The sequence below is a fragment of the Rhododendron vialii genome, chromosome 3a (assembly GCF_030253575.1).
Source record: "Rhododendron vialii isolate Sample 1 chromosome 3a, ASM3025357v1".
Lineage (NCBI taxonomy): Eukaryota > Viridiplantae > Streptophyta > Magnoliopsida > Ericales > Ericaceae > Rhododendron > Rhododendron vialii.
Window position 1 is genome coordinate 6,794,551 of NC_080559.1, and position 70,370 is coordinate 6,864,920.

The 70,370-nt window shown below is 39.3% G+C and overlaps 6 protein-coding genes and 2 non-coding genes across 9 annotated transcripts; 2 read left to right on the forward strand and 6 right to left on the reverse strand.

Annotated features, from left to right (window-relative positions):
* Positions 1-761: 761 nt before the first annotated feature.
* LOC131318495 (uncharacterized) lies at positions 762-2,364 on the reverse strand. The gene is made up of 2 exons (XM_058348315.1): positions 2,181-2,364; positions 762-1,364 (listed from the first exon to the last, which is right to left on the reverse strand). The coding sequence occupies exons 1-2, from the start codon at positions 2,281-2,283 to the stop codon at positions 826-828; spliced, it is 642 nt and encodes a 213-aa protein (XP_058204298.1). The 5' UTR covers positions 2,284-2,364; the 3' UTR covers positions 762-825.
* Positions 2,365-6,745: 4,381 nt separating this feature from the next.
* Positions 6,746-9,943, forward strand: LOC131318497 (subtilisin-like protease SBT3). The gene is made up of 2 exons (XM_058348318.1): positions 6,746-7,551; positions 7,762-9,943. The coding sequence occupies exons 1-2, from the start codon at positions 6,959-6,961 to the stop codon at positions 9,497-9,499; spliced, it is 2,331 nt and encodes a 776-aa protein (XP_058204301.1). The 5' UTR covers positions 6,746-6,958; the 3' UTR covers positions 9,500-9,943.
* A 2,795-nt stretch (positions 9,944-12,738) lies between these two features.
* On the reverse strand, positions 12,739-13,905 carry LOC131321080 (subtilisin-like protease SBT3). Its single transcript, XM_058352095.1, has 2 exons — positions 13,343-13,905; positions 12,739-13,036 (listed from the first exon to the last, which is right to left on the reverse strand). The coding sequence occupies exons 1-2, from the start codon at positions 13,903-13,905 to the stop codon at positions 12,739-12,741; spliced, it is 861 nt and encodes a 286-aa protein (XP_058208078.1).
* Positions 13,906-23,865: 9,960 nt separating this feature from the next.
* Positions 23,866-26,941, forward strand: LOC131318498 (subtilisin-like protease SBT3). The gene is made up of 2 exons (XM_058348319.1): positions 23,866-24,502; positions 24,774-26,941. The coding sequence occupies exons 1-2, from the start codon at positions 23,913-23,915 to the stop codon at positions 26,506-26,508; spliced, it is 2,325 nt and encodes a 774-aa protein (XP_058204302.1). The 5' UTR covers positions 23,866-23,912; the 3' UTR covers positions 26,509-26,941.
* A 6,486-nt stretch (positions 26,942-33,427) lies between these two features.
* LOC131318496 (subtilisin-like protease SBT3) lies at positions 33,428-44,246 on the reverse strand. 2 transcript variants are annotated; one of them, XM_058348316.1, is made up of 3 exons: positions 43,628-44,246; positions 41,585-43,340; positions 33,428-33,686 (listed from the first exon to the last, which is right to left on the reverse strand). In XM_058348316.1, the coding sequence occupies exons 1-2, from the start codon at positions 44,203-44,205 to the stop codon at positions 41,585-41,587; spliced, it is 2,334 nt and encodes a 777-aa protein (XP_058204299.1). In that variant the 5' UTR covers positions 44,206-44,246; the 3' UTR covers positions 33,428-33,686. The 2 variants fall into 2 exon arrangements, with proteins under 2 accessions (XP_058204299.1, XP_058204300.1); XM_058348317.1 differs by lacking the exon at positions 33,428-33,686 and having other exon boundaries at positions 41,414-43,340.
* LOC131321554 (small nucleolar RNA R71) lies at positions 35,828-35,936 on the reverse strand. Its single transcript, XR_009198584.1, has one exon. It is a non-coding gene; the product is annotated as a small nucleolar RNA R71 (small nucleolar RNA).
* Positions 44,247-48,607: 4,361 nt separating the features above from the next.
* On the reverse strand, positions 48,608-52,019 carry LOC131318499 (uncharacterized). Its single transcript, XM_058348320.1, has 4 exons — positions 51,350-52,019; positions 50,426-50,644; positions 49,693-49,782; positions 48,608-49,055 (listed from the first exon to the last, which is right to left on the reverse strand). Exons 1-4 carry the CDS (start codon positions 51,821-51,823, stop codon positions 48,828-48,830), a joined length of 1,011 nt encoding a protein of 336 aa, XP_058204303.1. The 5' UTR covers positions 51,824-52,019; the 3' UTR covers positions 48,608-48,827.
* Positions 52,020-59,131: 7,112 nt separating this feature from the next.
* LOC131321477 (U2 spliceosomal RNA) lies at positions 59,132-59,335 on the reverse strand. The gene has a single exon (XR_009198522.1). It is a non-coding gene; the product is annotated as a U2 spliceosomal RNA (small nuclear RNA).
* Between the last annotated feature and the right edge of the window lie 11,035 nt (positions 59,336-70,370).

The following is a 70,370-nucleotide window of genomic DNA, read 5'->3' on the forward strand; positions in this document are numbered from 1 at the left end:
TAAAGAAAATAAAGTTTCACATTGCTTAGGAGTAAAATTGGTGATCACTTAATAATATTTTGAATCTCTCAACTCATTGCCAATTGATTTTGAGATAGATATAAAATTTCTACATGATATTAGAGCGGGACCCGTTCCACCCTACATTTTATAAAAAAAATCACAATCCACACCCCAAGATGACAAACCAGCAAAAATACTGCATAATGATAGGACCCAAAAAGTGGCCACACGTGACAGACCTCAAACGTGACTGCACGTGAGGGGGGATGTTAAAGAAATAAAGTCCCACATTGCTTAGAAGAGGAATGAATAATCACTTAATAACATTTATGACCTCTCCACTCATTGTCAGCTGGTTTTGAGATGGAATTAAAGTTTTTACATGGTATCAAAGCGAGGTCCGTTCCACCTCACATTTTATAAAAAAAAATTCACAATCCACACCCCACGATGACAGACTAGCAAAAAGACTGTACGATAATAGGATCCAAAAAGTGGCCACACGTGACAGATCTCAAACGCGGTTGCACGTGAGGGAGTGAAATCAGTGATCACTTAATAACATTTGAGACATTTTCACTCATTGCCAATTATTTTTGAGATGAATATAAAGTTTACACATTTTGGGGGTTGGTTTCCTCGGTGAGAGGTTATTGTCATTGCCTATGTTTCCAATCTATTAATTATGTGCCGAGAGAGAGAGAGAAGAGAGAGAGAGAGAGAGATCAAATAACTCCCACCAACAATACGTTCATCTGTTTGGTGAATTATTCAATTTAATTAACATCAAATATATGTACAGACGTTGAGGACATAAGAGATTCAATCTTCAATGTACAAAGATCTATATGAATACATGATATAAGCACCGAGGCACGCCAGCAACGCCACCATCGCTGCCACATTCGTTGCCGTCTTCAACAAGCTTTCCGATCCCGAATCACACATTTGGGTGTCGTTGTTATAATCCGGTGCATTACTCCCTGGTAACGTCCCGTTGTTAAGAAGCCCAATCTTCTCTGTTGCGCTGCCTGCAGGTTTGGGTAACGTGGGCAATTTAGTTACCTGATCCTGGCTGATGTTCCGAGGTGCTGATTGTTTGCTGGCTTCGGGTTGTTGAATTTGAGTAGTAGTGCTGACGAGTTCTTGTTGAGGGGCTGGAGGACCTTTCTTCGGGATCACAACGTGCAACAGGCCGTCGGCAAACTTGGCATGGATTTCCTTAGACTTGCAGTCCTTTGGAATCGCGATTTCCTTGTGGAAACGGCTCCTTTTCGTTGCATCAACGAGGCGTTCCCCAGAGATCTTTACGGTGTTAGTTGAATTGTAAACTTGTATCTTCAGCTGATCTTTTCTGAATGCTGAAATTACCCAAGAAACAGAATGGAAAGTAAATAAAAACAATTAAATCGGCCATCTGACTTTCTTGTAAATTTGAAAAGTTCAAGCACAAAGTTGGTGACACATGTGCTGTTAAATAGTAGGCTCTTAAATTAATGGAAGTTACGGTGTCAAGTTTATTGATCCAGCGTTCTAGATTCAGGTGTCTGGCCTTGCTTATGCACGTCTCTGTTAATCTTGAGAGACCATAAACCTACCATCCACATTGTACTAAATAACATTGGCTAGTCTTCAAGCTGTAAACAGTTTTACGTCATTATATATATATATATATATATATATATATATATATATATATATATATATAAATATCAGAACATCCGATTTCCTCATAAAACATGATTTTAACAGCAGAACAGATCATAGCTTCTCCTCCCATGTATGTCTTCTAAAATGAATATCTACCTAAAGTTTTTCACTGTTTATTTTGAGCATCATAATTAAATTGGGAAAATAAAAATAGATCAACTAGTTAATTCAATCTATAGAATTTTTTTACCCAATAACTTCAAATTAGCAAACTTGTGAGTATGTTGTCGTGACTCACTTACAAACCCTTTTTTTTTTTATAAAGGGACAAGAGGTTAATTCCACTTGATCACTCATCTAGGCAATTGCTGACCAAAGAGAGCAAGATAGACTCTTTTAACACACACAAGCAAAAACCCAAACTCCCGATGTGAGCCAGCCCCACGACACAGGCCCAATTACCAACTTCAACATTTGAAAAACACAAAATAAAGATCCATGCTGCATGAGATATTCATAATCAGTACCAGGGAGGTGGACGACAAGAGTTTCAGATTCATCGTTGCGGCGCCAGTTGCAGAACGGTTCAAAATCTTCGTAAGACAGAGAAGATCCATTCTTGGTTTGCATGGTAGAATTTGCAGTTTTTTGATCCTCAGGTTGTGTTTGGATTCAAAAGAAGCAGTGTGAGAGTCCTCCGCTATATAGTACTATATATCATGTGTTATATGCATTATTTATTTATTGAAACGATGGGGTCTTTGGGAGGGTTTCTAAGAGGTTTAATCTTTTGGATTTCCTCTGGAGGTATGGGCGAATTATTCCTGTTTTGGCTTCTCAGGCTTTGAGTTGCTTTGTGTCTTTGCAAATCCTTCTTCATGTCTAGGTTACCCTCTTGCATTGCATGCATGGGTTAGCTAATCACATAGGTCATTTCCCTTTTTGTTAAAATAAAGTATCATGACAAATTTATGCATCATGTATAATGTGTAAAATTTGGATGGCATTATATATTATTCTATGTATGGGCCGGGGTAGTGTTCTAGTCAGATCCCCTCTCAGCAAAATACTGCACGAATTTCTGGGGAGTATTAAAATTAGAAGGGGCCCTCAACCCTTGTAAGTATGTGTGCAATTATTTGTGCAAATGCGTATGTGATTCTGACATCTCTGGAAAAAAAGAAGAAGAAGAGATTTTGCGGAAGAAATCATTTAGGATGATGTGGCAATAGTATTTTAGATTTTGAGTTTTTGGTTGCGGCTAATACATTTATATTCACACTTTTTGGTTTTTTTTATTCATTTGAATTTGCTGAAAGACCAATAAGAGTAACCTAAAGTTAATGAAAGTAAAAATTTAAGCTTTCATAACTTCTAGTTTTATTGTCTTTAGGTTACTATTTTTGGTCTTCCAGCAAATTGATTGTTTTTCTGAATTGTATAAATAAGAGAAGTCCAAAAACTAAATATTTGGGCTTACAATGAATATTGCACTAATAATAATAAAAGTCTAAAAAAAAAAAAATCATTGGTTATTTGTTGATGATAGGTCAATGCAATTCGAACTATGTGTATTGAGGGTAAATAGTCTTTCAAATCCCAAAGTTGAGACAGTTAGGCCAATTTTAACAATAAAGGGTGCATACGTATATTAGTTTGCAAAGTAGGAGAGGTAACAGTAATTTTCAAAACTAGAGGGAGGTTAGTGTATTTATCAGAAGCCTCAAGGGAGGTCGGCGTAATTTATCCAAAGATAAAAGAAGTTTGCAGATATTTATGCTTTGTTTGGTTTTATTTTTGAAACCTAAAACACTCGTTATCCCTATTTTTAATCATTACTTTCATTTCTCTCTATTTTCCAATTATTTTTCTCTCTATCTTTTTCTATTTATTATTTTATTTTTCTCTCCACTCATTATCCAAAAAATTAAACTCAAAAATTTTTAAAAATTCATCCAAACACAGCATTAATCCTCTCTCCACTACGTCTGTCTAACCATGCATAAATGCCAAGCTGCCAATTTTGACGAGTACAACTATTTTACTACGAGGAAATGACATTTCAACGATTAATTGGCAACTTGACTCATATATGGAGGTAGAATATTCTGTGCCGAAAACCCATGTATAATGTGTCTTTGTACTGAGGAATTTTTCGATCATTGAATTTAAAATATAAAAAAAATTACATAATTTAACGGCAGAAAAATCTTTCAACATAAAGGTACAAGAATTTTTGGAATAAAGGAGATTGGAACCCATATTATATGTGGGTTTTTTTCTTTTTGGATCAATTTACTCAGTCCGACTAAAGTAACTTTAAGCTCATGTTGGATTCGAATCATTGAGTTCATTGAATCAACAAACGAAAGTAAAGGTACTCGAAAGGCAAGAAAGTAAGAAACGACACACTGATCAATATGGAACTCTAGAACTCTCTTTAAGCCCATCCGGAAAGGATAGTATAAATCTGGATCGTACATTTTCTTAATTAATGATTCAGATTTGCTTTGAAATTCTAATTAGGTCGGTTCCGGAATAAGCCTCGCAAGCCTCTGGGCTTGGACAATTCAAAAAAAAAAAAATCTATGTAAATATATATTTATATATATTTTGACGAAGACATAACTTAGCAAGGATGTCACCCGTTCAATGCAGACGAAGAGAGAGAAGAAGAAGAGAGACGACAAACGAAGACGATGAACTTCGACCAGATTGAAGCACTGAACCAGACGACAAACTTCGACCAGGTACCACCAAGCTCGCTCTCTCGCTCTCCCTCTCTCTCTCTCAATTTTCCCCAGAAATCCAAACTTGATTTTTTCTTCTCCCATAATGCAAGATACATGAAACTCTCTCTCGATCTTGTGAAGGAGAACAGAAAAGACCACCAGATTAGGGCTCCATTTGAAGGTATCTTACTCTCTTGGTTTGGATCTTCTTCTTTTTTTCCAGAAAATGTAACTCGATACCCATTTGTTGAGGCTTGTTAAACCCAACCCATGTCTCTTTTAACTCGTGCGTCTCTCCCTTTTATCTGAGCTGTTGGATTAGATCCAACGGCTACGGAGTGAAGTCCACATTAGAAGCTTTGTGTGTGTGTGTCTATACACACACACACATATATTATTTTTACACAGGACTCACAAGGGTTATTTGCATATATGTATATGCACAGGCACCACTTTAAAAAACTTTAATGAAAAAATTAACCAATTTTTAAGTCAGGTTTGTATTTTTGCAAGTTGGCTCGTAATGTTTCACTTTTTATTTTATTATTAAATATTAAACAGTGATCAGAATAAGAAAAATAACTAAATGAAAGCTAAAAGTAAATATAAATGCATTATAATCTTTTTTTAATCGGATCATGCTAAATCATAAAGCATTGGAAGCGGGGTTAATTTTTTTTTGATATAATTTAAACTAAAAGTACAATGTAATTTTGATTTTTTATTGACTGTTTTTTTTAAAAAAAATTTATGACTTAATAGTGAGCGGGCAACCAAGCTTAATGTCGGGTTTGGACAATCCAAATATCGAGGCCAGCCCTGACTCTAACCAGTAAGAATAAATACGAGCAAATCCAAACAATTAATTACATCAATAGATGATTCATATTTAGAATGTCCCGTCCAATCCAAATCAACAATCGAAGAAGATCCAATTCCAAACAAAAATCACAACCTTATAATAGAGCTTAGTCAAGAAACAAAACAGGAAACAAGCTAAGCATGGCTGCCCTAGCGAGATTATGGGCAACCTTAACATCAGGTCTTGGTCGTTTGACCACTTTTACAAACTTAAAACTAGTACATAAATTACGAAAATCCAAAAGGAGTGGTTGAACCAGATTGCTAACTAATTACTAGTATATACTTCTTCTTCCGTCTCAAATTTTTGGTCTTGGTTAGCACTTCTTATTTTGTTTTAAAAAGATTGTCTTAGTTAAAAAGTAAGAGCATCTCCAATGGTCTCGTCAGAGGCTGTTTTCGGCAGATTTTGACGAGTTTCACTCCGAAATCAACTCCCACCAGCCTCATCGCCATCCTCATCGGTTTCTAGTTTGCTACAGTACGTCGCCACCACTCTTCTCTCTCTTCCCTTCTTCTACGATTTGGTACAACTTTTCCGGCAAGGGTCTTCAATTTGGATTTCTGATTTGCCGGATTCTGGTGGGTTTTCTCCTTGCTTGGTTTGTGAATTCGTGTGTGCATTAGAGAGAGATGGATTGGTGGTTTGGTTGGTAGTCTGCGATTTGATTTCGGCGAGTTTTCCAATCAAGATAGTGGTGGCGGTGACTGTTATTTTTTTTTAATCAAAATGAGTTGGGATTTGAGTAGTCATTTGTCTAGGTTGTTGGGTAGTATAATTTTTTTGTGGCTAGACAAAAATAAAATTGTGCATTTTTTCTAGACAAATTGCTTAAGATGCCATTGAGGCTAAAATTTAACCCCTTCTACATTTGCTTTTAGGTGGTCACTAAAATTTATAAACGTGCAGCCGCCTTTGTAGAACGTACTGTATTAATTACCAAGACAAGAAGCTGGCAGCCAGCCTGGCACGAATTGATGTCCCCTTCTCTATATAGTTCTCCGGATAACCCTCATATTCAGGATCTCCGGTACCCAAGACCTCTGTGGCCAGGAATTTTTAGGTTGTTGGATTTAAAAAATAAAAAAAATTATACTATTCAACGGCTAGAAAACTCTCGACACAGAGATACATGAGTTTTCGGAATAGAGTAGATCGGACCCCGTATCAAACGTACATGCACCTGCATATATGTAATGAAAGACAATTAACAACTAGATAGAAAACAAATTAATTCAAAATATGGGAATGGCATCCAGATAAAGAAAGAAGAAGAAGCGGCAAAGTGGATTTGAGTTCTAGATTCAAGAATTAGTCGAAATTTGCATAAAATTGACCTGAATACTTGAGTCATCATAAAAATAGTCTTACGGGACAGAGAAATTATTTGAATCTTAAATCACAAAACAACTGAAGCTCGTTCGTTTGGAGTACTCAAAACTTCTGCAAAAGATCTTCAATAAATTTTCTTCATTCATCTCTCTCCACTCATTACATTTTAAAACCTTTTTCAAAACCAAAACCAAACATGGTGGTCATGATTCAGTCATTTTTATTTTGAAAAATGTAGCTATGCTATGACCAACCAGTGTGCCCCACCTTCATCTTTCTCATAAAATTTCCCCTTTTTATTTTTAAATGTGTACATATAAATAAAGGAGATCACTACTTGCAGTAAGAAATGTGACCAAAAGTATTCTGTATCCAAACAATGAGGCTGCTCCATAATGGGTTTCCCTTTCCCTTTCTTTTTCTTGTGGCTCTCCTCATTACTGGAAGTGGATCAGCAGCAGCAGAAGCAGAGAGGTCCACCTACATTATTCACATGGACAAGTCTCACATGCCCAAGGCCTTCACCGCCCCGCACCACTGGTACTCCTCCGCCGTCGATTCCATCAAGACCGCGAGCCTGGGAACATCCGACAGTGGCCTCCAGTCGCCGGCGAGGGTCCTCTACACTTACGACAGTGCCGCTCATGGGTTCAGTGCAGTGCTTTCCGAAGGCGAGTTGGAGACCGTGAAGAAGCTACCGGGGTTTCTGTCGGCTTACGGTGACAAGCAAGTGACGGTGGACACCACCCACACGTTTGAGTTCCTGTCACTTAATCCGGTCACTGGGCTCTGGCCGGCGTCAGGTTACGGGAAGGACGTCATCGTCGGCGTGCTAGATTCCGGTGTGTGGCCGGAGAGCAAGAGCTACCATGACGAGGGAATGTCGGCAGTTCCCTCTAAGTGGAAAGGAACTTGTGAGGCGGGCCAGGAGTTCAACTCCTCTTTGTGTAACTTGAAGCTCATTGGAGCTAGGTATTTATTTGGAATTTAAGCTCAATGTTTTTTTCTTCAAGTTATTGCTTTTATTTGCGCTTTATTTTTGTACGCATGCACTTTACTTTTAACGTGAAATTACTAAAAATTTCATATACAAAATGGAGCGTGAAAATCAATTTTCATAAAATATCTATAACTTATCTTCTATACATTATTGGTGTAATTGTGTGATTATAAATCGTATAGGTACTTCAACAAGGGAGTAATCGCAGCAAATCCCAACATAACAATCAGCATGAACTCCGCAAGGGACATTGACGGCCACGGGACCCACACTTCCTCCACCGCCACCGGCAACTATGTAACCGAAGCCTCCTACTTCGGCTATGCGACCGGAACAGCCAGGGGCGTTGCACCCAGAGCCAGGCTCGCCGTCTACAAGGTCCTCTGGGAGGAAGGCCGGTACGCCTCCGACGTCCTGGCCGGCATCGACGCGGCGGTCTCAGACGGGGTCGACGTCCTCTCCATCTCCATGGGCTTCGGTCAGAACACTCCCCTCTACGAAGACCCCATCGCCATCGCTTCCTTCGGAGCGATGGAGAAGGGCGTGCTTGTTTCCACTTCCGCTGGAAACAGAGGCTTCCAGATTGGTCGCCTCCACAATGGGAACCCGTGGGTCGTGACCGTAGCCGCGGGCTCCGTCGACCGGTGGTTCTCCGGGACCTTGACTCTGGGAAACGGGTTAACCATCACTGGGTGGTCCATGCTACCGGCTCGAGCCATAGTCAAGAACGTCGAGCTATATTACAATGAAACAATGTCTCCATGCGATTCAGCTGAGACGCTTGCTGCCTTGAATTTTGGTCCTCTAATCCTAATTTGCGAAAATAAACAACAGTTGCCTGTCTCTAACCTAATGGGCTCTCTCAGCGCTTTTTCCACACAGAGCGTACAAGCAGCAATATTTGCATCCTACTGGCCGGTGGTAGACGACTATTATTTTGAGTTCAACGATTTTCCTTTTCCGGGAGTGGTGATTAGCTCTGAGGACATGAAATCCGTGATCGAGTATGCCAAGCTTGGTTTTTCTTCGAGGGCTAGTATTAGCTTCCAGGAGACCACGGTGGGGACAAGTACACGAGCCCCAGCCGTGTCCTCCTACACATCGAGGGGTCCATCCCGAGCCTACCCGGGAATTCTGAAGCCCGATGTAATGGCGCCCGGGACATTGGTTTTGGCGTCTTGGACTCCGGTTAGTTTGGCGACTTCACTCAGGGGTATGTCTCTGGCGAGCGATTTCAATATAATCTCGGGCACGTCCATGGCCTGCCCTCACGTTGCTGGAGTGGCGGCCTTGTTGAAAGGGGTCCATCCGACGTGGTCCCCGGCAGCCATCCGATCAGCCATGATGACAACCGCGAATCCGCTTGATAACACTCTCAGTCCTATTCGAGACAACGGGTACAATCTTGCGGTGGCCACGCCGATATCAATGGGGGCGGGCCAAATCGACCCGAACAGGGCGCTTGACCCCGGGCTTGTTTACGATGCCACTCCACAGGACTATGCGAATATCCTCTGCTCCATCAACTTCACCACGAGTCAAATCATGACCATCACGAGATCAAATGGTTATAACTGCTCGAACCCGTCATCGGATCTGAACTACCCGTCGTTTATTGCTTTGTACAATGAGGAAGCAGGAGTTTTGATTCACAAATTCGAGAGGACCGTGACGAATGTTGGGTACGGTGGGGGGACGTATAAGGCTAATGTGACAGCGCCGGACGGGGCTACAGTCACGGTCTCGCCAAAGACATTGGAGTTTGGAAAGACGTACGACAAGCGGAGTTACTCTCTCACTATAAAATACAGGAGTAGCAATCTGATCACATTTGGTTCAATTGTTTGGGTTGAAGAAAAGGGGAAGCACACCGTGAGGAGCCCCATTGTGGTGGCACAACGGGTCGAGATCTCGTCATGATCGGTTATCGTTTCGTTGTGCATTTATATACTTCTTCCGTCCTAAATTATTTGTCCGATCCGCAAAACAGAGTGTTAAAAATAATGTAATTTTTGCAAGAAAAAATTCAAACTTTTTTCACAAATTAATAATACTCATTGATATCTAGTAAATTGTTAAAAAACTTTTGATTTTTTCTTACAAAAATTATATTATTTTTAACATTCTGTTTTGGGGACCGGATAAAAAATTTGAAACCGAAGAAGCATATAGGTTCATCGGGTGAAATAAGACCGGGGGCACATGCACTGGCACTCGCATAGGGTAGAGGAGTCACACGCGGCACTTCCACCCTGTGCGAGTAAATTAATAATTGATTAATAAATTTGTATGTGCAACCCAAGTGTTTTTCAGTGTTGGGTGATTGTTGCTCCTATGAATGATATGTGAGATATTTTGTAGCTATTGACAAAGCAGAGGACAAAAGAAGCCCTCTAGCTAGGGGAAAAGCTTTTTTCATTTCAACTTGAAGAGAGAGGGAGAGACATGGGTTCAAACTGCAAAAGTAGAGAGAGAGACATGGGTTTTCAAACTTTTGTTTCTAATGTTCCTTTTTCTTTCAAAGTTTACTACTTTACACACTAAAAAAGAATCTAGAAGTTTTTGGCTTTGTTTGATTGAGAGTTTAGTTTTGATAATGGATGGAGAGAGAAAAAGAATAATGATTGAAGATAAGGGTAATAATTGGAGAAAGATAAAAATAGATTAAAAAGTAATAATTAGAGAAATAGGGTAATGATCGGAGAAAAAAATAGTATAATGATTGAAAACTAAACTAAAACTAAAACTAAAAGGGTGACCAAACAAAGCCTTTATTTTGATTTTCATTTTTGTACGCTGTACACTTTAATTCTATATTTTAATTTAGGATTACATTAATTCATAATAAGGAATATTTTAATTACAAAAATATGGAAAATCATGTACTGATCCAATGCAAAATAAATGGAGAAAATTAATTTGTTAAATGTAATCCCCTTACCTGAATGTTCCAAAGGAATGCGGATCAGTCTACGTCCTCCTTAACTAGTTCTACGGAACAAATTTGACCGTCCGCTTGTGGAAGTCCCAGTTAAAATTATGGTGCTTGACTTCTGTTAGCTCGTACGTTTGTTTGGTTTTTGATTTGTACATTTTGGGCTCATATGGACTCAAAAAGTTACTTTATCCTCAGTGTGAGCTGGTTTGATCTTATTTCATTCTCTTTCAATTTTTTTGGACTTACTGTCTTTTGGAAATTTGCCCAAGGATATACACATAGAGCTTCAGATGGTTCTCCCCTGCCACTCAGGTCCCGTGTCCTCCCCTATCATTTTGGTCCCGTTTTACTAAGGGAAATTACTTTTTTTTTTTTGAATTAAAGAATATATATTGTGAGAAAATGACCAATCTTATAAAGCGGAAAATAAGTACTAAAAAATAAGAACATGAACAAAACGGGACCTCAATCGATACCGTATTTCCTTTGCTCTTTTTTTTTTTTTTTTTTTTCTGTTCTATTTTTTTTTTGTGTGTTTCAATTTCCTCTTTTCTAGGTGCGTCTAAATGAATAACGACGATTGAGCTGATTTGTTCTCATGTCATTTTTTTTCTTTTTAAGAGTTTGCATTGTTAAATTAGAAACTTTATTGCATACTTTATACTGAAGTTGATTGAAAAGAGCAATATATAAACGCCCAACACGAAAAAGAACAAGACTTTGTGTTACACACAAATTCACACACCTACTTGCATAGGGCAGACCGGCGGAGGTACAGTGTATGGGAAGCCCCTACCATATGTGAGCGTGTATCACGGACATTACATCCGTATCCGACATGCCCTGTCGATTAGGTGCTAAAAAGCATCCGTTTATTTCCATTAATTTAGGCTTTGTCGGTCCTATCTAATATTATTTAATGAGATTTAATTAGTTTGTGGTGTTTCAGGGTTTACGGAGCATTCGGAACGGATTTGGACTAATAATCATGAGTTAAGGATGTTCTGGAGGGATCCACGGCAAGAAGAGGAGCGAAAAAGTGAAAGCTGGAAATTTGGTCTGGACCAAGGCTATGTTGGTCCGGATGACCAAGGCTAGATCCCGATCTGAACAATCTGTTTTTCTGGTCCGGACCAACGGGCAGCAGCACGTCAATTTTATGTTTCATTTGTTTTTAAGTACTCCCTCTGTCTCAAAATGCTTGTCCGGTCCGCAAAACGGAGTGTTAAAAATAATATAATTTTTACAAGAAAAAATCAAAATTTTTAACAACTTACTAGATATCAACGAGTAATTTTAATTTGTGAAAAAAATTTGAATTTTTTCTTGAAAAATTTGTATTATTTTTAACACTCCGTTTTGCGGACTGGACAAATATTTTAGAACGAAGGAAGTATTAGTTTTGGGCCCAACTATAAAAGGAGGCCTTAGCTTATTATTTTAGGTTATCTTTATGTTTTTTGGCAACGGGAGAGAAAGGCAAGAATAACGTTAATAGAGATTTCTCCATGTTCTCCGTGATTCCTTCAATCACAAGAGTTGTTCTTTCTTTTCATGGTCGGTTAAACTCTTTGTCTAGGGGAGGATGAAACTCCGTATCAAGTAACTATATTTTTTGTGTAGGATTTTGGTTTTGTTATTCGAATCGATCGTGAGACTAAGAACCCTTTCTGTTTCAATTGAACGGATTGATTTTACTTTTTCTTATCTATTGAGTATTTGTATTCCGGATTTCAAATACCTAGTCTTGCAATGGTTTTCATTAATTGTGGTTGGGGTTCTAAGATAAATTATGCTTGTAAGACGGATCGTGCCATTAGGTGGCCAAACCGTGCTACTGAGAGATGGTCCGTGCTATGGAATAGTCTATGCCTTTTAATAAGCTGATTATTTTCTTGACAATTATTGTTAGGATTTGCAAGTCCTAGCGATAATCCCTTTTGATTCGAATAAATAAACCTACCCTATGCATATTGTTGTTACGCGATTGGAGTGGATTCCAAACCCTGGATATTTTCCTCCATCGTTTTCTAACTTTTTAATTCATTATTTTAATTTAATTAGGTTATTCCAAACAAACCAAATCAATCAACTCTTTTTTTTTCGAACTAATCTGCAAGTTAATCGAATTTGTCGTAATTCAGTCATTGTCTCCGTCGGAATGATACTTGGTCTTGACCACTATTTTACGTAGTAGTAGTTAATTCTCAGTTTTATAAATTTATTTTTGACACGGAACGATGCGGTCATCGACCCCGTCCGAAACGGCCGCATCGATGCCGGCTATGACGTCGGAAGCGTATTGGCCTTCGTCCCATGTGACTTTGTAGATGGCGAGTCTGGCCTTGGGCGCGATGCCTCTGGCTGTTCTGGTCGCGTAGCCGAAGTAGGAGGCTTCGACTATGTAGTTACCGGCCGCGATGGAGGAAGTGTGGGACCTGTGGCCGCGGGTGTCCCTCGCGGAGTTCATGCTGATTGTTATGTTGGGATTTGTAGCTATCATGCCCTTGTTGAAGTACCTGTTGCATTTAATCATACAACCACTCATTTCATAGCAATGTGATCCGAAATCTGACACGCAAAGTATTTTTTTCGAGACGAATTATTAAGTATCGTACAATTTCAGTAACACTATTGAGTTAAACGTGCATGAAATTTGAAGTAGTTGGAGTTATGATCTATCTAGCACAACACATTTGATGTAAAAAAAAAGAGAGCTCTAAATCTTGCAGAAAGGTTAGTTGTACTTACATATTTCTTACTCCGTATTTTTTTTAAATTAAAGAAAGAATTTGAAATGAGAAGAAGCTTATTGGAAATAGTACCTAGCACCGATAAGCTTCAAGTTACACAACGATAAGTTGAACTCCTGTCCCGCCACACAAGTTCCTTTCCACTTTGAGGGAACCATCGTCATTCCCTCGTCGTGGTAGCTCTTGCTCTCCGGCCACACGCCACTGTCGATCACGCCGATGATGACGTCCTTCCTGTAATCCGACGCCGGCCAGAACCCGGTGACCGGATTAAGCAACAGGAACTCGAACGTGTGGGTGGTGTCCACCGTCACTTGCTTGTCACCGTAAGCCGACAGAAACCCCGGTGACTTCTTCACGGTCTCCATCTCATCTTTGGAAAGCACCGCACTGAACCCATGGACGGCGTTGTCGTAAGTGTAGAGAATCTCGCCGGCGATTGGTGGCCGTCGGATGTTGCGGGGCTGGCGGTCTTGATAGAATCGACGGTGGAGGAGTACCAGTGGTGTGGGCCAGTGTCCTTGGGCATGTGAGACTTGTCCATGTGAATAATGTAAGTGGACCTCTCTTTTTCTACTGATGACACATATCAAAAGATGGTGAGAGCCAAGAGAAATCTTCCGGTCACACCTCATCTTATATAGTAGCAAAATATATTAGAACTAGTTAGGATTGTAAACGAATTGAATAGCTGGCGAGTTCGGTTCGTTAACGCTCAGTTTGGTTTGTTTACTGTTCGATTTTTTTAGTAAATGAGCCAAGTGAAATTCAACTCGTTTGACAAAAATTCGACTTGTTAAGGAAGGCTCGGCTGAATTAAAACAACTCGTTTAGTAAATGACAAAGTTCAGCTTGTTAAGCTTAAATTTTTTGTTCGTTTAGTAAACGAACTGAGCTCAAACTTGACAAAGCTCTGCTCAACTCCGAGTGCAAGCAGTGATCTCCTTTTATATAGTACGTGGGTGAAGGTACAAAAATTAAAAAAAGGGTATACCAAATTAATGGAGGTGGGGCACTCTAGTTCGTCTTAGCCATGGGCGGACACAAGGGTGCCGGGTGCCCGGTCCCTCCACAATTTTAATTATTTTTGGTAATTATATTATTTTTTAGATTAATTTGAAAAGTTTTCTAAAAGATCAATCTTTACAAGTCACTTGGGTGAAAAAATAATTCATAAAATTGTACTCCTGTATGTAGAAAAAACTCCATAAAATTTCAAGTAATTAAATTTTCTTTTCTCACGGGTGTGAACTTAAACAGCGATTATGCATATACGCTCAATCTCGCCTCTTTATCAGAATTAGCAACTAACAATATATATGACATATAGTACGGAGTATATGTTTTAATATTGTAAAGTGGTTATTTTTTGTCATTTTCCTTGTTATTTATGTACTTGTTTTAATGTTGTAAAGTGGTTAAGGTAGCTAGACATATGGTTAAGTCTGCTCATATCATGGCTAGAGCAGCTTCGTTGGAGTACTTGTAATTGTATTTTTTAAAGGATTGAGTTTGTTTTTCGAAAGAAAATATACGTAAAATAGTCCAAAACACGAGTGATTATTTAGTCGGCCTGGTTTCTTGGAACATCGATACGTGGTGCCAAACTATTCTTAATATCACACATTTTTGTGGGCTCCATATACTTAGCAGTGGATTTCACATATGTGTGATGTTTAAAAATATTGAGACATCACGTGGCGGTGTCCCAAGACCGGCCACCAAATAATTTTTCTCCAAACAGACCAGTAACGTGATTGATCACATGTTGCACAGCTCGAATATTATATGACAATGCCAGATTAATCAAATATTAAAATCTGGTATGCCGAAAACATATCCATAATTTTGTTTTCTATCAAGTTAATCGTGTTTCATTATGCATACTTCATAAGGAGGGGTAATTTATCCATGGCAGAAAAAGGGTTAGTTTGGTTGTTTGGTGGAGTTCGATTCTTGCGGCCTGATCCGATTCTTGGGGTTAGGCCGCAAGAAAGTAATTTATTGTGAATTTTTTGGTCATTGCGTGGATGATATTGTCTTTGACCGGACTGGGATCGGAGGAAATTAATTGATTTGCGCGTAAGCTAACCAGGGCATCACTGACCACCGAATTAAAGAAAAAGTATTTTATTTGGGGTCTAGATCCTCTCAACTAGACGAGACAATCTAGATTGGGATCGTTCATTGGTATAATCAATGGTTAGGATTTGTTTATCAATTCTTAATAAAAATACAACCATAGTATTAATTGACTATAGCAAATGAACAGTACGAATCAGGATTGTCTCGATCTTCCAGTCCAAGATATGGACAGGAATGGATCCATTTCCTTTATGGATTTAGAATGAAACATGTTCTGCAATAGAAACAATTTAATAAAAAATAAAGAATGACTACCTTGATAAAATTGTGACATTATTCTTATCAAAATTGGGTGCACACTGTTCTTAGGATGCCCTTAATTTGCTGCTTCCTCCATCTATTGGATAATGGATATGGAGGGAAAGGAACTGCAGAATTTTCCAGAGAAGAGACTTCTGCTTAATTAATAAGACCTGGTTTTTTCAGATAGAGGTTAGAGCTTGCCTTTGCTCTCGGAGAAATTTCAAGAGATCTGATAGGAGCAGGCGCGGACCCACGTGGAGGCACGTGAGGTCACGTGCCCCTTGCCTTTTTTAAAAAAATAAAAATTTTATATAAATTTGTAAAAGTTTCTTACATTGGTACAATTCATCAGTGTGATAGAGTGGTTCTATAGACTAGGAAAAGCTCTTGGCACCTAGGTTCAATTCCCAGTTATGCGGCTTATGCCAACCCTTGTGTTTGTTTGTTTGTTTTTTTTTTCTATTTTTGTTCTCTCTTTCCTTTATTTCTTCATTTTTATTTTATCTTTTTCCTTTATTTTTTCATTTTTGTTCTACCTCTTTCCTTTATTTCTTCATTTTTGTTCTACCTCTTTCCTTTATTTCTCTATTTTTGTCCTATCTCTGTGTGTTTTCCTCTCAATTCAAAATATTATGAAAATCAAATTACTAAATACTTTAGTTTACTTTCTATTAATCTTACGGTTGCCACCGCGACAGTTGAAAGAGTATTTTCAGACATGAAGATTATCAAAAATTGGTTGCCGAATAGAATGAGTGGTCAATATTCAATGATTGAGCGATAATTTAGTGGTATACATACAGAGAAATATTTTTCAAGATTGTGAATAATATGTGCCGCCAGTATATGGAATTCCTGGGTCCGCCACAGGATAGGAGTCGTCTCCTGGCTAGCTAGGGAATGGCGTTCACCTTACTGTATCTTTGGTCCTTAGGCTAGCTAGTTTCAGTAGTTCGTCGTGGTTTTGCTTTGCTAGTTTCTCTAGCATGCTTGTTTGCAAGGGAAGGCCTTTGCTCGCCACTGGATTTTGATTTGTTTGCTTGAAATGAATGGTACTTAGGGTATGTTTCACTAACTAAAATAAATACGTATTTACTTTTTAAATTGAAGATAATGTATTATGAAAGAATGACTTGTTTCATAAAATAAAAAATAAGTAATTAAAAAATTAAGAACCTTAACTTACCCCAAAAAAAGAAAAAATCCACGAGAATGTGTGCTGTTAAAGTGTCTCTTGTGACCGTGATCCGGGAGCATTTACTTGTCTAGTAGGAGTAGCTAGGAGACAATAACAAGAACCATGGGTCCAGTTGCCGTTGAAAAGTCATTATCTGAGGACATTAATTGGACTCCTTGCAGTTCTTCATGGGGGGCATGAGTGGTTGGTGGACCTGGTTATCACTTATCAAGACGTGGGAGATTCATCTCCCTGTAAAGCTTGGCAAAAGTTCAGCCAACTGTGAACTTCTTGCATGGGTACGTGTTCGGGATGCTGCTCGGCAGCTTCCTCTGTCATGTCCATGTGTCCACGTCTAAGATCATCCATCAAGTAATGTCTTTCTCAAAAAAAGAAAAAAAAAGAAAGAAGAGAAGATCCCATCATGGATTCATGATTTGTGTCCAATGATCTTTTTTTTCCTAGTAAATAATTACATGTATATATTTCTCTTCCAATAATCCAACAAAAAAGCAAAAACCAAACTTCCATCGCTTGCTACTTTAGGCAAAGAGAAGGGAGTAGGTTTTGATTTGTAATGGGTTGAATGACGAGGGACCCATCCAAATGAGGTGGAGTGCCACGTCCCATTCTGGGACAGTTTTGGGGCTCCACTTTGAAAATAGTGCTATAAAAAAGAAAAATCTTTTCTCAAAGGTTCATAGTTTGCAAGTAAAAAAAAAATTCTCTATAGTTCATCTATATTGTCCAAATAGAGCTAATGTTATCTTTGAGGTTTGTATTCTCTGTAGTTCATCCATATCGTTACCACAATTACCAGACAATTCAAAATCATCTCTGGAGTTGTGTTCTCTATATTCCATTCGTATTGTTAACAGATAAAATAATTTTAAATCTCAGTATTCATTTGTATTGCTAACTGATAGAGTTATCAGTAAATGCATGTTGTCGTGACTCACTTACCAACTCTCCCTTTTTTTGGGTAGAGGGGCAAGAGAGTAATTCTACTTGACCACTTACCTTGGCAATTGTTGACTAGAGAGAGCAAGATGGACCCTTTAACACACACACACACACACACACAAAAACCCTAACTCTGGATGTGGGAGCCAGCCACACAACACAAGCCCAATTACCGACTTGAGCATTTGAAAAACACAAAATAAAGATCTGTGCATGAGATATTAATCAGTACCAGGGAGGTGGACCACAAGAGTTTCAGATTCATCGTCGCGGTGCCAGTTGCAGAACGGTTCGAAATCTTCATAAGACAGAGAAGATCCATTCTTGGTTTGCATGGCAGAATTTGCAATTTCTTGATCCTCTCAGGTCGTGTTTGGATTCAAAAGGCGCAGCGTGAGAGTCCTCCAGTATATATATCATGGGTTATACGCATATTTATTGAAATGAGGGGGCCTTTGGGAGGGTTTCTAAGAGGTTTATTAATCTTTTGGATTTCCTCTGGAGATGAGGGAATTATTCCTGTTTTGGCTTCTCAGGTTTTGAGTTGCTTTGTGTCTTTGCAAATCCTTCTTCATGTCTAGGTTACCCTCTTGCATTGCATGCATGGGGTTAGCTAATCACATAGGTCATTTCCCTTTTGTTAAAATAAAGTATCATGACAAATTTATGCATCATGTATAATGTGTAAAAGTTGATCTACGTATGGGGTAGTGTTCTAGTCGGGTCCCCTTTCAACAAAATAAAGATTCAACTGCACTAATTTTCTAGGGATTATTGAAATAAGATGGGGCCCACGACCCTTTTAAGTGTGTGTGTACAATTATTTGTTCAAATGTGTGTTATTGATGCATGGAAGTGTGTTGAAAAAGGAGATCGAGCGACAAGATCGCGACAACTCTTCCTTAAACCTGTTTAGTCTGAGAATACCCAGGAATAAAGGCAACAGAAATTGGTTGATTCACACAGAATACCCAAAAGTTGGCATAAAAGAGAACGCTCTTTTTAATTTCAGTAATTATCAAAAACTAAATAGCCCTAAGGCTTACAACTCAATTTATAGTAAGAGAAACCCTACACACTAAGAAATAAAGAAAAAGGAAACTACCAAAATTGGAACCAAGTCTTCTTGATCAAATAATTCTTGAAAGGAAACTAAATAAACTAAATTGAAAAACTAAACAATGTAGACATTTATTTCTATATTGCAAGAGTCCTACCAAAATAACTAAAACAAAAATAAGGAACTTTATATTCTTTTTTTTAAAATAATATAATCTTTTCATTCTGCATCATTCTCCAGGGCTTGAGAAAACTCGTCCTGGAGTTTCGATTTCTTCAAATAATCTTTCTTGTTGAAACTTGTCTGCATCGATCTTATACTTTAAGTTGATCTTCTCGAATCTAAATTTCAAATAATCTTCAAAAATGAAATGAGCAATTTCCTTCCAAACATGCACAAGGTGTGGAATCCAATGAATCTTACTTACAAGATCTTTAATAGGCTCTTAAAATGGATCCACATACTGAAAATTTTGAGCATCTTGAACACGATTTATTTTGAAGACAAATTTTATAAAACTGCCAAGTACTTCTAACAACGACATCAAATTTATATTTTTCAACGAGGAACTTGGATCCTCTTTTTTCTTAGGAACTGTCTCATACCTTTCATCAACGAATGGTTCTTCATCATAAATTGGCAGCTTACTCCAATTCACAATTGGATTTGGAATAACTTTGGATGTGAAAGGCCAGCGAACTGTAGCCTCCTCCATGAAGGAGCAAGAATTCACTGGATAGTAGTGAGGTTGATTATCAATGATCAAGGCGCCTCTTGACCAACGCTTCATGCGTATCCTTAATCCGTTGAAACCATACCACTAGTTGTGCACCCCATGCAGCCTCATCACCTTCCTTCACATCTTTGGCAACAACATAACGACCATCACAAACTCCTTGTTGTGCCATGATCTGGAATCGAGCGCAAGCTTTGATACCAACTGATGCAGGGAAGCGAATACAAAAACTAATGATCGAAGCGACAAGGACAATCACAAACTCAATAGTTTAGAGAAACTCTCTCTGACTCTTTTCATTATCAATAATCAACTGCCCAGCCCTAAGGTGTAAAACCGAATATATAGGTAGCAACCCTAACCCTAGAAAACATAAAAAATAATACCAAAATTATTATAGACCCATAAAATAGAGGAAAAAACAAGACTTAAGAAAAAAGAATGGGGTGAAATAGAGATTCCTACGAAAAGTTATAAGAGCGCAAGTAATTGCCCAAAACGGAATGAAGGCCCATTGGGAGGCCTAAACGGCCTCGGAAGCCATGTGTTCTGACCGTTGGGCAGTTTCGCATCCCGTCGCCTAAATCCACTATCAATTATATTACGAAAATGCCGGTTAGTACAAATAGGCCTTGGAATGTTTAAGATGGTACTCCTCCTCTTTGGCTACTGCATCAGTTATGGTTACATTTTGCGGAAGAAATCATTTAGGATGATGTGGTAATAGTATTTTAGAATTTGTGTTTTTGGCTGTGGCTTTTACATTTTACATTTTTGGTTTTTTTATTCATGTGAATTTGCTGAAAGACGAATAAGAGTAACCTAAAGTTTTTTTTTTTTTTTTTCCACGAGAGTAACCTAAAGTTAATGAAAGTAAAAATTTAAACTTCCGTAACTTTTAGTTTTATTGTCTTTAGGTTACTATTTTGGGTATTCCAACAAATTGAATTGCATAAACAAGAGAAGTCTAAAAACTAAATATTTGGGCTTACTATGAAAATTGCACTAATAATAATAAAAAAGTAAAAAAAAAATTTATAATTTCTTTTCATTGGTTATTTTTTTATGATAGGTCAATGCAATTCAAATTAAGTGTATTGAGGGTATAATAGTCTTTTACATCTCAAAGTTAAGACAGGCCAATTTTTTAACGATAAGAGGTGCATACGTATATTAATTTGCAAAGTAAGGGAGGTAACAATAGTTTTCAAGACCTGAGGGGAGATCAGTGTGTTTGTCAGAAATCTCAAGGGAGGTCGGCATAATTTATCCAAAGATAAAGAAAGTTCGCAACCATGCATAAATGCCAAGCTGCCAATTTTGACGAGTACAATTATTTTACGAGGAAATGACATTTCAAGATTAATTGACAACTTGACCCATATATGGAGGCGTGATATTTTGTGCCGAAAATACATGTGTGTCTGTGCCCAAAGATTTTTCAGCCATCGGATTTAAAATTTAAAAAAAATACACAGTTTCATGGCCGAAAAATCTGTCGGCACAGAAATTTTCGAAACAGAAGAGATCGGACCCTATATATGTGATCTTTTTTTCTTTTTCTTTTTGGATCGGTTTACTCAGTCTGACCAAAGTAACTTTAATCTTATGTTGGATTCGAATCATTGAATCAACAAACGAAAGTAAAGGTAGTCGAAAGCCAAAAAAGTAAGAAACGACACCAGAGGCGGCGGCTCTACATTCACCATTTCATGGTGACATGAACACCGAAACAATTTTTTTTTCTTATAATATATGTAAAAATTATGGGTTAACCTCTCTTTAAACACCCAATTCAAATATCAATAAACATCCAATTTTAATAATCATAGTCTTGAACACCTGATCCAAAAATAATTGAGCACCCAACTCAAGCAATTGAACACTCAATTACAACCCAATTACATTCCATCAATTCAAATAATTCATAGTTGAACACCTAACACATTATCTCAAATAAAACTAACAATCCTAATCGAAAAAAAGAAAGAGAAAAAGAAGAATCTAGTGGTTTAAAGTATTATGCCTGTGTTCTCTCTCCCTCCCTATTGTCGATGGTCTTAATGTGTTAATTTTGCATTCGTAATAATAACTACTTTATTTTATTTTTTTAATCTAGTTTGCTTATAGAATTAAAGACAAAGCTTTAAAAAATTCAATCACATACATTCTCCGTTAGCTTGAATAATATTCATTCGAATTTAAGATTAAGATAGAAAATCTCATCATGGCATCCTAATGAACAATATACTCTCTACGATTTCTTTCAAAATGGTTTTAGTAGATTAATACACCGATTAAATGTTTGGCAAAAAATATGATAACTCATCTAGAATAACTCTAAAATTTAAGTCCCTCTATTCTCGAAACCCTTTTGACTACGCAATACAACAACTTAAAAAAAATTGATTTTTTGTTAAAAAATATGGTACTTATTTTTAAGTTCTCGGGTTGCCTCGTAGTTAATTTTCTAAAAATAAAAGTCATGTTTTTTTGTCTACACTATTTATATTAATACATGAGGTTTTGCACATATATTATTGGTTGATACATCAGCTAGTAGAGTTAAGATAATTTTTGAACACCATATCACAAATTCTTGGAGCCGCCACTGAACGACACATTGATCAATATGGAACTAAAAGTCTCTTAAGCCCATCTGTTCTACATCCGATGGGACAAAACAAAAGATGCCCGGCTCCTCTCCGGTCCAATATTTGGAACGGAAGGGACAATATAAATCTGGATCGTTTATTGTCTTAATTAATGGTTCGAATTTGCTCAAAAATTCTAACTAGTAAAAATAAAAAGAGTAAATCCAAATACATCAATAGACGATTCATATTTAGACTGTTCCGTCGAGTCCAAATTAACGACCACAACCTTATGATAGAGCTTAAGTCAAGAAACAAAACAGGAAACACGCTAAGCATAGCTGCCCTAGCGAGATTATGGGCAACCTTAACATCAGGTCTTGGTACTTTGTCCATAAATTACGGAAATCCAAAAGGAGTGGTTGCCAGCTAGATTGCTAGTAGTAATTTTGACCCCTTTTAGTTTTTTTGTTTAGCATTTGCCTTTTAGGGTGGTCACTAAACTAAACGTGCAGCCGCCAATGTGGAACAATACCGAGTCAAGGAGCTGGGATTGATTTCTTATCAATTCTTGGATCTTGATTTTTTTATTAATACATTATCCTTTTTCGCTGTTCAAAAAAAAGGAGTTGGCACCTAGCCTGGCACGAATTGATGCCCCCTTCTCTAGTTTTCTGTACCCACAAATGGGTATCGAATGAGGAAAGATCTTTTGTACCAAAATTGTTTGTACCGAGGGATTTTTAGGCCGTTGGATTAAAAAAATAAAAAAATCAAACAATCCAAAGGCCTGAAAATCTCTCGGCACAGAGAAGATCGGACCCTGTATCAAACGTACATGCACCTGCATATATGTAATGAAAGACAATTAACAACTTGATTGAAAACAAATTAATTCAGAATATGAAGTGGCATCCAGATCAAGAAGAAGAAGAAGAAGAAGAAATGGCATAGTGGATTTGAGTTCCAAAATTAATCAAAATATGCGTCAAATTGATCCGAACACTTGAGTTATCACAAAAACAAGATTACGGGAAAGAGAGAGTATTTTTTGAATCTAAAATCACAAAACAAGTGATGATTCAGTCATTTTTATTTTGAGAAATATAGCTATGCTATGAAGTCCAACCAGTGTGCCCCACCTTCATCATTTTCATGAAATTTTCTCGTTTTATTTTTAAATGTATATACTACATAAGAGAAACTTATTCGCGAAGGCTCCGTGAACATGTTGTTCATGGAGCGGCACAATCAGAGCCCGTTTCAGAACACATTCTTAAAAAATAAGTACTTATTCCACATTTTCAAACTCAAAAATAATGCAAATGAAAATTAAATTTTAATTTTTTTTGCACCGTATTAAAAATCTCAATGAGATCTTTCAAATAAGATCCATATTGTATATTTTTAGATTTCAATAAATTTATTATTTTTGAGTTTGAAATTGCCTTCTTAAAAAATAAGTACTTATTTCGCGTTGCGGAACGGAGCCTCATAGTCATCTATTCACGCAATCAATAGTTGAGATTCGTTTTCAATTTTAAACAACAAGAAAAAAAATTGGTTTGCAATCTAGACCATCCAAAAACACTTTGAAAGCGCGCGATTGGGCTCCGTAACTCTAATTTCACGGAGCCTTCCGAAATTTTTTTTTTCTAATACTATATATAGGAGATCACTACTTACAGTAAGAAATGTGACCAAAAGAATTCTGTATCCAAACAATGGGGCTGCTCCATAATGGGTTTCCCTTTCCCTTTCCCTTTCTTGTGGCTCTCCTCATTACTGGATGTGTATCAGCAGCAGAAGCAGAGAGGTCCACCTACATTATTCACATGGACAAGTCTCACATGCCCAAGGCCTTCACCGCCCCACACCACTGGTACTCCTCCGCCGTCGATTCCATCAAGACCGCGAGCCTGGCAACATCCGACCGTGGCCTCCAGTCGCCGGCGAGGGTCCTCTACACTTATGACAGCGCCGCTCATGGGTTCAGTGCAGTGCTTTCCGAAGACGAGTTGGAGACCGTGAAGAAGCTATCGGGGTTTCTGTCGGCTTACGGCGACAGGCAAGTGACGGTGGACACCACCCACACGTTCGAGTTCCTGTCGCTTAATCCGGTCACCGGGCTCTGGCCGGCGTCAGATTACGGGAAGGACATCATCGTCGGCGTGCTAGATACCGGTGTGTGGCCGGAGAGCAAGAGCTACCATGACGAGGGAATGTCGGCGGTTCCCTCTAAGTGGAAAGGAACTTGTGAGGCGGGCCAGGAGTTCAACTCCTCGTTGTGTAACTTGAAGCTCATCGGAGCTAGGTATTTATTCGGATTTTAAGCTCAATGTTTTTTCTTCTTCAAATTATTGCTTTTATTTGTAGTTGGAAGTATATAATTAGAATAAGTGTACCAATAAAATATGATTGTTGATTTTTGCGCTTCACTTTTGTACGCATGCGTTCCGCTTTTAACGTGAAATTACTAAAAATTTTATGTACAAAATGGAACGCGAAAATCAATTTCCATAAAATATCTATAACTTATCTTCTATACAATATTGGTGTAATTGTGTGATTAATAAATCCTATAGGTACTTCAACAAGGGAGTAATCGCAGCAAATCCCAACATAACAATCAGCATGAACTCCGCAAGGGACACTAACGGCCACGGGACCCACACTTCCTCCACCGCCGCCGGCAACTACGTAGCGGAAGCCTCTTACTTTGGCTATGCGACCGGAACAGCCAGGGGCGTCGCGCCCAGAGGCAGGCTCGCCGTCTACAAGGTCATCTGGGAGGAAGGCCGGTACGCCTCCGACGTCCTGGCCGGCATTGATGCGGCGGTCTCGGACGGGGTCGACGTCCTTTCCATCTCCATGGGCTTCGGTCAGAACACTCCCCTCTACGAAGACCCCATCGCCATCGCCTCCTTCGGAGCAATGGAAAAGGGCGTGCTTGTTTCCACTTCCGCTGGAAACAGAGGCTACCAGATTGGTCGCCTCCACAATGGAAACCCGTGGGTCGTGACCGTAGCTGCGGGCTCTGTCGACAGGTGGTTCTCCGGGACCTTGACTCTGGGAAGCGGCTTAACCATCGCTGGGTGGTCCATGCTTCCGGCTCGAGCCATAGTCAAGAACGTGGGGCTATATTACAATGAAACAATGTCTCAATGCGATTCAGCTGAGACGCTTGCTACCTTGAATTCGGGTCCGAAAATCGTAATTTGCGAAAATAAACAACAGGTGCCTGTCTCTAACCTAATGCGTTCTATCAACTCTTTTTCCACACAGAGTGTAGCAGCAGCAATATTCGCATCCGACTGGCCGGAGGTAGACGACCACTATTTTGAGTCCAGGAATTTTCGTTTTCCGGGAGTCATAATTAGCTCCGAGGACATGAAATCCGTGATCGAGTATGCCAAGCTTGGTTTTTCTTCAGAGGCTAGTATTAGCTTCCAGGAGACCACGGTGGGGACAAAACGAGCCCCAGCCGTGTCCTCCTACACATCTAGGGGTCCGTCCCGAGCCTACCCGGGCATTTTGAAGCCCGATGTAATGGCGCCCGGGACCTTGGTTTTGGCGTCTTGGACTCCGGTTAGTTCGGCGACTTCACTCAGGGGTATGTCTCTGGCTAGCGATTTCAATATAATCTCGGGCACGTCCATGGCCTGCCCTCACGTTGCTGGAGTGGCGGCCTTGTTGAAAGGGGTCCATCCGACGTGGTCCCCGGCAGCCATCCGATCGGCCATGATGACAACCGCAAACCCACTCGATAACACTCTCAGTCCGATTCGGGACAACGGGTACAATCTTGCGGTGGGCACGCCGATATCAATGGGGGCGGGCCAAATCGACCCGAACAGGGCGCTTGACCCCGGGCTTGTGTACGATGCCACTCCGCAGGACTACGCGAATATCCTCTGCTCCGTCAATTTCACCGCAAGTCAAATAATGACCATCACGAGATCAAATGGTTATAACTGCTCGAACCCGTCATCGGATCTGAATTACCCGTCGTTTATTGCTTTGTACAACGACGAAGCAGGAACTTTGGTTCACAAATTCGAGAGGACCGTGACAAATGTTGGGTACGGTGGGGGTACGTACAAGGCTAATGTGACAGCACCGGAAGGGACTACCGTCACGGTCTCGCCAAAGACCTTGGTGTTTGGAAAGACGTATGATAAGCAGAGTTACTCTCTCACTATAAAATACAGGAGTAGCAATCGGAACACATTTGGTTCAATTGTTTGGGTTGAAGAAGAGGGGAAGCACACCGTGAGGAGCCCCATTGTGGTGGCACGACGGGTCGAGATCTCATCATGATCGATTATTGTTAATTTCGTTGTGCATTTATATATATATATATAGACACACACACACATATATATATACACTCGGGATCCAATGAGAGATCCCGCACGTTTTGATCACTTTGAGCGGATCGGATCGTCGTAATTCAATCGGAAAAGGGGAGTCCCGCACGGTAAGCCCGTGCGGGATCCTTAGTAGATCCGAACTATATATATATATATATATATATATATATATATATTTTATATATGTGTATTCCGCTTGACCAAAATATTGGGTGAAGTAATACCGGAGACACACGCACCCACATAAGATGGAGGGGTCAGTGTCACACAGCTGCACCTCCACCCTGTGCGAGTAGTGCGTAATTTTTTTATTGGGCTAACACAAGTGTTTTTCAGCGTTGGCTGCTCTTATTAATGATATGCGAGATATTCTGTGGCTATTGACAAAGCAGAGGACAAAAGAAGCCCTCTAGGATAGGGGAAAAGCATTTTTTCATGAGTTAATTCTACCTCCACACTCAAAACACACATTCATATCCACATCCACACACACAAGTGTATGGGTGTGTATTTAGGTGTGGTCCTAGAATAATTGTTCTTTCATTTCTACTTGGAGAGAGTGAGTGGAAAATTTTTCAGTGCTGAGTGGGTGCCACGTGATACCCGCTCAGATTTGAAGAGAAAGTGTTGAGGTGAGAGAAAAGAAAATGTCTCAATTCAAGCCGTCCAAAAATGTATTGGTCGGCTCGGATGTATTGAGCGCGTATCACGTGGGATGCACCGAAAAATTTCTCCACAGAGAGAGAGCGATATAGAGTAGTGTGATAGTGTCGGTTGGAACGCTTAGGATAAAAGGGAAAATAGGAGGAAAACAAGTTATTTCTTTTTATTTATTTATTGGATTTAATGTAAAATAGACTTGATGTTTTTTCCCCTTTCTAAAAAATAGTACTCTTACACGTAATTTGTTAATTCTTGTTAACAAAGCCGAGAGCTAACATGGGTTCAAACTTCAAACTTTTGTTTCTAATGCTCCTTTTCTTTCGAAAGTTTTTTTTTTTTTTTTTTTTGTTTACACTAAGGCTCCATTTGTTTCGATGTAAAATGTTTTCCGAGAAAATGTTTTACATATTTTTCAGTGTTTGGTTGTAAAAAAGTGAGGAAAACATTTTACACATAAAATATTTTCAATTAATTTGATGAAAATGACTTAACCTTAAATCTTTCGTAAGCTATTTTCCGAAATAAATGTGATGCATTCTACTATAATTTTAACTGCTCAATTTCCTCGATTCTCAGTCTCTACCCACGTTTGGTTCTCTTATTCCTGGATCTCACTCTCCCTCTTTCTCTCTCTCTGAAATTCATTGTTTAAGCCCTCCCTCTCTCTATACTATATATTTTGTCGATTTCTAAAAATATTGTAAAGATCCGGTATTTTTTAATAAATAATAATAATTTCCAAAACAAAAATATTATTTTGCCCGTTAGTTTATGTAATGCGAAAAATTATTTATGTCGTCACACCAAATTTTATTTTGTAATTGATTATGTGCGCGTGTGTCCAGCGAGTAATTTTAGTAGTGTATGCGTGTGTTGTTCCGGACCAAACCCATCCCCACCCCTTTTGTTTATTTTTTTTTTCGGGCTGAAAAGAGGAGAGGGCAAAATCCCCATTTTCCTCTTTGAATCACTCTCTACTCGACAGCACACTTTCACCTATGGGTCTTTAACCCCCATACAAACCCATCCCATTTGAATATTTTCCTCATCCCTTTTTCTTTTTTTTGTTCTCCAGCAACTTCCACCCTTCGGCAGAGAGAGAGAGAGAGAGCTCGGCTGCCATAGACAACCCCCCCCCCCCCCCCCCCCCGGCTTTCCACCTCCGTGCACCACCTCTCCACCGTAGACCTCCACCACTACCGGTTATCACCATCATCACCACCAAAATCACTTCCATTTCTGTCCCAAATTTGCTGTGAGACCAGCCCCATTCCAGTCCCATATTACAGCTCCAGGATCGGCTGAAAAACAGCCATGATTCCCCACTAAAACCAATCAAAAACAGCCCAAAAAATATGTTCGTTCAAGCTCCGGTATCATCTGCAAGACAGTCCGAGAAACAGTCTCGAACAGGCCACCGACAGAGCCCCGTTGTCGTGGGTTTGATCCGATGACCCGAGGTCCGACCCACCGCCAAATCTCTCCAAACCCCGTTTTGCTGGACGAGAGGTAGTTCGGGACTCACCTCCCTAAGTAGATATTGTGTTTCTATTATGATGTTTAGCGTTACGGTATGATATTAATCGAATCCGACGTGGCCGGTCGAAGTCCGGCGGAAGCCCACTGATTTCCGTTGAGAACAGTACTGGAAATTTGAAATGGAAAATAGAATAATTACAGTTTAACCCCTCGTGATTTAAGAGCTTATAAGTCTAACTCTTGAATTGTAAAAGTTAACATTAATTAATTAGTTTTCATTCCGATGCCACCGGTCGAACCGGCCGAAACCCACTGTTTTTCCAGAAAATGGTAGCCACTGGATTTGAAAATTTCTTAGAATATTTGCTGTTTAGTCCCTCAAATAGAGTAGCTCATAAATCTAACTCTTGAGTATTAAAGGCTAAGATTATAAGTCCCGAGGTGATCAAGAGTAAATCGTAGACTTTAGTTTCGAAAAAGAAAATAGAAAATAAAAGGAATAACTTAATTTGTTTTAATCGCATAATTAGTGTTGTCGCACGATTAAATAGTTTTAGCATGTTGGTATGTTTAGTTGGATTATTGAATCGCATGATTAGATTTAATGTATGATAAATTATTCGCGTGTTTAGCCTCATCGCATGATTTGTTTTCATCGCGAATTTAATTGTTGTTATAGCCCATGAGCATGTTTCGAAAAGTGTTGAACTATGTGAAATGCTATTGTACTGATAGATTGGACAAATAGGTTCCTGAGTTGGTTGCGATGTGCGGACTTATCATCTTAGACGTGGAAAGTAGGTTTAATGGAAAATGGATAATGTGAGAGGCTGTGATTGTGATTCCGGACAAGGAATCCGAGGATTGAATCGTTGGTGAATGATTGGTGGTGATTTGTTGAAAGTGTTGATTTACGAACCCTGGGTACGGCATGGTGGTGATCGGCTCTCGGATGTTTGGGACGGGACATAAGGGTGGTATTGTGCTTGTGTCACAAACCGGGACAGAGTGTGCTCGCGTGCGCACCTGGGAAGTTTTATCCGAACTTATGGTCACGGATGGGATACCGGGTATATAACTTAGGTATTTTTCATCCGGATCTGGAAAAGGGGAGTCGGATCACATCAGTGCCTTATGCCAGAGGTTATGGGTAGGAACGGATCTGTGGATAAGATTCGAGATCTCACATAGGTTAAAGGATAGTAATGAAAAAAAAAGTTGATTGTTCTCTTTTTATGTTATTTTTAATGCATGACAATTATATTCCTATTGCTTGTAAGTTATGGGTTCGGGTGGGTTTTGGCTATTGAGCGTCATCGCTCACGGTACTATGTTGCCCTGGTAACTCGAACGCCAGGTACCAAAGATGGAACAGAAGTGTCGTACGATTCGGAAGAGTGCAATCCTATCGAGGAAGAAGCTGAAAACCTTGGTTTCTGTGCGCATAGTCGCTCTGATTAATTTAAGTCGATTTTATTTTGGAAGCTTCTAAGTTTATTTGAAAATTGTAATATGTTGATTTATTCAAAACGGTTGTGATATAATGACATTTGCTTTTGAAATGGTGACGCAGTAAATCTATGAATTTCTTTTGTGGAAATAATCTTTTCATTATTATTTTTAATGACTCCGAATTTTCGGGGCGTTACAAATATTTTTCATATACCAACTTAATACCAAAAAATAAAAGTTTAAAATTTATTTTCTGAAAAAACACTCTACATGAAAAAAAATTTACATTGTAAATTATTTTACATCGAAACAATCAATCGGAGCCTAAACTCCAAGTCTGGACACTCCTTGAACAATAAGCTTTAAGAAAGAATCTTGAAGCTTTTATTTTGATTTTCATTTTTGTAGGCTGGAAACTTTAATTTTATATTTTAGTTTAGGATTACATTAATTCCGAACTTAGGAATATTTTAATTACAACCACATTTAAGTACAGAGAAGTTTCCCAAAACATCCCAACAACTTCAAGATCAAAATACTTGTTTCAAGAAGATAGAGCGTCTAAGGGTACGGGAGCCAGAGTTTCCCCTTCAGTGATGGTGATGTCACCTTGGTCGTCTAGCTCTTCGGCACTGTCTTCGACACCCGACGTTGAATACTAGGGCAACGTAGTACGTTGAGCTAAGATATGCTTAGTAGATATAGCAAATTCTTACCTTTCCAACCTATATTTTGCATAACAAGTAAAACACTAATATAACGTGCGATGCAAAAAGTACACTGCCGTTCAATTCTTTATCTAGCCAATAAGATCTTGGCCTCCAGAATCTTTCTTTCCTTAATCACCGAACTATAAAAAAAATAGATTAAAAAAGCAAGTGATTTTCACACTTCTATTTTTGATATCCACACTTCTTTTTTTGTTTTTCAGTGTTGAAAGTGCATGTATTTTTTTCACTAAAAAACCAAAAAAACGGGTGTGAAAATCATTTCCCTAAAAAAACTATATATATGTTCTTAATTCGAAGACAAGTAAAGGGTTTATCATTATGTTTGATACACTTATGTCTACATATATGTTGAGTTGCTAAAATCACAGAGTGCTGAGTTATATGCGGATAATCGAAGTAATATTTACTACATATTCACAAATCACAAGGAGGAATTTGGTATCGAGGATGGGGGATTGAACTGGGTTGTTCCAACTTTCGACCAAAAATATATGGAAACTCACGTGATAATCCGATGCCAAAAAAAAAAAATGGAGAAAATTTGTTAATGTAGTCCCCTTACCTGAATTCTCAAATACGAATGCAACTGTTAAATTATGACTCAGGTATATGGATTAGTTTCCGTCCACGTCGACTAATCCTAGAAGACAATCTCACCCCTCCACTTGACTAATTCTAGGGTACCGCTCCCTTGTGGGAGTACTAGTTAAAATTATGGTGCTTGACTTTTGTTAGCTCGTACCTTTGTTTGGTTTTTGATTTGTACATTTTGGGATCATATTTATCCTCAAGTGTAAGCTGGTTTGATCTTATTTCATTCTCTTTCATTTTTTTTTTTTTGCAATCTGTCTTTTGGAAATTGGCCCCAAGGATATACACAATACCAGTGTTCTAAACGGCGGCCGCCCAAGCCGCCTAGGCACTTAGAGGTGCCCTGCCGCCACGCCAATAGCTCTTGGCATTTGATTTGGCGCCCAGGGAGGTTTAGCGGTGTTTGCCTTGGCAGTCTTGGCTGTCTTGGCGGCGTCTTTGGAGGGTTTGAACTTGCATTATGGATACATCGAATATAGTTTGATTGGATAATGGTTTGTTAAAAAAAATAAAAAATAAAAAAATCCGACGAATTGCTTGGCGCCGCTTAGGCGGCTTGGCGCTTGGAGGTGGGTCTCCACCCGACTACCGCCAAGCGCCATCTAGAACATTGCACAATACACATAGTGCTTTAGATGGTTCTCCCCTGCCACTTAGGCCCCATTCCACCGAGGGAAATTACTTATTTTTTAAATTAAAGAAGATGTATTGTGAGAGAGTGATCTGTCTCGTAATGAGAAAATTAAATACTTAAAAAATAAGAACATTAGCAGAACAGAGCCTTAATCGATAATGTATTTCGTTTGCTTCTTTCTTTTTTGTTCTGTTTCAATTTCTTTTTTTCTAGGTGCTTGTGAATGAATAACGACGATTGAACTGATTTGTTCTCATGTCATTTTTTTATCGAGTTTTTTTTTTTCCTTTTTATCACCTAAACTATGCATATTTTCTTTATTACGTCCTTAAACTACTAATTTGGCGATTTTATTCCCTCAATTTCCACTCCGTTACCTATATGGTCCAATACATAACAGAACTCAACATTTGGACAGAAAAGAACCTCACGTGCTTATCACTTGAGGTCTCAACACATAAGACAAGGGCAAAATAGACATTCCAGGCAGACCGACATATTACCCCACCTGCTACGTCATTTTTTTCACCTCTCTCTCTCTACGCTACTTCTCAGTTCTCCCCCCCTCTCTCATGGTGTGGTTAGATCATGAGTGAGGGTTTGATTTGGAGCAAAAATGAAAGGGAAGGCAAGCATAGGAGTGCATTAGTTCGGAATGGATGAGTTGAGGCAAGAGGAAGAACAAGGTTTTTTTTTTTTTTTTTCCCGATCGTGCGTAGCAGTGTGGGGGTTTAAGTTTGCTTGTAACTAATTTTCCCACTCCAATACTCATCTTCCCATGATGCAAAGATGCACTTTGGTTGCAATTTGTTTTCTGCAATCTGAAAAGGATGAGATTTCTTGGACTGCTATGATTTAAGGGCTTGCAGAAAAAATGAATTTGCTGAGGAATCTCTGATTTTGTTTGACGAAATGGAGAAGATCAATTCATCTCTTGTACCAAATGAGCTAATTTTTTCAGTTCTATTTGCATGTTCCCATTGTGGGTTGTCAGATGGGTTGATGTTTTGAATAATAGTAGAAATTTGATGAAAGAGAAGAGATTGAATTTCGAAGAAAAGCAGTGGCTGTAGTTGGGTTGAGATGTGAATTTTCTATTTTGACCCTGTCTTATGGGTTGGGATCTGATGTGATGAGCACGTAAGGTTCTTTTCCGTTCAAATGCTAAGTTCTGTTATGTATTGGATCACATAGGTAACGGAGTGAAAGTTAAGGGGATGAAATCACCAAATTGATAGTTTATGGTCAAAATAGAAAAAGTACGCATAGTAAAAGAGATAAAAAGAAAAAAAAACTCTTTTTTTTCTTTTTAAAAGTTTGCATTGTCAAATTGAAAACTTTATTGCATACTTTATACCGAAGTTGATTGACAAGAGCAATATATAAATGCCAACACGAAAAAGAACAAGACTTTGCGTTACACACAAATTCACACACGTACTTGCATAGGGCAGACCAGTGGAGGTGTAGTGTGTACGAAGCCCGTCATATGTGAGCGTGTATTACGGACATTATATCTGTATCCGACACGCTCTATACATATTAGATGCACAAAGAAACAATGATCGATCAGACCTAGTGATAGGCGCGTGGAATTCATGAATTTAAGCGCCTAAGTAGGGAAATTAGCGCGTTAGACGTGCATTTAATTCTCATTTTTCCATTTAATGCGTGCACGAGGTTGGATTTTGTGTTTGTGCCTAATTTGCAGGAAATTGAGATGTTTTGGCGCTAATGAGAAGTACCCGGTAGGCCGTGATAGAGCTTGTGAGTGTGAAAGGCTGTGGAGACTAAGTGTTGGAGTGAAATTGACGAGGAAATCACCGTAGTCATTCGCGAGCGCTACAAGAAAGTGGTATAGCGCTCAGAAGTGGATAGCAAAGTCCACAAAGTGATCAGAGAGTTGGCTAGCGCTACACCCTTTTTGGTGTAGCGCTACCTAAAGGTTAAGAGAGAACATTGGCCAAAGCTAGGTCAACGGAGTCAACGCCTCAAACAAGTTCGCGAGCGCTATACCATTTGTTGTATAGCGCTACCGAGGGTGTTAATTGGCTATGGAACGGTGGCGTTTTGGGTCGTTGCGGGTCCGATTCCGATTTGTTTTAGAATTTTAATTGCAATTCGGGGATTAATATAAATACCTCGTTTTAAGTTAGTTTTAGGGTAGATTTTTCATTCCAGACTTTTACGTAGCAGCTTTTTCACTAACGTTGTTTTGTTTTCTCTCAGTTCTTAAGTTTTCTGCACTATTTCTTTCAATCGCTTGGATTCTGGTAACGTTTGTCGAATTTCTTCGTTAATTAAAGTTGTTCGTTATTATCTATTCTACGTGGATCTTTCTTTTATTTTTTTTCCGTCTCTTCTGCAATAGATGATCATGTTTCGATCTAGGGTTTTATTTTCTGTTATTTCAAGCATGCGTGAGTAGTTCCCCAGGGTGCAGCCACGGGACGAAGGCGTCCTGTGACTAGTTTAATCAATGTTTTACCTCGGGTACGAATTAATTCGTTTTTCCAACAGTTTTGGGATATGAAAGAAAATCCCTTTCTAATAAACAAAACCCAGGCATCATCAGATTTTAAATGCGCATGAGAGCTGGTGACAAGTGGTGGGCATTTATTAGGAACCCCTTTTTTCTTATTCTGAGATCAGTGAATTGAATAATTGTGTCCCGAGTAAATATTGGTTAGGCTAGTTGCAGACGCTGGGTTCCCACGGCTGTACTCTCCTTTAAATTTATAGTTAATTAAATCAATTCAGTGATTTAGGTAGTAAATCAATCAATCAAACAAAGGGTGGCTACCTAAGAGCCAGATTAAACTAAAGTTCATCACAATTGAGTCAACACCGTCCGTCCGTCTCTGTGGTTCGACTCCGGTACTTCCGGAATTATTGTGCTACATTGGTCGAGAGTCCTACGCTTGGGACGCGTTTTTAGTCTTTATTTTAATACACCCGACAGGTCAAGCATTTTTGGCGCCGTTGCCGGGGAACGGCGACGTGTGTTCTAGAGTGTGAGTTTTCGTAATTTTTGTCTTTTAGTTGAGTCACCATAGGTAGAGAGAGGAAGGTGTCCTCTAAACAGGACCCTCTTTATTATCGCGACCCGACACATCGTTTAGTTCGAAAAGAACTGGAGTCGAGTCAGCCTGTGTTGTCTAGTTCTTCATCTTCTAGTTTAGAGTCAGACTCAGCTGAGCACCAGTCAGAGTCTATTCCCATTAGTGATTTTTATATAGATTTGCCTTTTGAGTCAGTTAGTGTCAGCAATCCACTTTTCCAGTCAGTTCCAGAGTCAGTTTCGGAGTCAGAATCAGAGTCAGTCGAGATGGGAGATAGGCAATTAGTCAATCCGCCGTCCTTGAGACAGCACATGCATCCCGAGAGGACTACTCCTCTCGGACCCATTGTATTCCCTCAAGAGACACAAGAGGCACGCAATGCCGTTACAGTCAAACCTGGTGTCCTTAATAGTCTCCCTAGTTTCCACGGGAGGGAGTGCGATGATCCGTACGAGCATGTGCGGACATTCGAGGGATTAGTGCGCAACCTTGCGTCTAATACCCAATATGAGAATGCGTGCCTCAAGCTGATTGAGGCGACGTTGAAAGATGGCGCGCTTCTGTGGTTCCGAATGCAAAAGTCTCAATCCTTCACCACATGGGCACAAGTGCGTGACGCATTTTATATGAAGTACTTTTCTGAGGCTAAGACTAAAACTTTTAGGCGTCAAATCCAAGGTTTTAGGCAGGAGAGGGATGAGTCATTTCTCAAGGCATGGGAGCGTTTCAAGGAATTGCTCCTAAGGCTGCCACACCATGGCTTTGAGAGAATTCAGTTAATCGGTTTCTTTCATCTGGGTCTCAACGCTGAGTCAGTCCAGCACATAGAATATTCTTGCAAAGGGGACGATTTCTTGTCCAAAACAGCGGACCAGGCTTGGGATTTCTTAGATGACCTAGCTGATAGGCAGAGGGCTTTAGAACCATCCGATTTTGAGCGATCCGGACCTTCTGAGTCCAGCGTTGTCCCGGTTACCATTCGTGACCAGCGGCTTCAGGCTCAGGTTGAGAAAATGGCTCAGAGATTAGAGGAGCTAGAGGTGAGGCAGGTTCGTCCAGTTCATGAGGTATCAATTGAGGAAGTATGCGTGTGGTGTGAATGTAAAGGGCACACCGCGACGGTTTGTCCTGGGTTTATTGCCGCCAAGGGGGCGAGTCAGTTTAATCAGGAAGAAGTCAATGCAGTTAGAACCTGGGATCCTTATTCTACCACGTATAATGCGGGATGGAGGGATCACCCCAATTTTGGGTGGTCGGACTCCAGACCCGTAGGTGGAGGCCAAGTTCAACCCCTTGCGCTACCTCTGCCGCAGCAGTTTCAACAGGCCCAATCGTCCAGGCCTCTTCAGGGTCAAGTCATTCCATTCCATTTCCAGCAACAGCCTGGTAGGGGGGCAGGTCCATCAACTCGTGGTCCTCCCCCAGGTTATTCGCAAATAACCGCGCGTGATCATAAGTTAGAGGATACTGTCAATTCCCTGATGCAGTCACAGATGACATTTCAGACGGAATCAAGACAGCAAATTGGGGCCCTTACAACCCAAATGTCGCAACTCACTGCAGTTGTCAGTCAACTACAGCAGGAGAAGGGTAAGTTTCCAGCCCAGGGTAGTGTAGCGGGTGCCCATTATTTGGGAAATTTTTCAGGTCCTAATGTTCAAAACCAGAATCAGGAGGAGGCTAAGTTAGTCACCATTCTCAGGAGCGGGAAGGAGATCGATAAGTCCATCCCGCTAAAGCAAAAACCAGCTCCACCCCCGGAGCCGGTTGATGCACCAAGAGCAACTCCTGATATTGTTGATGTCCCTAGGAAGGAGGTAAAGGATGATGAGGAGTCACCTGAGGTGGTAGTGCCTGCAACTGCGGCCCCCATGACTCCAACGCCACCCGTTGCTCCATACCCAAATCGCTTGGTGGCGAAACCTAAGGTCAATGTGAACTTTCAAATGCTTGAATTATTCAAGAAAGTTCAATTTCCTATCTCTTTGATGGAAGCCATTGACGCAATTCCCCAGTTTGCTAAGGTCTTGAAGGATCTGTGCACGTCAAAGCGGAGAACCAAGAGTCAGGATAAAGTGCTTCTGACGGAGCAAGTGAGCTCCATTCTCCGGGCTGAGATCCCTACTAAGTGCAAGGACCCTGGTTGTCCCACCATCCCTATAGCTATCGCGGGCCAAAAATTCGATAAGGCTTTGTTGGATTTAGGAGCAAGTGTCAACTTGCTCCCTTATTCGGTATACTTAAAGCTTGGCCTAGGCGATTTGAGAGCCACACCAGTCACGTTACAATTGGCCGACCGGAGTGTGAGAGTTCCAAAGGGGGTGGTGGAAGATGTTTTAATTCAAGTGGGCAAGTTTCTTTTTCCTGTCGACTTTATTGTCCTAGATACTTGCCCAATACCGGAGGTCTTTGAGAAGACTCCTATCATCCTTGGCCGTCCTTTTCTAGCCACTTCCAGTGCTGTCATGAATTGTAAAACTGGACAAGTCCAATTGTCGTTTGGGGACTTGAAAATGGAGGTGAAAGTGTTTAATGCAGAGAGCCGAGTCAAGATTGATGAGGTGAGTTTGATCGACACGCTGGTGCAGGAGCATGTCGATAATATTTTATATAAGGATCTTCTAGAGATAGCCAAGGAGGCGTCATTCTTAAATTCTCCAGAATTAGGGAGTTTGATGGAGGTGTTGGTCGATCCTGGGTGAAGTAGGTGAACTGGTTGAGGCGTTGGTCAATCCTGTTTATTCGGATGACCCTATTGTGTAGCTGTTGTGGCTACGTTCCGACGGGTAGCTTTTGCGTACCACTCTCTTCATTGAGAAGTGGACCCGGCCCCTAGTAATAGGGGTACCCATCATTGACTTGGGTCTTATAGCTTTCGCACGCCGCTATTAAAATAAGGATCGTGTGCCCAGCTCCGGTTAGTAAGGGCAATTTTGTGTTGGTAACATTGGATTCTACTAATTAAGTTATGTTGTTTTTGGGCAATCTATTTATATTTGTCTTTTATTTCTTCGTTCTTTATTTCTTGTCTTTTGTTTAGTTATTTTTCTTCTCTCATATCAAAAAGAAAAAAAAAATTGAAAAGCGAAAAAAAATTGCATCATGGTCTCGTATAGCCACCCGTTTCTTGCCCACCGGCGAGGGATGGGGAGAAAAGTATGACACGTTGATCGCGTGAAGATTTGGTGGAGTATTTCTCTTTTTATTTTTGTTTTGGGAGCTCGGATACCACGAACCTGGCGGAACTAATGTTTTTTTTGCAGAGTACGGTGATTGGCCCGGAGGCTGGGTGACAGGAAATTCCTCGAACATCGGCCGAGGTCATGGTGGTTGGCTGCCACCCGTAGGTCTATTTCTTCTCCCTTGTGCTTTCTTTTGATGTGTCTCCATGCTCTGGGGACATAGCATGTTTCTAGTTGGGGGGAGGGTGTACCTTGTACATGTTTTGTTGCGTTGCTAGGGTAATTTTAGGGTAAATTTTTATTTTATTATTATTTTTTTTCCAGGGGATACATTTGTTATGCTTGATTGTATTGTTAGGCGAGCATGTTAGAATTAGCCGAATTATTGTGCCTGTTTTTATTCAAGTTCATGCATATATTTGGCGCCTTTGTGAACATGTTAGTGCTGTCGTTACGTTGAGTAAGTGTCCCCACGTAGTTAATAGTGCATCCTGATAAACATTCTCATATTCTTTGTTTTCTTTTTCTCGCATTTGCGGAAAATAGTAGGCTTTTGTTTCACAATTGAGTAGCTAGATGTTTTGCATGCATTTGTGAGAGTTGGTAACGTGCATAGGGGATGAGACAAGGCATTTTTGCATGATTAGACCACATATGTGTCCCTTTGTCCAATCTTAAACCAGTCCGAGTCAGTTCTTGAGTCTAACCTAGGAAACCGGTGTGTGGGTTGGACTATAGTTTGGGGGGTCTAGCATTGTGCATCATGGGTGTCTTATTGCATTGGATTTGGAGCATCGTTGTCGTCGAAAGTGAAAGTGAAGAAATCTTGATGGGTGTCATGTTTTGTAACCAAACCCAACCTTCAGGCCATAAAGCTAAGTCGAAAAAAAAAAAAAGAAAAAGAAAAGAAAAGAAAATGTGGAGTTGAGGCAAGTTGGGAGAAATCAGTACCTACTAGCACATCAGAATAAGTGATTGTTTGATCATGTTATAGGGCAGTCCTCGACTCTGTATCAACCGCCTCAGTTTCCAGATTTAGAGGTCAGCGACAACTTTGCCGAGAGCAGTTTGGATTGATTTTGGATTTCCATGATGCATGAAGCTAGGGTGGTGGTGTCATTTTATGTGTTTATTTCATGTTTTTCAGTGTCGGTGGATTATATTTGTTTTTCTAGTATTTGGGGCCGTAAAAATTTAGTTACGGATGTTTAAATCTATTGTTGGACTTTGTTTGGTTGGCACCAATGGAAGCATGTTGGTAGCTAAGGGTAAGGTGGCGGCTAGTCTGGGTAGATGACCTTGCGCTACTATAGGCCGCCGCCTAATTTGTAGTTTCCCTTTCGTTCGGAACCATGGTCATTATAAGCCTAATTAAGTCCTTAGTGGACCTTGTGCGCGTTGTTAAACTCTCGTTCATGCATGTTTTATGTTAATGTTGCTAATTTTGTGGAATCGTGACTGTATATATATTGTGCTTTTATTCTTTGTCAGCGTTGTCTTTGATTGGCGCGTGGTGGCCTTTGTTTCGGTCCCACGTAGTTCGCCAAGCGCTTTTTGCATGGAATGTTTGAGTGTTCTGGTGAGCGAGTGTCGCATCGTTGCCTTCGTGGGGGCAGTTATCTCTGCATTTGTTTCGGCACTAATTTTGTTCATCTTTTTACCAAGGCATGCATGCTTTTGAGTTGCAGGTGAGTGAGGAGGCGAAAATTTTTCGACCCGCCTATTTCTTGTACAGCATACATAACCTTTGTATTCCCCTTCGTGTCTTGTTAGTCTTTGTTTTGTTATTTTTCTTTTCGTTCGTTACTAGGGACTAGCAACGCTCAAGTTGGGGGATGTGATAGGCGCGTGGAATAATGAATTTAAGCGCCTAAGTAGGGAAATTAGCGCGTTAGACGTGCATTTAATTCTCATTTTTCCATTTAATGCGTGCACGAGGTTGGATTTTGTGTTTGTGCCTAATTTGCAGGAAATTGAAATGTTTTGGCGCTAATGAGAAGTACCCGGTAGGCCGTGATAGAGCTTGTGAGTGTGAAAGGCTGTGGAGACTAAGTGTTGGAGTGAAATTGACGAGGAAATCACCGTAGTCATTCGCGAGCGCTACAAGAAAGTGGTATAGCGCTCAGAAGTGGATAGCAAAGTCCACAAAGTGATCAGAGAGTTGGCTAGCGCTACACCCTTTTTGGTGTAGCGCTACCTAAAGGTTAAGAGAGAACATTGGCCAAAGCTAGGTCAACGGAGTCAACGCCTCAAACAAGTTCGCGAGCGCTATACCATTTGTTGTATAGCGCTACCGAGGGTGTTAATTGGCTATGGAACGGTGGCGTTTTGGGTCGTTGCGGGTCCGATTCCGATTTGTTTTAGAATTTTAATTGCAATTCGGGGATTAATATAAATACCTCGTTTTAAGTTAGTTTTAGGGTAGATTTTTCATTCCAGACTTTTACGTAGCAGCTTTTTCACTAACGTTGTTTTGTTTTCTCTCAGTTCTTAAGTTTTCTGCACTATTTCTTTCAATCGCTTGGATTCTGGTAACGTTTGTCGAATTTCTTCGTTAATTAAAGTTGTTCGTTATTATCTATTCTACGTGGATCTTTCTTTTATTTTTTTTCCGTCTCTTCTGCAATAGATGATCATGTTTCGATCTAGGGTTTTATTTTCTGTTATTTCAAGCATGCGTGAGTAGTTCCCCAGGGTGCAGCCACGGGACGAAGGCGTCCTGTGACTAGTTTAATCAATGTTTTACCTCGGGTACGAATTAATTCGTTTTTCCAACAGTTTTGGGATATGAAAGAAAATCCCTTTCTAATAAACAAAACCCAGGCATCATCAGATTTTAAATGCGCATGAGAGCTGGTGACAAGTGGTGGGCATTTATTAGGAACCCCTTTTTTCTTATTCTGAGATCAGTGAATTGAATAATTGTGTCCCGAGTAAATATTGGTTAGGCTAGTTGCAGACGCTGGGTTCCCACGGCTGTACTCTCCTTTAAATTTATAGTTAATTAAATCAATTCAGTGATTTAGGTAGTAAATCAATCAATCAAACAAAGGGTGGCTACCTAAAAACCAGATTAAACTAAAATTCATCACAATTGAGTCAACACCGTCCGTTCGTCTCTGTGGTTCGACTCCGGTACTTCCGGAATTATTGTGCTACATTGGTCGAGAGTCCTACGCTTGGGACGCGTTTTTAGTCTTTATTTTAATACACCCGACAGGTCAAGCACCTAGTGGAGCTCGTACTTCAGCGCCACCACAATCGGGCTCCTCACGGTGTGCTTCCCCTTTTCTTCAACCCAAACAATCGAACCAGAAATACTGAGTCTATTACCGAGACCTCGATAGTTCATGGTGAGAGAGTAAGTTTTCCTGTCATAGATCTTGCCGAACACTAGTGTTTTCGGCGAGACTGTGACAGTAGTCCCTTCCGGCGCCGTCACGTTAGCTTTATACGTGCCCCCACCGCGCCCTACATTCGTTAGAGTCCGCTCGAATTTCTGAACAAACCTTCCTACTTCGCCGATGTTGTACAGAGCAATGAACGACGGGTAATTGAGATCAGAAGACGGGTTCGAGCAGTTATATCCCTTTGATCTCGTGATGGTCATGATTTGGCTCGCGGTGTAGTTGATGGAGCAGAGGATATTCGCGTAGTCCTGCGGAGCAGCATCGTACACGAGCCCGGGGTCGAGCGCCCTGTTCGGGTCGATCTGGCCCGCCCCCATCGCTATCGGCGAGGCCACCGCCAGATTGTACGCGTTGTCTTGGATCGGATTGCGGGTGCTATCGAGTGGGTTCGCGGTTGTCATCATGGCCGACCGGATCGCCGCCGGGGACCAACCCGGATGGACTCCTTTCAACATGGCCGCCACGCCCGCAACGTGAGCGGCGGCCCCGGATGTGCCCGACAGGATATTGAAATCGCTGGCCAACAACATGCCTCGGAGGCTGGTCGCGAACTGAACCGGACTCCAAGAACCCAAAACCAAGGTCCCGGGCGCCATTATGTCAGGCTTCAGAATCCCCGGGTAGGATCGGGACGGACCCCTCGAGGAATAAGAGGCCACGGCTGGGGCCCGTGTCGTTCCCACCCTGGTCTCCTGGAAACTAATACTAGCCCTTGAAGTAAAACCGAGTTTGGCATACTCGATCACGGATTTCATGTCCTCGGAGCTAATAACGACTCCCGGAAAAGGAAAATTCCTGTACTCGAAATAGTAGTCGTCCGTTAAGGGCCAGTGGGATTCAAATATAGCTGCTGCTACACTCCCTGCGGCAGAATTGGCAATAGAACCCATGTCGGAAGAGACTTCCGTCTGTTGTTTGTTTTCGCAAATCACGATTCGAGAACCCGTATTCAAGCTATCGAACAGCTCGGTTGATTCGCATGGAGACATACTTTCGTTGTAATATAGCTCGACGTTCTTGACTATGGCTCGAGCCGGAAGCATGGACCACCCGGTGATGGTTAACCCGTTTCCCAGAGTCAGAGTCCCGGAGAACCACCGGTCGACGGAGCCCGCGCCGACGGTCGTGACCCACGGGGTTCCGTTGCTGATGCGGCTGTTGCGGACGCGGCCGGTGGCGTAGCCGTTGTTTCCGGCGGAAGCGGAGACGAACACGCCCTTTTCCATCGCTCCAAAGGAAGCGACGGCGACCGGGTCCTCGTACAGAGGAGTGCTGAAGCGGAGGCCGAGGGAGATGGAGAGGACGTCGACCCCGTCTGAAACGGCCGCGTCGATGCCGGCGATGACGTCGGAAGCGTATTGACCTTCGTCCCAGGTTGCTTTGTAGATGGCGAGTCTGGCCTTGGGTGCGACGCCTCTGGCTGTTCCGGTCGCGTAGCCAAAGTAGGAGGCTTCGGCTACGTAGCTACCGGCTGCGATGGAGGAAGTGTGGGTCCCGTGGCCGCGGGTGTCCCTTGCGGAGTTCATGCTGATTGTTATGTTGGGATTTGCAGCTATCACGCCCTTGTTGAAGTACCTGTTGCATTTAATCATACAACCACTCATTTCATAACAATGTGATACGAAATCTGATGCACAAAGTACTCTTTCCAAGATGAATCAAGTATAGTACAATTTCAATAATACTATCGAGTTAAACGTGCATGAAATAGTTGGAGTTATGATATCTATCTAGCACAAATCACATTTGATGTTAAAAAAAAGAGCTCTAGATGTTGCAGAAAAATTAGTTGTACTTACATATTTCTTATTTTAAATTAAAGACAGAATTTGAAATGAGAAGAAGCTTATTGGAAATAGTACCTAGCACCAATGAGCTTCAAGTTACATGACGAGGAGTTGAACTCCTGTCCCACCTCACAAGTTCCTTTCCACTTTGAGGGAACTGCCGTCATTCCCTCGTCGTGGTAGCTCTTGCTCTCTGGCCACACGCCACTATCGATCACGCCGATGATGACGTTCTTCCCGTAATTCGACGCCGGCCAGAGCCCAGTGATCGGATTAAGCGACAGGAACTCGAACGTGTGGGTGGTGTACAACGTCACTTGCTTGTCACTGTAAGCCGACAGAAACCCCGGTGACTTCTTCACAGTCTCCATCTCATCTTTGGAAAGCACCGCACTGAACCCATGGACGGCGTTGTCGTAAGTGTATAGAACCCTTGCCGGCGATTGGTGGCCGTCGGAGGTTGCGGGGCTCGCGGTCTTGATGGAATCAATGGTGGAGGAGTACCAGTGGTGTGGGCCAGTGAAGACCTTGGGCATGTGAGACTTATCCATGTGGATAATGTAAGTGGACCTATCTTTTTCTGCTGATGATACATATCCAATGATGGTGAGAGCCAAGAGAAAGGGAAAGGAAAACCCACTAAGCAGCCTCATTGTTTGGTTGCAAAAATCTTCCGGTCACATCTCATCTTATATACTGTAGTAGCAAAATATATTAGAACTAGTTCAATTTGGGGTTGTAAACGAATTGAGCAGTTCGCGAGCTCGGTTCGACTCGTTAACACTCAGCTTGGTTCGTTTACTGTTCGTCTTTTTTTAGTAGACGAGCCCAGTGAAGTCCAACTCGTTTGACAAAAGCTCGACTCATTAAGAAAGGCTCGACTCAATTAAAGCAGCTTGTTTAGTAAATTTGACAAAGTTCGACTCAATAGAGCTCAACTCCTTAAGTTCAAATTTTGACTCGTTTAGCAAACGAGCCGAATTCAAACTTGACAAAGCTCAACTCAATTAGTTTACAGCCCTGAGTGCAAGTAGTGATCTCCTTTGAAGGTACAAAAATTAATGGAGGTGGGGCACTCTGGTTATTTAGTACGTGGGGGTAGGTATACCAAATTAATGAAGATAAAAAAGAAAAAAGACAAAAAGAAGGTATACTAAATTAATGGAGGTGGGGCGCTTTAGTTCGTCGTAGCCACGGGCGGACACGGGTGCCGGTCCCTACATAACTCTAATTATTTTTTGGTAATTATATTATTTTTTAGATTAATTTGAAAAGTTTTCTAAAAGATCAGCCCTTACAAGTCTCTTGGGTTGAAAGAGCATTCATAAAATTGTACTCTTATATGTAGAAAAAAACTCCCTAAAATTTTAAGTTAATTTTCTTTTCTCTCGGGTGTAAACTTAAATGGCGGTTATGCATATACGCACAATCTCGCCTTTTTATCAGAACTAGCAATATATATATATATATATATATATATATATATATATATATATATATATATATATATATATATAGTATACGGAAAACTACTTGTTTTTTAATTTTAATTCGCATACTATGGCAAAACAATCTAATTATAAGTTTCACAGTTATTCAAAAAATGTACTATACTTTACTAATATCAAATGTCCTCATAATAATAACTACTCAAAATAATTCGTAAGAGGAACAAAAACAGTGAATAGGTAAATTCAACGAAATTAATTTGTACCATACGATTTAAAAAAAATTTAATTAGCAATTAATATGAATAACTGTGCTTTACAGCAAGGATTTTTTGGAAGGTTGCATTCGTACCGATTGTGTGGCCTTTCTTTAGAGGTTTTTGCTTTGCTAGCTAGTTTCTCTAGCATGCTTGTTTATAAGGTAAGGCCTTTGCTTGCCGCTGGATTTCGATTTGTTTGCCGGGAATGAGGCCCCGTTTTCACAAATAAAAATTACTGAAAATCTAACGCATTTTATCATTTCGTTTTTACTAACAAAAATTATTCAGCATTTTGTTATCACGTTTCTACTAACAAAAATGTTGTCAACAAACATTATTTTTGCTACAGCAACTCTACTCTCAAACCATCAAGAACTTATTCACTATCGGAAACACCTAATAACTTTTCAACCACAAATAAAAATCTACAAATTTTTCACTACCAGAAACACTCCCTGGATGGTACTTAAGGTGTGTTCTACAAACTAAAATAAGTACTTATTTTTTGAAATTATTTTTGAAATTGAAAGTGATTTATTATGAGAAAATAACATGTTTCGTAAAATTGAAAATAAGAATTTTAAAGACAAGGACCTTTAACGAACAGAGTCTTAACTTACCCAAAAAAAAAATACTAGAATATGTGCTATTGGAGTGTCTCTTGTAATCCGGAGTAATGCTATTGGTACCGACGGTACCGTAGGGAAAATACACCGACGGCCACCGGACGGCCGTCTCCGGCCACCGGATGGCAGATCCGAGCCGTCCAAAAATTTTAAAAAACAAAACCGAGTGGGCCTCCGTGAGAATCAATGGCATCCGAGGTGTGTAGGGTACTTGATCCGAACACCCTTTTTCGTGTATATAATCGGCCGTCCGGTGGCCGTCAGTGCATTTTTACTACGGGTACCGTCGGTACCAATAGGATTTTCGTGTGATCCGGGAGCATTTAATAAGTAGATACTTGTCTAGAAGGAGTAGCTAGGAGACAAGAAGGCCCATAATAATTGGTGTTTCACAGTTGGCTGCTGCAAGGGGAGCATGAGTGATTGGTGTTTATCAAGACGTGGAAGATTTATCTCCTTGTAAAGCTTGGCAAAAGTTCAGCCAACTGTAAACCTCTTGCATGGGTACGGATTGCGTGATGCCGCTCGGCAGCATCCTCTGTCCCGTCCACCGACACCATCCATCCAGTTATGTCTTTTTCGAAGAAAAAAAGAGAGGTGAAAATGGTCCATCATGGATTCCTGATTTGAGTCCAGTGATCTCTTTTTCCTTGTAATAAGTACATGTATACTTTATTCTCTTTCAATAATCCTACAGAAAAGCAAAAACCGAACTTCCATCGCTTGCTACTTTAGGTTTTATCTCTATTCAGCTCGGTAGCATCCTCTGTCCCATCCACCAACATCATCCATCAAGTCATGTCTTTTCCGAAGAAAAAAAAAAGTGAAGATGGTCCATCATGGATTCCTCATTTGCATCCAATGACCCTTTTTTCCTTGTAATGTATACTTTCTACTCTTTCAATAATTCTACAGAAGCAAAAACCGAACTTCCATCGCTTGCTACTTTAGGTTTTGTCTTTGTTCACTATTCAGGCAAAGAGAGGGGAGTAGTTTTTGATTTGTAATGGTTGAATGATGAGGGACCCATTGGAAAATAACGCTATAAAAAAATAAAAGTCCGCCGACAAGCGTCATGTAAAAATACGTAATAAAATTTGGCATGAATATGTCAACTAACTCCGATGGTTGGAGTAATTTTTTGGAAGCCAAAGCCAAATTTTGGCTTGCTATGGTGCTTTTTTTTAACTATAAGTTGGCCAAACTGCTCAAGTAGTGACAAAGCTAAAATTTGGCAACCTTCTTCAACAACCTTTTTTTAAACAAACTTTCAAATTCATAATAAATTTTTTCATTTACTTTAACTAACCACGATTTTAGTTAATTAAGTTTTAGGCACCAACATGGTTCCATGCATTTTATGATACTGTTCCAATAACAGAATGTTGGGAAAATCTTGGCAATAACAGAATTTCCAGAGAACAATTTCATTATTAATGATGAAATTACAATATTGAATCGAATTGCAAAATACAAAATAGTTGACAAAGTGTAAAGAACGAGATACAAATAGAATCTTTAGGATAGAAACCGAGTCATGTGTGATAACATAGTCTCTTTAAAAAAGATTCGCCGCCTACCGTAGGTGTTGTAGGATCTTGTTTGGCATCTTCCTCCCAGGGTTGACTCGGCTAAACCGCAAGCCGTCGGAACACCACCGTCGACTGCCTTGGCGAACTCACTATTGCCTGTCTCTCTCTCACACAAGAACGAATTTTAGAGCTCTCGAAGTCTCTCCTATTATATACTGCTCAGGAGCCTCTAAAAACGGCTAGGAAATGAATACGGGAATTGAATTCTCAGCCTTGAATAGGGGAGAATCAATACACAAAGCTGCCAGAATGAATGGCAAGTGCAAATGTCAGCATTAACCTCTATTCATGGGGTATTATTCAGCCAAAAACTGCTAGAAATTTGAATAGCCTCGCTCAGATTGAAGGAACCAACGGGAGTCCTTTCGGTTGTCTCGGGAGACCCTCCGAACGTCCCAATTATCATTCACAAAATCTGAAAATTTTCCAATAACAGAAAACGTTATCTATAAAGCTTATTTTTCCGTAGTTCGTCCATATTGGGAAGATAACGTTATCTTTGAGGTTTCTATTCTCTATAGTTCATAGTTTGCAAATAATAATAAAAAAATCACTATGGTCCATCTGTATATTGTTCCAAATACAACTAATGTTATCTTTAAGGTTTGTTTTCTCTGTAGTTCATCCATACCGTTATCACTGTTACCAAATAAAGTCATCTCTGGAGTTGTGTTCTCTATATTTCATTCGTATTGTTAACAGGTAAAAGAATTTTAAATCTCAATATTCATTCGTATAGCTAACTGATAGGGTTATCTATGAAATTCTATTTTTTGTATTCCTTTTGTACGATTAACAGACAAAGTTACCTGTTTAGTTGTTCGATTTGGACTTATGTAAAATCATTTAGAAGCTAATATGCTAGAAATAATACTGAGAGAGAGAGAGAGAGAGAGAGAGAGAGAGAGAGAGAGAGAGAGAGAGAGAGAGAGAGAGAGTTCAACAACATCAGAAGTGAAGGAGAAAGAATGTGAAGAGCTCAAATTCCTCTCCCAAAGTGCTAATCTAACTATTCTAATAATGCTAATTTTTGCCAAGCAAAAAAGAAAAGAAAAAACAGAGGAGAACAAAGATTTTTTAAGGAAATGTGTAGTTCTGTTCATGCTACAACTGTATTACACTATTCCTAAATAAGTTGTGCCGGTTAATAAAAATGCACAAAACTGAAGCTGTTTAAGGAAAGAAACAATAAATACATAACTAAAAGAGGCAAACGTTCCAAACTGGCCACCGAAGAGTTTGCCTGGACGTTATCTTCAGAACTCCAGAATTAGTCAAGTTACACGCAAGTCATGGTCCAGACATCTGGTTCTAAAACAAAAACTTAGTAACTAGGAAGGCATAAACCATCAAGAGAAAGCAGAGGCAGTAGTGCTTGCTTTTCTGGCCAAGGCAACGAGGAAGTCTCTGTAATCCCCTGCCGGAATGCTCTCACAGATGGCTTCAATCATTCCTACTCCATATTTTTTCCTGTACACCCTTTGAATCTCATCCATGTCCACCTCGGCCCTGCTCAGAATCACACGTGCCAGACCACCCTTGTCTTTTGTCATTCCTTTTATGCTCCCGTACAGTGTCTGCAACCAATTGTCATGTGTCTAAAGATGAAACCATAGATAGATAGATATATCCTGTAGTGTACGATATGAGCAGTCTAAAAGTATTTTTAATAATCCAAATTTGTCAGAAGTATCTTACAAGTGGGATATGATCAGATAAAATGTCTTACCAATATAAATTTGAACAATTGTAGATATGGACAGCTCGGATCGCGCACTACAAGAACCCCTATTTCAGGAGGGACACAAGGGTCGTGTGGTGCATATTCTAACAAATGTAGATATATATCACAATTATTACGAGTAGAACTATAATCTAATATAATGTCTTGTGGATAATGTACATTATTTTCCTTATTGAGTGAGTTGGTCCAATAATCGATTCCGAAAGTTTCCTATCCAATGATTCTGCTATTAGAATAGCTAGCAAGTCCATGCATAGTAGGGATCGCAGAATTACAGGCTTCCAGCTCTAGAAGTAAGTAAGTTGTTCTTTATTTGGTCATAAGAATAATCGTTCCAATGAGCGTTACGGTGGAGAGAGTAGTGAAACACTGCGGTGGGGATAGCACCACTGTATAAAGACTAAAGAGTGATATGCTTCACCTGCAATGGAATACAAATACTGTAAATTAAAATCTGATGAGAAAAATACCTGAGCATAATATTTTGGTGGGTTGTATATGCATTTTACTACCACATCCAGAGCATCCTCAAACTCCCCGTAGATTTCATTCTTGAGAGACTGTAAAATGAGAATAACCAAAAGACCCATCATTTGTCATTCGTATTCTGAAACCAATTGGCAATCGATACCGGTGTTTAAACAGGAGGCGGCTTAATGTACGCAGTCATGTCCTAGTTAAGGCCGTTTGTAGGCCCTTTCCCGTACCCAATTTGATGGTCGAAACCATTCAGTCTTTAGAACTCATTGAGAACATCACCTATGCCAAAAATCCCATTAACCGGATAACGATTGATTTGATTCCGTGATTAAAAAAAATTTCAAGATGAATGTATTTCCAAATCTTAACAACAGATATCTGATCCTTATGATTTTTAGCATGTTTCGATGAGCTCTTAATCGTGACAATTCTAATTATTGAAGTGGGCTCAAGAAAGCACATAAATGACCTTACTACAGCGTTCAATCCATCAAATAGACTAGAGAGGACCCAAATGTCTTTAGAACTCATTCAGAACAAGAACAGCACCAAAAATCACGTTGATAACAATTGATATGATTCCGAAAGAAAAAATGAAGATAAATGTATTTCAAAAACTTATCAACAGATATCTAGTCCATGAGATTTTTAGCATGCCGATGTTCTCGATGAGCTCCAAACCGAGACAATTCGGAAGTCTTTTTTGTTTGTTTTTTCGGTTACCTTTGCATAATCATGACCATAGATATGCTTGTAGGTAGAAAATGTGAGGTTGAGCTGCGGAATGCTCCTTTTACTGAGTAACTCAAGCACAACAGCTTCGTCTATGGCTCCTGACCTTCCTTCCCCTGTTTGGTAGAGCCTCCTGGCATCACATTTGGCTATGTGTTGGCTCAAATCTGCATGGTGGGCTTTGTGTGATGCAACCAATGCAACTAAAATCTGGAGAGAAAAAAAAAACCCAACCCACATCCCCTTAGTGAATCAGTTGGACCAAACGCACATAAATCGTGTACAGATGACCGTGTGATGCCCACTCCTGGATCTGACACTAACTAAAAAGAGCCCTTCTACGGCCACCGATGGTGGCTATACTGACCTTTCCATAATTTCAATGAAAAATAAGATGATTGAATTGAGCACCTATATATATCGGATTAAACTGATGTTTCACATGGCCATTCGGTTTTTTTTCTTCCAAATTATTGAAAGGCTTGAATTTTTCGTGTGGGACCGTAATGGCCCTGCGTGGCCATCGGTGGTGCAAGGTCGGTATAGCCAAGTGGGTGGCAATAGCATTTTCGATGACAAAAAAAAAAGAACCCATATTGAATGATAAGTAATGATAAGTATTACGTAATTGTCACAATTTATTCCTAAAAAGTATTCTAGAAAATTAAAACTTCTTCCGAAAATCACAAGCCCATTGTGAAACATAAAAACCCAAACCTTTTTATACATTCTACTTCACGAACAGGAAAAAAAAAAAATTGAAAAAAAAGTACCTAAAATGCACTTCACTGCCTAAAAATCCATACTTTTAATTGGGACCCCCATGATTGGGCGATGAAATTGATCCCCAGAACTAGTCGAGATGCGCGTAAACTGGTCCTGAAATCCTAAATTATAAATAAAAATGCGCTTTACCTTCTTGTATGGGTCATGGGGAGGTTCAATGCAGAGGATATCCTGGTCAATCACCCTCCCAAACCTGGCTTGATAAACTTGCTTTATCAGAACAACATGGCTTGATTTCCTGCCCACAAACATCTCAACGAGTGCCCTAAAATTGGTGATCTCACTCTTCTGATCAAGCGCTTCCCTGGCCACAACCGCATCACGCTCAACTGGATCAAGCATCCACAGGGCCAAGGCCGAACCCGCAGCAGCGCTGGATGATTCCCCAAGCTCATTTCCTTCACTCTTGGCCAACTGGGTTGTTCTCATTCGGAGGCAATTGATCAAATCCTCACCGTACATTTCCATGTATTTTTCCCTGATTTGGGTTCTCTGGATTTGGGATTTTGTAGCCAGTGCTTGGGTTAGATGGCTGAGATTTCCAATTGATTCATGAATTTCTTTGCAATCGCTCTCGCAGGCAAGGTTGATGGTTGCGGCCATGGTGAGAGCATTTCAGGCGAGGGTTATGGAAAGTGTTGTATGTGTCTGATTTTGTGTATGTATAGATTGATGTGGGCAGAGAAGGCTTGGGGAGCAAGTTAAAAGATTCTAATTTATGGCCTGGTAAAGATCAATTGCAGCATAAAGTGTTTTGTGCCTAGTCACGTAATCTTTCAAAACAGTCTTTGCTTTTCGTCCTTACTCTGCAATTGCGCTCTCGCATTGGGAAATTTTAGTTATTTGAGAGATTTTTGAAAGATGCTTTCGCGCTTAAGCACCTGTACCTGCCTGTACATTGCATGACTAAGGTCTGGTGAGAGGTCGCGAATATTTTTCAGTAAATCTATCGTTTCCGTTTTTAATGCTCGCTTTATGAGCCCACTCTTTGATTATCGTTCTCGCATTTCATAGTAATTTGAAATATTATCGGAAAAAAACTTTTATGTTCATGTTCACGTTTTCGCACGCGCGTTACGTGAGTTAAACTAGGGGTGGATTCAATGAGGGGAGAAGATGGAATCATGGAAGGGAGAAAAGCAGAGGACTTGACTCTGTAGGCACTAGGCAGAGTGAGGTGGAAGCAATGTATAGGTTTGTAAGGCGTGGCAAGTGAGAGTTTTGTTTTGTCCTTTAGGGAGAGCTTCATGGTTTCCTAGTAGACGATGAGTCTGAAATGTCATCTTTCTGGGAAAAACCTTTTCACAAGATCAGTTCCCAGCTTTATCAGCTTTTCTTCTGCAGCTCTTTTCCTTTCTCCACAAACAAATTCTTTTTCCTCCTTTTTTTAATCTTGAAATTGATCCGCTGCACGCCATTTTAAGTAAGAAATTGATTTTGGTACTTCAGTTTTGGTCATTGACACTTTCTTTATGTGTTAATTATGTGAATAAACAAAATTAAAAGTGCAGTGCCATTGGTAAAAAGTGGAGTGCCAAAATCATTTCCCTTTTATATAATGAACTAGGTGAAATTATGCAATTGTCCGAGAGCATCACCACGTAATACTCTGGATCACTTTACAATCACATATTTCTGTGGGGTTTATCACTGGCACTAAGTGTATGGATTCTCCAAAAATGTGTGGTTGGAAAGTGATTCGATCGGATGATTACGTGGCAGTACTCACAGACTATTAAATAATTACTCATGAATTAGACCGCTTGATTTTTTAAAAAGAAATTGTATAAATAGCAACAATATTACAAATCATCAAGTGCATCTAGTACAATACAAAAAAGACATTGCACACGAATGTGACAAATTAAACATACATAAGAGATGAAGGATATACACCAACGATAAATTGATCGAAATAGCAAGATATCGAGAATTGCATTCAAGTTGTCGAGAAGCAGTTGTCACGGTAGTTCCACTTGCTTTTTTAAACTGTTGAGTTCATTTTCACGAGCTCATGCCAGTAGATTATCTCATTTATCAAAACACTAGAGGATGCCCGTGCCCAAAGGCACGTTCAAACGAAATACAGTTCCAATTTAAATAAGTTGTCTGCTCTACCCGTCCGATATAACCTATTCACTCTTTGGCTCATTTTAAAAAGCTCATGCCAAAGTAGAGAGAAGAAATTAAAAAAGGTAATAATTTACAGGTTAGTAATTATCAATCCTCTTGAATTAACATTAACTTAAAATGAAAAAAAAAACAAAAGGTAATAAATTGGAAAGGAAAGTGTATATATTACCACAACATTAGGTGTAAGTATAACTTAAGAAAATATTCTCTTAATCGAACGGCTACAATTTTAGTTTGAAGGCGATCAACGGCTGTAAGGTGCTTATGTTTATGTGTAGCAAAAAACTTCTCTGTTTTATATCAAAACATGTGCATGATCTTATTTGAAAAAGAAGAATTGTCATTTCTGTAAGACTATATTTTAATTTAGTCATTGCAGCGGCCCGTATGTTGTATATTGCACTTATTAAGTATGAATTTAATAAGATTTTCCATATCTTTAGACCTAAATTTTTCTATTGGTCAAATAGAGAAGTTATTTCCTTTATACACTTTACTTTGATGAAAAATAAGTATAATGTTCATTAAAAAACTGGTATTCTCTCTGCCTATAAAATAACGTCTAGGGTTTCATCAATTTAACGTGATACTAAATGGCTATATTTACTTTGAAGAAAGGCAAGTGAGAGAAACTCATCTTCCATCTAGGGCTTAATTCTCTTGGTAAAATCATGGCTACTCCAAGTTCTTATTGGATCGCTCAAGTCCTGCAAGAATGGATCAGGGTACGCCACTCTTGATTTTTATTTATGCTTAATATTTGTATTGTGATAATTATGATAGTTCTAAATCCTGACTTAAATGTATGCCACTCTGGAGAATGTTTCCGATTAATGATTTTTTGATCTTGTGTGGAGCTGATCTCGAGCCCCACAAAGATGATTCAAACTGCTCAGTATTCTTAAAATATTTTTTGTGGGTTCATGCAAAGAAAATAGCTCTATTGGATATCAAAAGAGTTTAATCCGAATTTGTAGGGTGTACATTTTCACGATCTAATTCTGGGTGTATTGAACCTCCGCCACAACTTAACCAGTTTTGTTCAACTAGCTTCTTAATTCCAAAGCCACCAAACCTTCTCCCTTTCGCAATGGTATCCCAACTAACAAGCTACCAGTACGTTTTGTGTCACGATTCAAGCATTTTGACAAACACTTGGCATGCCTCCCACCAAGACATTGAGGTTTTTTTGGAAATGGCTAGAGTTCCCTTGCTAGAGAACTTCTAGAACCATCCCTTCGAATAATCTAGATTATTGTACATAATTCTAAATTTGTGTAAGATATTTCTAGAGAATTCTAATGTAGTAGAATAGTTGGAAAAAGCTTCTAGAGACAGTTTGAGAGTTCTCCCTCTTTATGTATAAATAGGTGAGGGCTTCATTTGCCCAAATCACTTGAAAGCCTTGTAATTCAAGTTTGAAATTAAAGCTCTTTCTCTCTCTACAAATTGTTCATTCTCATACTCTTCCATCTTTTGGCTTATTTAGCTAAATAAAGCCCTAGATTTAATCGTCTGTTGTTCTTGGGCTTCACTTCATTTCATTTCAAGGCCAGGACAGTGACTATGGGCAACTAGAATTAGATGAATCTTCAAATATTTGGATGAGACGTACGTTGAAGATTGTGAATTATGCATTCGATTTATAATTCAATCGATCTGCTTATCAATGGTCAAGAAAGTTGAAAAAATACAGAGGACTCAGAGATAAGGCAAATGCCACTGCCTTATAAGTCCAGAGCCAACTGACCCTTTCATATTTTGGGTTTTGCAGGCAATGGAGGTATCCTTTGGAACTGAAAACTTGCTCTCGCCCGAGAAAAAGGCATGACTTCTTCCGAACGTTGAAAAAGATTGCTGTTCTTATTGAGACATGTTGTGAGAAAGACGGTCCAATAGGAGAGGAGATAATAGAAGACTTTTCTATTCTATTTGACCAAAAAAAATATAATAGAAGACTTCGACCATCGGGGTGGCATCATCCTTAACGAGGACGGGCTTGTTTTGGCAGTTGTTAGTTATTTAACACCATTAGGATAAATTTTACAATTTCTTACTGTTAATTTTTTTTCAATGTTTATAGAATAATTAAGTGGCTACCGATGCCTGATTAGAATGTTCAAGTGAATAAGAACCTAACTTCACGTCATGTTTAATTCAATTTATGAAAGACATGAAAAGGCCAAGGGATCAGTTTTTGTATTTGTTTTTCATCGATTTGTTCATTAATGAAAGACAAATTCCTCTCTATAGAAGTCGAACCCTAGACCTCTTTACCTAAAAAGTGGTTGTGAAATCACGGGGTTAATAAACCTTTAGGTCCCAAAAATGGATCCGATTTGCTTAGTGAACTCTAGAGAAAAGCCTTCTCCAAACGCAATTAGCAAGCTTGGTTTGGAGTTTGGACCTTTGTATCTTTCCAGAGCTAAGCCAATGACTAATTTTCAAAAGCATTATCCTTGTGGGCCAATTTCATTATGCAGGCCAGTCTTATTTTGGCAAAGTACCTATTTTCCATCAAGTATTGTAAAATTTGCATCATTTGAATGTTTACTCATGAGAGTAAAATGGATACAAATAAACCAGAGAGTCTTGTACGTACTTCTTGTTTTGTTGTAGTAACATGAGAAAATCAACATGATCCCTTGGAGATGATCTCTTGGAGGAGGCTATTGATTTCGAGGATTGTCGACTTTTGGTTTGCTTCCCTCAGGTCGTTTTCTTGTTCTTTGGCGTTTTAGGTAGTTTGATTTTTGGCTGTTGGTTTCAGGTTTTCCTTAGGGTGCTTTTGGCGTTGTTTGGTTTTTGGCTATAGGTTTTTTTTGGTGTGGTTGGCTTCTTGCCTTCTTTTGGCTTTGGTTCTCGGATGGCGTTTTGCCGGTGTGCCCGAGATCCTTGTAATCTCTATTTTTTTCTCCAAAAATTAATAAAATCTTTTTGCTTAGAAAAAAACATGATCCCTTTTGTGAGGGAGCAACTTTGTTTTGGTATGGGAGAGTATTTTTTCAAGTAGGACAAACATGTATACATTCAGATTTAATATTATTATTTGGCTTTTAGATGAGATATTCACCCATTATGAGTTTTTATAATATATGCATAATATATGCATATTACTGATAGCGAGGAATCCAAAGTGGTAAGCCAAGAGGCACCGTACCAGTATGAACAAAACTAATAGCAAAAACGGTACGCTAGTTACTATAAGATCGATAACTTGGCAATAAGTGCATCTTCCAATCAAATGACGTTTTCCAAAGCTTGGCAACGAGCTAAGTGGTAGGCCAAGATGTACCGGTACCAGTATGAACAAAAGTAATAGCAAAAACGGTACGCTAGCTGCTATAAGATCAATAACTTGGCAATAAGTGCATCTTCCAATCAAATGACGTTTTCCTAAACTTGGCAAGGAGCTTACCAATGGCTGGATCGTCGAAATACATCTTCAATATCCGCGCAGCCAATTCTATGCCAGATAAAATGTCAAACAAAGTCTATTTTGCACAAAACTTGACGCATGGCGGAAGAATATCGTTTTTTTTTTTTTCAATGGCGCGGAAGAATATCATATAAGTCACACATATGATATTAATTTGGAGTGAATATACTTGGATTTGAGATCATTTCTAGAGTATGTGTCTAGTAATTTATCCGACTTTAAATTTACTGAGTGCCGGTAGAACCCAGTAATGATCACTCGGTAAAAAGTCCTACGAATGGGACATACTTCGGTAGATATCTGAGGAATGTTAAACACAGACAAATTAATCATTGATGGGAGATTATGCTTCTCCAGGGGAAAAATTGAACAAATGATCTAAAAATCAAATTTCTAGGACCAGGATTAATTCTGGCTGGCTTTTGGGAAAAGGGAAGAATGCTCATGTTATGAAATGAAAATGTCATGATACGTACCTTTTTTTTTTTTTTTGGCAAGTAATTAAAAAGGGTGCTAAGGGGATTTGAACCCCGGCCAGCGGTGCCGGTGGGTCACCATCATAACGTGCAAGAATAGCGTATTGTTTTTACCAAGAATCGTGTGCTTCATTCTTTGAGACTGAAAGGGTGAGAGCCTTATGGTTCAATTCTATCTGGTCCTTGTTGGGTCGATCAAAGTTAAAAGACATATCTTATCAAGCACCAAATCATGACAAAGGAAAGAATCAATCGACTATAACTTTTGGAAAAAATTGGCAATTGAGATTATCCTTTTCTTGCGTTTAACTTTAGTGTTATTTGCAGCTACATAATCTTATTTGGACCAAAAGATTTGGTTGTGACTCAAACTGCCAATAATATTATAAGCCTAGATCATTTAGCTCTTAGGACGCATTTGTTAGCTCTTAGAGCATCCACAGTAGAACAATCAAAAGTTGCCACATCATCTTTTAGTTATCTATTTAAGAGATTGCTAAAGTTAGCAATGTAGATGTCTACAATGACATAATCAAAATTGAATAATAAAACTTGCCACATCACCTTTTTAACCTATAAAAATCAAAAATTGTCACCATATAAAGCAATTTTTTTAAAATTATTTTCAAACTAATAAAAACAGGTTATTAGAAATAGAAAATAATTTTTTTGAAAAACTTTTATTTTGAAAAAAAAAAACTATTTCGGAAAAAGTTTTAAAAAAAAGTTTCTGAAAAAATAATTTTTGAAAAAAAAAGAGACATGTAACAACCTTGATTTTTAGTAAGTAAAAATTTCGTTAAAAATTTGAATTTTATTTTAATACTTGGATTCACTTCCAAAAATTCCTTTTGTATTTCTAATAATCCGTCATAATTGGATTTTAGTCTTTTAAAATATATTTCTTGGCTAGAGATTCTACTTAGCAAGTATAGTTAGATTCTAACCAATTAGTTAGAGGAACCTAACTACCAATTCACTTAGTTATGTTCTCCTAACCTTAGATGAGCCTTTTAAACCTTCTTGAACCTTATGAGCCCTCCAAATCCTAGTAGAACCCTTTGGACTTTTAACCTTTACCCATTAGACGATAAAAGTTAGGGAAACTTTTATCCATTGGACAATAGATTTTTCATCCAAGATCTTTTGATAGATTTGTTAAAATACAAGGATATAGTTATATATAGGTATATATACACATGCCTAAAGGACATATGATATTATTTTTGTGTATATAGTACCTCACCTTTTTATCCATTGGTCAATAACTGTTAGGAAAATTATTACCTCTTGGATAATAGAGTTAATCTTTCCAATAAGTATAAGGGTTGCTAAACAAATCATTTTCTAGATTTCCTATGTGTTGATATACTAATATATATATATATATATATATATATATGTGTGTGTGTGTGTGTGTGTGTGTGTGTGTGTGTGTGTGTGTGTGTGTACTTTATATATTAATACCTTAGATTTCCTAGGTACACTAGTTCATTATTTTAATAGGAGACATGTGCTAAATTGGATTAGTTTAATAGGGAATTTTGATCTTATAATTTTTTATTGGATTTGGAAATCTTCATAGATTGCATGGTACATACTAATATATATATTTGTGTACTTGGACTTATTTTTATATATATATATATATGTGCACATGTGTTTAATTGAATTGTTTATTAGGAAAATCTACAGAGTTCAGAACAGACCCACCAAAACATACTGATAGGGAAAGAGACTGTAGCCCTGCAATTAAACAGTTGACAAAATTATCAATTCCACACATCTGCAGATGTCAAGCTAACTAATTTGGTTCTAGACACAAAGTAGCAGAAACCGTTGAACTTTGTTTGGGTGGGGTGCGCGGTGTGCGCCAGGTCAAGGCAATAGTGCAACACCAAGGCAACGCATGAGAGGTTGCCCCAGTAGCAAGCTACTATAGTGGGCCCTCCCTCTCAAAAATTTATTTAATTTAATAAAGAGTTAGCCGATGGCCGATATATCAGATATTAAACTAATAAGAACAGATACTACACTTGATCTTAACCAGAAGGCCGAGAAAGGTATGTCTTCACTTCTCTTGGGCTACCTATTTTATAGTCACATTTTCTCTCCTTGTTTTTCTGCTTAGTCGATGTGGGAAAAAAACCCCAAAGTAACAAACTGGGTTTTGCTGCTTTTGCACATATTCTGCTTGGTTTGTGCTGTCAATTCTACTCAGTTGTTTGAAGCCTTTGAGCACCAAGTGAGTCCTTGCGTCCACCATTTACATTGTAACTGCTTAATCTATTGAGTATCAGATTGCTTGGGATAAACCCACCCCCCCCCCCCCCCCCCCCCCTCGAAATTAGCCTTCTAGATATCTAAATTAGCCCTCTAAATTGCCCAATAATGAGTTTTTTTTTTTTGATCCGCAATAATGAGTTCAATATGCAGCTCTATATAGCTTAGAATGTGATTGAGTTGGTTCTGGCTTCATGAAGTCTTTGCTACCCTTTGAGTTCCCTTTGTTTTTTCTTAATGACAAGCAACTTACCGAAACAAACTTGTACTAAAGTTCATTGAGTGGACTCGTGCAGTGCGTCGAGGATCAAAACCAATTAAACACTCACACACAAATTAAGAGAAACTTAACTATTATTGGATCATACGCAATAACATTACAAAGAAAAAAAAACTCTCCAGAGAGCTCGACTGTGGCCCTCTGGTTATCTTTCACCCTCACCACAACTCTCGTCTTGGTTGAATCCTGATGATGAAACGGTTTATGATAATTTAATGAAGTGTGGAGAGCCCAATGAACCTTGTGGACACTCTTACAAAATAAATGAGTACCCTAGAACTAGGGATGTGAGCATCGAATGGAGCTTAGAATGTGTAAATGGGCACAAAAATATACTTTAGCCTTTGTCACTCCGATGATCTTTGAATTGGTCTTCCTTTGACAAACTTTTCATAAATAAACTTCATTATTTTAATTGTTTGTTTCCATAATACCGTGAAAACCTTATTCATTATTATATAATTGGTTTTAATTTGATTTAAAATGAATACGATACAAGCGTTTTATTGAAATAATGTGTTTTTCGACCAATTGAGGGTAAAATGGTCATGTATTTTGATGTACAAATTATTTTTCATCGAAACCAATTCGGTAGGAAAGTAGATTGGACAAGCTTTCTAATGGTTCAAACCACGAGCGAATTGGAGTTCGGGAGGATCTGGGGCAAGTCCGCAAAGTTGGGACTTGTTGTGCCATTTCAAGATGCGCCCCGGGCGCATTAAAATGCGCCTGGGCGCAAAGGATTGCGCCAGAGACGCATTAATGCTGCTTAAACTTTGCGGACTTGCCCCGGACACCCCCAAACTCCAATTTGCGCATGGTTTGAACCGTTAGAAAGCTTATCCAATTTAATTTCTATCCCAAGTAGTTCGGATAAAAATCATTTGTACATCAATTGAAGTGACCATTTTACCCTCGATGGGTCAAAATATGATTCATTCCGGTAAAACGCGTGTGTGTTTCTCATTTTAAATTGGATAAAGACCCATTATACATCAATAAATAGTGTTTTAAAGTATTAAAAGATGGCGGAATCCAACCATACATGGGAGTTGAACGTACAGTTTCTCTTTCCCCACATTAAACCAAGTGATATTCTTGCTTCTGATTGGTATTTTTTGTGGAAGAATGAATTAATCTGAATGATACATTGTTTGGCAACAACTATAACTGTGTTTTGAATCAGAATGATTGATGTCTAGCTATGTGAAATGTTGGTGCATTAGTTATGCCTCTTGGATGTTTTATGAAAAACTGAATGTCTGCTTCAGTAGTTCATTACATCAAAAAAAAAAAAAAAACTGAATGCTCCCAAGGCGCATTACAAAAAGAGGGAAAATAGGACGTGCCCAGGGAGCAATTCGATTGCGCCTGAGAAACATGAACTTGAACCTATGGAACAACAGTTGTAAAGCCGGCTGGCCGAAAAGAAATTCTGGGTGTGCCGGGCCGGTGCGCAACTTAAATGTGCCTTACAAAAGGAGCTCAAAGCAAGATGCACGCCTAGGGTGCAATTCAAATGCGCTTGAGGCGCATGTGATGCATCTTTTTGCAGTGGTTTTTTTAAGTCCTAGTTACCTGGAGACTATAAAAGGCCAACCTTTAATAAGGATTTTTCAAACAAAAGAGACACACAAGAAGCCAGTATGAAGGGCTTCCAAGAGTACCATCCATGAAGATTTCATTGAGCAACTTGGATCGATCTTGAATCAATTACTGTGATAAAGTCCATTTTCAGCCACAGGTTCTAGACTTCCATTGCCCATTTGCCGGAACAGTTCAATGGCATTCTCAAAACGTAGGGCATTTTGAGTATGATTGATTCTGAAACTAGTGGTGCTATTCTTAAAGGGAATTTGTCTAAACAATTTGAGCTGCTCTATCCATGTCGCCGCACTTCGCACAAAAATCCAAGGAATGAAGTTTGGAGAACACTATGATAAAGTCCATTTTCAGTAGCAAAACTAGGCCTGTCAATGGGCCGGATCCGATCCAGATCAGACAGATCCGGATCCGATAAGACTCGAATACGAAAGTGGAAATCCGGATCCGAATCCGAAAACTTCGGATCCGATCCGAAAATCCGAATCCGATCCGAAAACTTTTTTTACTTCAAAAATTTTAGCAAAAAAAAAAAAAATATATAAAATATTTACTTTAAAACAATTACCATTCTCCCCAAAAGCTAAAATATTTTCTTTAACAAACCTTAAAATATTTAAAGGATTGCCTTTTTTTAGTCTCATGCCAATTTGGAGTAGAAAAACTCAGTAAAATAAGAATCTAAAATATTTGCTGCATCACATGTGCCTTAGGCCAATTCGAGTGAGCCCCAGGCGCATTTAAGTTGCGTCCGGGCGGTTCCACATTTTCTCTCTTTTTGTAATATGTCTCTAGCGCAATTGAATGCGCCCCGGCACATCCGATCTTCTCTCATTTCTTAATGCGCCTCAAGCACCTTTGAATTGCTCCTCGGGAGCATTCACTTTTTTGTCTTTTGAATTTTTGATGTAATGAACCACTGAATCCATTCCAAACATGCTAAAAAAAAAAAAAACCACTCCAGAGGTCATTGGTTCTCGGCTAGCCCATACTTAATTGTCTATGAGACAAATCTTGAACAAAAAATAGGGGCCTCGAGGCAATTTCAAAAGGAAACAAAATAATTTCATTCCTACATATGACATCCAGGGCTGGGCTCATGGATTTCTAGCATTTGAGGTTGTGATCGATCTCAAATCGGCCCAACAAATCCTCATTGAACTTCCCCTTTCAAATCTCCATTACATGGCATAAAAGATTCTACAGCCTTCACTGAGAACCGACAATTCTTACACTTTTTGCAATGTACGTGGGAGAAAATGGTTGGATTCCTTGTGTCCAGAATGCATCCTTTGGCTTCAACGCAGCTTCACCCCGTCTTCTTCATCAAATTGTTATCGTTCATACATCTCCGTAGTTCTTCAACTCCATCCCACCTCTAACCAACAGATTAATTGAACAATACTAAGTGTATTAGCCAACATTACTGGGTTTCAAAATTTAATCCAAGAGACATTTTGCTGCATATTCCCCTCCTTTTTTTTGCTACAAATCCAACAACAATACTAGTCACGCTTTCCAAAACTAGCGGCCAAGTGTCAAAACTAGCGGCCGGAAGTAATAAAATGCAGCCTAGTGTAATAAGACGTGACCAAGATGTCCGAAAACAGACCATACACTAAAACGCGTGTTCCGTAACCACGCTTTCAAAACATTGCGGCTAGGTGTCAAAACATTCAGCCATCAGTAATAAGGTGCGGCCAAAGTGTCTAAAAACGGACCATACACTAATCACGCTTTTACTAGTAGTAAGCAAGAAGAAAACGTGATTTACCACAAAGAAGTCTTCGGGCTTCTGTCACAGTTAGATTTATACGTGATTTTTTTTTTTGGTTTCAATTTCATGTTTCCTAAGATTTTCCTGCAACAAATTTCATCCCTAATCTACCGTGGAAATACCTGGAATCTGAAATGCTGCTCGATTACTTGAGTTCTTATCAGCAATGAGAGCCCTCTTCCAGATGGAGAAAGAATGCTTCTAATGAGGTTCATCATTTCGACATGGCCTTAAATCTCAGGAAAATGATTTATTGGTCAATAAGAGTTTGATTCTTTTCTGCAAATAATTCAGGATCTACACATACATCCTATACTCAAAGTCATTTTACAACTGAAATTCAAAGTGAACTTGATCAATCCACTGATTCATTGGATGGAGACCCAATTCCCTTCATACATGTATGGCAACTATAGAAGTTTTCAAGATCATGTTAACTACACTTAATATATTGTTTGCCAATTGTCATGTTGGATTGTGACTTTTGATTTCGCATGATAACAATAAATATTGCATCAACCATTGTCTGACTCTGCAACTATTTTGCCACAAGCATTGCCTGCATGACCTCTCTCTGATTTCAAATGCATTAATTTATTTGATAGTTTGGCATAGTTCTTTTTTTGCTTGGCAAAAGATGTTTTTATAAAAGCTTGATAAGGGTACATTGAGGGGAAGAAGAAGTGGATAAGCAACATGTTGCTAATCCAAAATAAAAATGCAAGGGTACTAATTGAAGGATTAGTTTACAAATGCCGCTGTGTTACAACTTATTGTCATGCTCTCTGATGTCTTTTCCTTCAACAATGGAGTTGAATCCTTACAATATCATCTAATTAATGATCCACTTACGACCTTCGCCAATGAGACATGAAGTGAATATTATCTGAAATCATTGGAATCTTGTTTCTTCGACCTCTTATGTTTGGAGGAATGGTCAATTTTGGTCTGTATGATGTCCACAAAACTGCCAGTGACCAGGCCATCTTTCATACCAAGGTTCTCTATTTTTTGAGCTTCTCTTAAACATGGGGCCTAGTGGCGTTCTGGTCTATTTTGGATCCACTGTTCTTGTTGTTGAAATGCTTCCGTCTAGGCTTTTTGGTTCCATTATCTAGTTTTGGATTAAAGGGAGAGGCATCTCTGTGATTTGGGTTTCGAAGATTAAAGCTACAGAAAAGCGAGGGAAAGAAATCATATGGCTCTTCTCTTTCTTGCCAACTATCTAGCACGTAGTATGTTTGATCCGCCTCATGAAAGACACAATCCAGTACGCAATAAGACTGAGCTGAAGGATCTTTACCTTTAGTCTTGGTAGTGGCACCACTGGATAACTCAGAGGAAAAGTTGTGAAGCAAATTACCAGTGTGAAGCTTACTCACTTCCGTTCGAGGAAACAACTGAACACCAGTTTCCAGTCGACCTTTGTAACTACAAACCAGTCGGTCGAGAATCCATCTAGAGCTTCAACCATCCATTGAGGAAGCATAATTTGTCTATGGAACCAGAATTATGGAGTTCCCTGTTAAAACATTTTGTAGTTTCGAGCATGGAATTCAGTGGTTCTTTACATCAAAAAAGAAAAAAGTGAATGCTCCCGAGGAGCAATTCATATGCGCTTGAGGCGCATTAAAAAATGAGAGAAAATAGGATGCGCCAGGGGCGCGTTCAATTGCGCCCAAGGAACATTACAAAAAGAGAGAAAATGTGGATGCGGCCAGGCGCAACTTGAATGCGCCTGGGGCGCACTTGAATTGCGCCTGGGCACATGTGATGCAGCAAAGTTTTTTAATTTGTTTCCTACTGAGTTTTTCTAGTCCGAATTGGTAGGAGACTAAAAAAAGGCAATCCCTTAAATATTATAAGGATTGTTAAAGCATAAGAGAGGCACAAGAATCCCGTATGAAGTGATTCCATGAGTTCCGTCTATGAAGATTTCATTGACATATGTTTTGATTCTCAGGTTACATGATTCATAATTTGTTCTTTAATGCTTTGCATGCTGTGTAGGAGATCATGGAGTTTCTGAACCTTGGATTTGAGCTCATCCAAAAATCAGTTTCAGTTCTATTGATAATGCCAAATCATCCCAGTTTATCCATGCTTATCCTAAACATGTATGCAGGGGAAGCGGAAGCATTTCTCATGCTAGACTATGTTGTGATAGTGTGATAAATAGAGAACTCGTGACATGAAAATCGATGATTGAGGGCTGTGGAGCCCATGGGCTCGGTTTTGAAGCCCTGAAATTTTTTCGTCAAATGGTGGAAGAAGGAATGGAGCCGAATATATAGTATGACCTTCGAGAGCTTATTATTTGCTTGTAGCCACTCTGGCCTTCTAAGTGAAGGCTGTAGAATCTTTTATGCCTTGAAATGGAGATTCGGAATGGGATTCTGAGAAGCTCAACGAGGATTTGTTGGTTCGGCCTGGGAATGGGCATTTGGTATGATTCTGAAACTAGTGACTTTTCCATGTGGCATGTTAGGATTTTGGGAGAGCTTTTGGCAGCTTGTAGAGTTCATGGGAACCAAAAATGAGGGAAATATGTAGCAAAATGGCTCTTTGATTTGGAACCTAAAAATGCTGGCTACTACACTTGGTAAAGTTCAAGCTGTTGTTGAAAGTTGGTTTAGAGGTGAAGAACGGAGAGTATGAACGACAACGATATGATCGACCCATGGGTTTGTTTCAGGAAATCAATCACACCTTCAAATTCTTGAAATCTATGAGCCACTTGATGGTATATGTAGGAATGAAATTACACCAACAAAAAAAAAAAAAAGAATTCTCCCGAGGCGCAATTCAAATGCGCCTGAGGCGCCCTACAAAATAAGAGAAAATAGAATGCACTCGGGGCGCGATTCAATTGCCCCTGAGGCGCATTACAAATAAAGAGAAAATTTGGATGCACATGGGGCGCAATTCAAACGCGCCTGAGGCGCATGGAAATCGAGATGCTTCAAATATTTTCAATTCCTTTTCATTGATTTGTTTTAGTCCTAAATGGCTGGAGACTATAGAAGGCCAGCCTCGAAACATTATAATTGTTGTTCAGGCTGTTGTTGATAGGTGGGATAGAGTTAAAGAACTATGGAGATGTATGAACGACAATGATTTGATGAAGAAGCCGGAGTGGAGCTGCGTTGAAGCCAAAGGATTGATCCATGGTTTTGCTTCTGGAGATCAATCACACCCTAAAATGCTAGAAATCTATTAATCCCATGGATGTCATATGTAGAAATTAAATTGTTTTGTTTCGTTTTGAAAGTGCCTCAAGGCCCAAATTTTTTGTTCAAAATTTTCTCATAGACAAATAAATATGAGTTAATACAAGAACCCATGACCTTTGGAGTTTTTGTTTATTTATTTATCTTTTTGATCCAGAACAATGGAGTTCACAGTTAAAACATTTTACACTTTTGAGCATGCTGGCATTGAATTCAATGGTTCATTACATCAAAAGAGGAAAAAAGTGAATGCTCCCGAGGAGGAATTCAAATGCGCCTGAGGCGCAATTATGAAATGAGAGAAAAAAGGATGAGCCTGGGGCGCGTTCAATTGCACCTGAGGCACATTAAAAAAAGAGAGAAACGTGGATGCACCCGGACACAACTTAAATGCACTAGAGGCGCAGTTGAATAGCGCCTAAGGCACATGTGATGCAACAAATATTTTTAATTTGTTTTCTGAATTGGCAGGAGACTAAAAAAGACAATCCCTTAAACATTAGAAGGATTGTTGCATAAGAGAGGCACAAGAAGCCCGTAAGAAGTGATTCCATGAATTCCATCCATGAAGATTTCATTGACATATGTTTTGATTTTCAGGTATACATGAGCCAAAAGTTTAGAAACAGTTGAAATATTGAAATATGCAAGTAATCTGTGGTTCTTGGCTTGGGCTGGTTGGTTGGTGTTCTTATTCTCGCAAACTGAGTTAGAAACACAAGAGTTCACCATTGATGAATTACAATTCCTTGATGTGCTTTCACTGTTATTGGCTTTTGTTGCAATTCCAATGGTTAAATTCTTCGAAATCTGCAAGCAAACAGGAATAGGTACATGTGTATGTACGTATACGTCTAGGAGTATAATGCATTTAGATATGTTTGTTCACTTTTTGGTGTATCAATTCTGAATCCTTTCAGCGGATGGAGGTGGCGTTAGAGCGAAAAGACGCAGACGATTGGATTTATGGAGGGGCCGATCCAACCGTTCATCTCGACGATTGATGGCTTGGATATTGATCAAGCAATGAACGGTTCAAAGTTATATGTGCTCGAATTCAATCCGAGTGATCCGTGCCAAAATGAACGGTCGGATGCCACTTGGCACCCGCTTGGCACCGGGGTGCTTGGTTCCTTTGGCACCGTTTGTGATCCATTGATTCCATTCAAGCAAGAAATTGGAAGGGCTCAAAGATTGTGGTGTATGCTTGGACAGTCACTTGGACAAGTCTCTCTGTTAAAATGATAAATGAATTGCACGGACATTTTTATTTTCCTGTCAAACGGAATATTTTTTTTGTCTTTATTCAATTTTTTTTGCATGTGTTAGTTTGTGTCAAATTTTTGTAAATTATTGATTCGTCTAGATGAGATGAGTCGGAGAAGTGGAAAATTATGACCCAAACTCAAATATTTTTGGAAAAAATCCAAAAAAGGGCCAAACAATATTCAAACTTTTCGGACTTTTTCTTGGCTTTTTTTTATTTGAGTTTGGGTCATAATTTTATAGTTCTTGGATTTCTCTCGTCAAAACAAACCAATAATCCATAAAAAACTTTGACACAAAACTAACTAACATGAAAGAAAATTGAATAAAGACAAAAAAAAAGAAGGAGAAACATTAATCTTGTAAAAGTATAAATCCCCAAAAGAGAGCTAGGAAAATATTTTGGGCAAACTGAAAGATTTTTAAAAGTTTTTTTCCTTGATCTATTTCAATGGGTTTGGCTTAAAATGAGTTGGGCCAACTTGTGAAGCTCAATTCAGTCCACTAAGACCTAGAGGCTCGCTTCAAAACCCAATTCCTCATTGGAAGCCCAATGCTCCAGCTATGATGACAGGTATACTAGTACGTCACGCTTTCATAAAATGCGGCCAGGATTCAAACAAAGCGGCCAGTAGTAATAAAATGCAGCCAAGTGTAATAAGACGCGGACAAGATTCCGAAAACGGACCATACATTAATCGCACTTTTACTAGTAGTAAGCAAGAAGCAAATGCGTGTTCCGCAAACACGATTCAAGAAAACGCGGCCAAGTGTCCAAACAGGCATCCAAAGGATCGATCCATGGTTTAATTTCTTGAAATTGATGACACACTCAAATGCTTGAAATCTATGAGCCACTGGATGTTCTATGTTGGAATGAAATTACATCAAAAATGAAAAACAATGCTCCCGAGGTGCAATTCAAATGCGCCTGAGGCGCCTAACAAAATGAGAGAAAAAAGGGTACACCCGGGGCACGATTCACTTGCACTGAGGAACATTACAAAAGTGTGTAATTCAGGATGTCTTATTACAGTGTTGATGTATGTCAACTGTCTGTAGCCTTACATTTGATGCTTTTTAAGCCTTTTGTTTCTTTTCATTGAAAATCTGAAACTTGGTAGGAGTAATACATACATGTATGGTAACTATAGAAGTTTTCAAGATCATGTTAACTACACTTCAGATATTGTTTGCCAATTGTCATGTTGGATGGTGACTTTTGATTTTCCATGAAAACAATAAATATTGCATCAAATAAGGGCTTTTCTCATTTTAAAGACAATTGTCTGACTCTGCAACTATTTTGCCACAACCATTTGCCTGCATGACCTCTCCTCGATTTCAAACGCAAATATTTGACAGTTTGGCATAGTTTTGTTTTTTTTGCCTGGCAAAAGATGATTTTATAAAAGCTCGATAAGTTTACAAACACCGCTATGTTACAACTTATTGTCATGCTTTCAGATGTCTTTTCCTTCAACAATGGAGTTGAATCCTTACAATATCAGCTGATTAATGATCCACTTACAACCTTCCCTAGTGAAACAAAGTTAATATTAATATTATCTCATATCTATTTTGGTCTGTATCATGTCAACAAACTGCCAGTAACTAGGCCATCATTCATACCAAGGTTCTCTGTTTTTCGAGCCAATGTATCAAACATGGTGTTATGGTTTGTCATGGATGGCCTAGTGGTGATTGCAGAAGGATTGAACTTCTCTTAACACGGGGTCTTGATTCGTTGTGTATTCTGATCTGCTGTTCTTGTTGTTGAAATTCTTCCGTCTAAGCTTCTTGGTTCGGTTATCTGGTTTTGGGTTATAGGAGAGGCGCCTCTGTGATTCGGGTTTTGAAGATCTAAGCTACAGAAAAGCGATGGAAAGATATCATATGGCTCTTCTCTTTCTTCCCAACTGTCTAGCACGTAATATGTTTGATCCGCCTCATGAAAAATACAATCCAGTATGCAATAAGACTGAGCTGAAGGATCTTTACCTTTAGTCTTGGTAGTGGCACCACTGGATAACTCAGAGGAGAAGTTGTGAAGCAAATTACCAGTGCGAAGCCAACTCACTTCCGTTCGAAGAAACAATTAAACACCAGTTTCCAGTCGACTTTTGCAACTACAAATAGTCGGTGGAGAATCCATCTAGAGCCTCAACCATCCATTGAGGAAGCATAATTTGTATTTGGAACCATAATTATGGAGTTCACAGTTAAAACATTTTGCACTTTGAACATGTTGCCATGGAATTCAACGGTTCATTACATCAAAAGAGAAAAAAGTGAATGCTCTTGAGGGGCAATTCAAATGCACCTGAGGCGCATTATGAAATGAGAGAAAATAGGATGCCCCAGAGGCGCATTCAATTGTTCCAGTGGCACATTACAAGAAGAGAGAAAATGTGGATGCGCCCGGGCGCAACTTAAATGCGCCTTAGGCGCATGTTATGCAGCAAATATTTTTAATTTGTTTCTTACTGACTTTTTCTAGTCTGAATTGGTAGGCGACTAAAAAAAGGCAATCCTTCAAACATTATAGGGATTGTTAAAGCATAAGAGAGGCACAAGAAGCCTGTACGAAGTGATTTCATGAGTTCCATCCATGAAGATTTCATTGACATATATTTTGATTCTCAGGTTACATGATTCATAATT

What these genes read in the sequence shown, in the direction of transcription:
- LOC131318495 (XM_058348315.1), bottom strand. Translation starts at nt 2,283, where the DNA reads ATGCAAACCAAGAATGGATCTTCTCTGTCTTACGAAGATTTTGAACCG. An exon ending in TCTTGTCGTCCACCTCCCTG is followed by an intron (nt 1,365 to 2,180) that starts GTACTGATTATG and finishes GGGTAATTTCAG; the next exon opens with CATTCAGAAAAGATCAGCTG.
- LOC131318497 (XM_058348318.1), top strand. Translation starts at nt 6,959, where the DNA reads ATGAGGCTGCTCCATAATGGGTTTCCCTTTCCCTTTCTTTTTCTTGTG. An exon ending in TTGAAGCTCATTGGAGCTAG is followed by an intron (nt 7,552 to 7,761) that starts GTATTTATTTGG and finishes TAAATCGTATAG; the next exon opens with GTACTTCAACAAGGGAGTAA.
- LOC131321080 (XM_058352095.1), bottom strand. Translation starts at nt 13,905, where the DNA reads ATGAGGTGTGACCGGAAGATTTCTCTTGGCTCTCACCATCTTTTGATA. An exon ending in TTGAAGCTTATCGGTGCTAG is followed by an intron (nt 13,037 to 13,342) that starts GTACTATTTCCA and finishes TAAATGCAACAG; the next exon opens with GTACTTCAACAAGGGCATGA.
- LOC131318498 (XM_058348319.1), top strand. Translation starts at nt 23,913, where the DNA reads ATGGGGCTGCTCCATAATGGGTTTCCCTTTCCCTTTCCCTTTCTTGTG. An exon ending in TTGAAGCTCATCGGAGCTAG is followed by an intron (nt 24,503 to 24,773) that starts GTATTTATTCGG and finishes TAAATCCTATAG; the next exon opens with GTACTTCAACAAGGGAGTAA.
- LOC131318496 (XM_058348316.1), bottom strand. Translation starts at nt 44,205, where the DNA reads ATGAGGCTGCTTAGTGGGTTTTCCTTTCCCTTTCTCTTGGCTCTCACC. An exon ending in TTGAAGCTCATTGGTGCTAG is followed by an intron (nt 43,341 to 43,627) that starts GTACTATTTCCA and finishes TAAATGCAACAG; the next exon opens with GTACTTCAACAAGGGCGTGA.
- LOC131318499 (XM_058348320.1), bottom strand. Translation starts at nt 51,823, where the DNA reads ATGGCCGCAACCATCAACCTTGCCTGCGAGAGCGATTGCAAAGAAATT. An exon ending in CCCATGACCCATACAAGAAG is followed by an intron (nt 50,645 to 51,349) that starts GTAAAGCGCATT and finishes TTTTCTCTCCAG; the next exon opens with ATTTTAGTTGCATTGGTTGC. An exon ending in ATGGTCATGATTATGCAAAG is followed by an intron (nt 49,783 to 50,425) that starts GTAACCGAAAAA and finishes CTCATTTTACAG; the next exon opens with TCTCTCAAGAATGAAATCTA.